Source organism: Aegilops tauschii, chromosome 4, assembly GCF_002575655.3.
Source record: "Aegilops tauschii subsp. strangulata cultivar AL8/78 chromosome 4, Aet v6.0, whole genome shotgun sequence".
Taxonomy (NCBI): Eukaryota; Viridiplantae; Streptophyta; class Magnoliopsida; order Poales; family Poaceae; genus Aegilops; species Aegilops tauschii.
Window position 1 is genome coordinate 449,986,782 of NC_053038.3, and position 70,129 is coordinate 450,056,910.

The 70,129-nt window shown below is 47.4% G+C and overlaps 3 protein-coding genes and 5 long non-coding RNA genes across 14 annotated transcripts; 4 read left to right on the forward strand and 4 right to left on the reverse strand.

Moving 5' to 3' along the window:
* Positions 1–22,392: 22,392 nt before the first annotated feature.
* Positions 22,393–23,148, reverse strand: LOC141021954 (uncharacterized). The gene has a single exon (XM_073497814.1). The coding sequence runs from the start codon at positions 23,146–23,148 to the stop codon at positions 22,393–22,395; it is 756 nt and encodes a 251-aa protein (XP_073353915.1).
* Positions 23,149–33,452: 10,304 nt separating this feature from the next.
* LOC109747270 (uncharacterized) lies at positions 33,453–36,631 on the forward strand. Of its 2 annotated transcripts, XR_005754843.3 has the most exons (4): positions 33,453–34,008; positions 34,092–34,148; positions 35,464–35,664; positions 35,798–36,631. XR_005754843.3 is itself a non-coding variant. In XM_020306357.4 (3 exons), the coding sequence occupies exons 1-3, from the start codon at positions 33,735–33,737 to the stop codon at positions 35,902–35,904; spliced, it is 438 nt and encodes a 145-aa protein (XP_020161946.1). In that variant the 5' UTR covers positions 33,473–33,734; the 3' UTR covers positions 35,905–36,631. The 2 variants fall into 2 exon arrangements, 1 of the variants encoding a protein (XP_020161946.1); XM_020306357.4 differs by lacking the exon at positions 35,464–35,664 and having other exon boundaries at positions 33,473–34,008.
* A 2,087-nt stretch (positions 36,632–38,718) lies between these two features.
* LOC109747285 (uncharacterized) lies at positions 38,719–43,041 on the reverse strand. 4 transcript variants are annotated; one of them, XR_012182395.1, is made up of 6 exons: positions 41,577–42,646; positions 41,338–41,471; positions 40,820–40,927; positions 40,510–40,720; positions 39,706–39,839; positions 38,719–39,098 (listed from the first exon to the last, which is right to left on the reverse strand). It is a non-coding gene; the product is annotated as an uncharacterized lncRNA (long non-coding RNA). The 4 variants fall into 4 exon arrangements; XR_012182394.1 differs by having other exon boundaries at positions 38,719–39,104; XR_002229040.4 differs by lacking the exon at positions 38,719–39,098 and adding an exon at positions 42,783–43,041 and having other exon boundaries at positions 39,463–39,839; positions 41,577–41,723.
* A 1,237-nt stretch (positions 43,042–44,278) lies between these two features.
* On the forward strand, positions 44,279–54,857 carry LOC120963083 (uncharacterized). The gene is made up of 2 exons (XR_006663000.1): positions 44,279–44,446; positions 54,597–54,857. It is a non-coding gene; the product is annotated as an uncharacterized lncRNA (long non-coding RNA).
* Positions 46,927–52,470, reverse strand: LOC109747438 (uncharacterized). 3 transcript variants are annotated; one of them, XR_012182397.1, is made up of 5 exons: positions 51,955–52,470; positions 51,358–51,585; positions 49,057–50,350; positions 48,477–48,590; positions 46,927–47,333 (listed from the first exon to the last, which is right to left on the reverse strand). It is a non-coding gene; the product is annotated as an uncharacterized lncRNA (long non-coding RNA). The 3 variants fall into 3 exon arrangements; XR_012182398.1 differs by lacking the exon at positions 46,927–47,333 and having other exon boundaries at positions 47,848–48,590; positions 49,057–49,184; positions 50,093–50,350; positions 51,955–52,447; XR_012182396.1 differs by lacking the exon at positions 46,927–47,333 and having other exon boundaries at positions 47,846–48,590; positions 51,955–52,469.
* LOC109747445 (uncharacterized) lies at positions 53,145–56,221 on the reverse strand. Its single transcript, XR_012182399.1, has 6 exons — positions 55,924–56,221; positions 55,534–55,629; positions 55,298–55,347; positions 55,055–55,129; positions 53,636–53,773; positions 53,145–53,498 (listed from the first exon to the last, which is right to left on the reverse strand). It is a non-coding gene; the product is annotated as an uncharacterized lncRNA (long non-coding RNA).
* A 348-nt stretch (positions 56,222–56,569) lies between these two features.
* LOC120963081 (uncharacterized) lies at positions 56,570–58,108 on the forward strand. The gene is made up of 2 exons (XR_005754848.3): positions 56,570–57,454; positions 57,540–58,108. It is a non-coding gene; the product is annotated as an uncharacterized lncRNA (long non-coding RNA).
* Positions 58,109–63,380: 5,272 nt separating this feature from the next.
* LOC109747299 (monooxygenase 2) lies at positions 63,381–65,159 on the forward strand. Its single transcript, XM_020306382.4, has 3 exons — positions 63,381–63,719; positions 63,841–63,909; positions 64,007–65,159. The coding sequence occupies exons 1-3, from the start codon at positions 63,478–63,480 to the stop codon at positions 64,944–64,946; spliced, it is 1,251 nt and encodes a 416-aa protein (XP_020161971.1). The 5' UTR covers positions 63,381–63,477; the 3' UTR covers positions 64,947–65,159.
* Positions 65,160–70,129: the final 4,970 nt, after the last annotated feature.

Consider the following 70,129-nt stretch of genomic DNA (forward strand, 5'->3'; position numbering starts at 1 on the left):
TGCAGAGGGACTGCCCAGTGGGCAGGAGTCAAAGGCACAGAAAGGGTGTCCACATGAAAAATGGCTAAGGACCCAAAGCACGTACATAGCTCAAGCCGGCTTCCCGCCTCACCGACCGGCTGCTCAGCAGTCGGCCGGCCGGCTTCTACTTAACTTGCTAGCGCTCTAGTCGGCTAAGTACTTGCCCTCCCAAAAGTAGCTAAGTACTTGACCCAGCCATAGTCCGCAGAGCGGCTGTCTGGCTGGTAAGATGACAGCTAAGAGAGGGCGGCAAAGGAAAAAAGCCAAGGAGCAGAAAGCAAGAAAAGTTAGAACTCGGCAGAAGCACAACTTGTGTGGAAGAGTATTTACATGTCAAAAGGCCCATTGGCCAGCATTCAACAGAGTTTGAAATACACCCCGCGGGTGGAATTGTGCAAATTTAACAAAGTTTGTCGAGACTGATAAAGCAGGAAAAAATAAAAGTCGACGGCCTGGGGAGCAGCAGAGGGGTCCGGCTGGGTGGTGGAGTCGGTGGTGCTGGTTGGTGGAGTGGACGGCTGGTCAGTCTCTGCTTGGTCGCCTCCAGCAGCAGTCAGCGTGCTCGAGCGCGGCTTGTTGTTCGAGGCACGGTCAAGCTGAGGCTAGCCGTCCGCTCTGACCTCTGGCGCATCTTCTCCGCTTTCCTCGTCCTCCTCGCCTTCTCCCTCGTCGCTGGAGTCGATCACCTCGGCCGAGTTCTCGTCGTCCTCCGGGTTCAGCCCGAACCACTCCGGCTGCGCCTCGGCACTATTCTCAGCCAGCTCAGGGATGAAGATGCTGGTGTTGGTGTACTCGGCGATCGCCGCCGCCCGTTTGACAAGATCACGCTCCACCGCCACCAGCTCCTCCTGGGCCTCCTGCCGAAACGTGGTCAACTGGGCTAGATTTAGCCCAGGGTACCACGCCTTGACGAACTCCAAGGCCCGGCACGCTCCAGCCTGGGCCGAGGAACCCTTCCAAGCCTCCAGAAGGTCGGCCGCCACCTCCAGCCAGTCGGCAGTCCGGCTGGGAGTGCGCGGAGCCGGCATGTCTGGCCATAGGGCGGAGATCGCTTGGGCCCCGACACGCTGAAGACAGTGCAGCATCCGATGAGCCGGACGAAGGCGGGCCTGGATGCTGAGGAGCTGTTCGCTAAGGGGCCGGGGGGCGTCGGCAGCAATCTGCGCACCTCCCGCCCTCCGTTCTTCACGATAAGCCTCAATAGCCTGGTTGGCGGCGCCAGAGTGGCCGGGGAAGAAGTCTGCTCAGGCAGAAAGCCAAGAAGTCAGAAGCTAGAAGCTGGCCCGATCAGAAGCCGGCAGCTCAAAGAAAAAAGAAGAAAGCTTACCGTCAACCATATCTTCAATCCTGTCGAAGCCGGCAGTCAGCAACGCCTCCTTGTCGGCCCAGGCAGAGCGTTCTGTCTCAAACTCGGCGAGGAGATTGGACTCTTTCACCTCCGCCTCTGTCTGGGCCTTCTGGAGAAGCTCCGCCTGCTCCGCCAGTTGCGTGGCCAGCCGGTCACGCTCCTGGGCCAGCTTGCTGTGCTCTGTCTCCTTGGCGCGCAACAAGGTGTTGGCTTCACCCAGCTGCTGCTGCAAGACGGCATTAGCCTCTGCAAGAGTAGAGGAAGGAAAAGACGTTGACAATCAACAAGGAAGAAGTGCAGTTGCCGGGGAGATCCGGCCCGACTGGTCAGCAGTCGGCCCGAATCTCGGGGACTACAGCCCGCGGGTGCGCCAGCGCGCCCCCGCAGAGAAACAAAACGAAGACTTACTCCGGCTTTCCGACAAGTCGGCGGTCCGTTGGTCCAGCTCCCGGACGTTGGAGTTGAAGGTGGCCGCACGAAGGTTATGATAATCCTACAATAAAGATATCAGACGAAGTTAGCACTCGGAGCTTGTCAATTGAAGTTCCGCGCCGCCTGCTTAGCAGCCGGCCCGAAACTCGAGGGCTACACCCAGTGGGTGCGCTGGCGTGCCCCCACCGGGAAGTACAAGAATCAAAGACGGAGAAGTAAGAAACATACCCGAATGGCCGCTCATGAATCCAAGAACGCTTTGTTGCAATGGTTGAGAGCGTTGGCCTCAGCTCGGAGCTTGGCCTGGACGTCTAGGACCGCCTTGTTTAAGGCTCCCATCCCGCCTCCCCGCACCCAGTAAGCGGGCGCGGCGCTGGTCGCTTCGGCATCTGGGACTGATGAGCTCGCGACGCCGGCTTCCAGCGGTCGTGGCGCTGAGGCCGCTTTCGCGCCTCGGCGGCGTGATGGTGTGTGGGCCTCGGGAGTCGGGCCCGTCGCCATCTCGCCTCCAGCTGGCTGTACCGGTGGGCCAGCCGGCTGGTGGTCCTGCGCTCCTCCAGACGGCGGTGGTGGAGGCGCGTCTGCCTCTGGCATGGCGACATCGCCGCCTTCCCTCTCCATGGCTGGATGGTCATCGCCGGCTCCCCCAATCGGCGCCGTGAACTCTGGTGGTGGCGGCGCGGAGTTCAGGGGAATGACGAATAACGGCGCCTGACGGTGCGCGACCTCTTCAGCCAACTTCTTCGCTGCGACATCAGCTTCAGCCTCCGCCAGCTTCTTCAGCGCGGCGGCCTCCGCTTTGTCTGCCTCCGCCTTCTCCCTGCGAGCGGCTTCCGGCTCCTCGCGCACCTCCCGCGCGTTTCGTTCCTGCGCCTCCCGGAGGTCGGATGCAAGGTTGATTCGCCAGGTGGTGGTGGAGGTCTCCATCGACCCAATAACGGAGGCGGCGGCCGACTTCTCAAGAGAGAGCGGGGCCCTAAGTCAAGAAAAATAAAGTGAGGAAGCTGAGATAGAATCAACAAAGAAGGAAAGAACAAGGAAAGGTTACTTATGCCAACACCATAGGAGGCGCCTTCGGAAGTTTCGGGAACTTGGCCGCCTTCGCAGCGGCCTCCTTCCGCCTGGTCGCGGCGGTCGGGTTCTTGGTCTTCTTCGGCGCACTGCCGAACAAGACGGCGCCTTGTTTGCACTTGCGCGTGCCGCCTCGAGTAGCCGGCTCGACGGAGGGACCAGCGTCCGCCTTGCCGGCGCCTCATGCAGGGAGCGGCTCGTCCTCTTCTTCATCATCGTCAGGCCAGGTCTCGAGGCCGCCTCCGTCCTCGGAGCCGCCCGCTCCATTGCCGCCACCTATGGCGTCGTCCTCCAGGGCGGCCGCCCCCAAGTCGGGGTCGTCCACGTCGCTCACCTCCCGGTCCGGCGGGTAGTTTCTACCCGGCCCCACAACAGCGGTCGTCGCCGGAGACATATAGATCTGCGTTCAAAGGACCGACTGTTCAAGACCAAGATCAAGAGCAAGACAAGTGCTAAAAAGAAAGAGTTGAAGAGCTTACAGCAGGCGGTGGGTTGGCACGGGAGTACGGCCGCTTGCCAGACCGCCAAGACCCCTCCGACAGTGTGAGGTCGGAGATCTCGTTCACCATTTGGGCCACCTCGACAGTCGGCATGTCCCTCGTGCACAGCCGGCTCAGGTCACGGTGCCCGCTCATCCGACAGATCAGATGAGGTCGGCCTTGGAGTGGGAGAATCCGGCGCTCGACGAAGGCGACCAGCAGGTCGGACGCCTTGAGGCCTTCCGCCTCAGTCAACACCCGGAGCCGGTTGACGGCAGCGGTGGAGTCGGCCGACATAGGCTTCGGCTTGTAGCCCCAGTTGGCCTGAGGTTCGGCCAGAGGGCCGGCTTTGTAGGGCGGCAGGTTGAGGAAGTCGATGGCCGGGTCGACGTTCTCCGCGTAAAAGTGTGATTTATGCCACAATTTGGCCGACTGTGACAGCTTGATGGCGGGGTAGGCATTCTTCGGAGACGGACGACGCACCACGACGAAGGCGCCACACTAGGCCGCCGTCTCCCTGGCGGAGGTGCCCAGTTTGGTGTAGAAGAACGCTCCCCACAACTCGATGGTGGGGAGGATGCCGAGGTAGCCCTCGCACATCATGACGAAGGCGTACAGCAGCGTCACGGTGTTGGGCGTCAGATGATGCGGCTGAAGATGGTAGAAGTCGAGGAAGCAGCGGAAGAACCCACTCGCCGGCAGGCCGAAGCCGCGGAGGAAGTGCGAGAGGAAGATAACCCGCTCGCCTCCCTCCGGCGCCGGAGAGATCTCCGTCTCCGGTGGCACGCGCACCTTGACGAAGCCCGGGCCGGGCAGCCGCTGTGTGGCGCGAAGGAAGGCAAGGTGGTCGTCATTCACGACCGAGCCGTCCCAGTCCCCTCCCCGCTCGCGCGTCATGGATGCCGAGACCGGTGGAGAAGTGGTGCGCCGGCGGAGGCAAGGGCTGCAGCGGGACTGAGAAGCTCCGGGACGGAGAGGGTCGACGACGACAAGCTGCGGCAGCGCCCCGACAGAGCGTGGAGGTGCGGCAGCAGCAAGAGGAAGAGGAGAGCAAAAATGGTGAAGGGAGAGGAGGGCGCGCGTGCTCCGCCGCTCCCCCTCCTCCCCCTATTTATAGCCCCTGGGCTGCGAAGCCGAGGGGGCGGGGTGTGGGATCGTGGGATTAACTGCACCCACGACCCCACGGCCCCGCGATTATTGTGCGAGTTACTGCGCGCAGTAACTCCGCACGGAATCGCAACCGTCAGCCTCAGCCGCAGCGGATTCGCTCGCGCGCCGAGGCCCGGTAATGGCGAGCCCAGCCTGCTGACGCGTCCCATCGCGTGTGTGGGCTGGCAGGCTGGCCCGGCTGGCTGACTTCGCATGGCGTGCTCGCAGCGGGCAGCGGGCCTAGAGGCTTAGCAAGCACGCCACCTGGTTCCCGCCTTGATGTTTCGAAATTATCAGACGAGCCCGCCTGGTCATGGCCGACTCCCAGCAGGCGGCACGCCAGGAGGCGGACCAAGCATTTAGCAAGAGCACTCGGAGAAGGAAACTGCTGAGGCTTCTCGACTTATCAGCCGCGACACCTCACCAGCTTCGAGGACTACTGTCGGAGTAATGGGTCACGGGTAGCCTAACCCGAGTCAATGATCATTTCAAGACATTTGGGCCAGCTGCGTCCATCAAGCATCCAGAATGGAGCGCCTCCTTCTGGAGGCCGGCTGGCTCAAGCGGCCGGCTGCCAGAAGACGGCCAAGCACCAGAAGACGGCACCAAGACGGGCCGACTCCTAGCAGGCGGCCTCCAGAGAGGCCGGCTCCTAGCAAGCGGCCCACGATGCCCTCAAAGTCTGCGCCCCCATTAAGAAGACAAGACAGGATGTGGCTATAGTGTAGCCCATCACCCCCATATCCAAGGCACGGCGTGGCCACAGTGCCCCATACAGGCAGAGATTTCCGCACAGCGCGGCACTGTTGCCACTCCACCCCTGACGTCACCCTTGTCAGGCGGAGCCCTGCTCCCACGACGGCCTGTCGGTGCGGCCTGCAGGCGGCGGGCCCTACCAGGCACCAAGAGCCCGGAAGGTGGCATAGCCTGACCAGTCAGACCCAAGGGAGGCCGGCCTCTAAGCAGGCGGCCAGCCCCTCCCTCGAGGTTCGTGCACCGTTAACCAGACGAGACACGGTGTGGCTACAGTGATCTCCCACCAGGCGGCGGGACTGTAGCCACGCCCCTCCCCGACCAAGCATGCGTCATTAGCATTGCGGTTACAGTAACCAGCCGCCGACCAGACCCGCAAGCGGCGGAGGCGGCCTATCGGCTCGGTACCAGACCAGGCGGCGGGCCCCAGCAGCCGGCGGAGAAGCCGGCGACCAGAGACACTGACAGCCGGGTCCTACACCCGGCCAGATTACCATTGTACCCCTGGGGGTAGGCCTATATAAACCCCCAGGGCACACATGCAAAGGGTTCCCAACCTGCTAGAATTAGACTCATACATAGAGAGAGGGGGAAGCTAGCCCTGCTTTCTCCTACCTCTAGCATACAGCTCGAGGAGCACCATTGTACTCACTAGTACCTTAGTGATCATGCGGAGACCCCGCAGAGCAGGACTAGGGGTGTTATCTCCTAGGAGAGCCCCGAACCTGGGTAAAGTACGCCGGCGTTCGTGTCTACGCCTCATCCCGCTTCCGGGCACCGGTGACGTTCTACTCGCTCCCACCATGATAAGCCATCCTTTGGCATATGTCGCACCCAACCCCCGACAATTGAATAATATCAAAACAAGGGTGAAGAGAAGAATTCTTATCGGCCAAATCATGCAAAGAAACCAAGATCACCCCCAAGGCGCAAATATGAGGATTAGTATTGGCAAAATGAGAATTTTAATGCAACATATTCATATCCTTATTTTGGGCCCAATGCCAATGCCGTGGATGCCTCCCTATGCTCATGTAGATCCATATTCATCATGGTACATGTATGATATAAGGGCACATTCTCCATCTTATCTTAGATCATCTCGCCAATATTATGCAGCTCCGAGAAGAACAACATTTGAACAATCACATGTTAAAGACCGTTTCAATCATAAAGAATTGGTCCGGAGCTCAAGGAAGAAGAAAGAGATGGTCAAACAAGTTTACCGCGTTAAAAGAGATGGCCGTAAGAGTGCTACTTTAGATTTGATCTCAAATGAAAAAGAGCCAATTAAAATGTTGACATTGGCTAGTAAAGGCAATAAGATGAAGCAATCAATTGTTGAGAGTCAAAGTGCCAAATCTGAAGAACAGAAGTTGAGAGCGCACAAGGCCAAAAAAGAATTGCCATTGGTCGAAACAAAATCACAGCCGAGATGCCCACTTGGCTTACCGTATTGACAAAAGAAGGAATTACAAAATCTTAGTGCACAAGAGCTAAGAAAGAAGAACATGGCATGAGTTCCCAAGATGATCAGTCCATATATAATGATGTGGAACCTTCTATTGCAACAAGTACAACAAAAGTAAAGAAGGAAAATAATGAAAGCAGTAAACAATTCAGCCGAAGATTTCCATCACCCCATCAAAATCTTCGGTTAGCACATCATCCATATTATTCAACCATGTCGTTGATGCCTTTGCCATGGAATTCATCCTCAGGTATGATCTATTACCCTCCATGGATTTATTTTGATCCATGGATGCAACATAATTTTCTATATCATGAGAGGGTATTACCAAATCACTATACATTTGGTTAATTACATTTTTGTTGCTAATACAAAGGGGCCGAAATATTTTATTGCTCTTTCATTTGTTTATTTTGGCTATACATACTTTGGTGGGTGAATTCCACATGGACCTCATGGTAATGACCGATATTTATCTATCGCCCTAAGAATATATCAAAGCATGACCAGTGTAGTATCCTAACATCGTCCTTAGTTCAATTGGGGACCGAAACAAGGTACATGTTCATTGATATTACCCTTGTCCTTCTAGTACTATGGAGATTATTTTCGATGGTTAAATTTGTAGTAATGGCAAGGTGTTGGTGTTGTTTATATATATATATATATATATATATATATATATATATATATATATATATATATATATATATATATATATATATATATGTATGTATGTATGTATATCCTCATGGTGTGTGGGGGGTGTCGTGCGACATATGCCAACGGGTGGCTTATCATGGAGGGGGCTAATAATACATCGCCGGTGCCTGGAAATGGGATAAGGTGCAAACATGCCCACCGGCGAATCTTACCCATGTTCGAGGCTCTCCTAGGAGATAACACCCCTACTCCTGCTCTGCGGGGTCTCCGCATGATCACTCAAGCAACAATGGTGGCTACAAGCTTGTTGTTTCTCTAGAGGGGGAAGAAGAGCAAGGCTAGCCCTAGCTTCCTCTCTCTATGTGTGTGTGTGGACTAAGGTCTGAACCCTTTGCATGGGTGCCCTGGGGGGTTTATATAGGCCTGCCCCCAGGGGTACAATGGTAATCTGGCCGGGTGTAGGACCCGTCTGCCCAGTGTCTGTAGCTGCCGGCTTCTCCGTCGGCCGCTGGGGCCCGCCGCCTGGTGGGTCCCATTGGTTGTCTCGTACTTTACCGACAGGCCGCGCCCGCCATTTGCGGGTCCTGCCGGCTGCTTAGTACTGTGGCAGTGCCACTGATGACGTGTGCTTTGTCGAGGAAGGCGTGGCTACAGTACCGCCGCCTGGCGGGCGTTCACTATGGCCACTCCCCGTCTCTTCTGATTAATGGCACACAGACTTTGAGGGAGGGGGAGGGCCACCTGCTGGGAGTCGGCCTCCCCCCGCGCCGTCTGGTCTGGGCTTGCCGCCTCCTGGCTTCTCACGGACAGGTAGGGCCCGCCGCCTACGGGCCGTACCGACAGCCCGTAGTGAAAGCATGACCTTCTCTGCCATGGGTGATGTCATGGGTCGCGTGGCAACAGTGCCGCGCCGGGCGAGGGATGTCCGCCCGGTACGCTGCACTGTGGCCATGCTCTACCCGGGATTCGAAGGTGGCAGGCTGCACTGCAGCCACGCCCCGTCTCATCGTCGTAATGGGGTGCGAACTTCAAGGGGCGGAAGGGGGCCGCCTCCTAGGAGCCGGCCTCTCTGGAGGTCGCCTGCTAGGAGTCGGCCCACCTCGTGGTTGTCTTCTAGGAACTGCCGCCCTCTAGCAGCCGGCCGCTTGGACCAGCTGGCCCTGAGAAGTCGGCTCTTTGTCTTCGAGGCTTGAGGGGCGCAGCCGGCCCCGATGTCTTGAATTGCCATGGGGAGCAGATGAGGCTACCCGTGGTCATTTACTCCGACAGTAGTCCCCAAAGCTGGTGGGGCGCCGTGGCTGAAGAGGCGAGGAGCTTCAGCAGCTTCCTACTCCGAGTGGTCTGATTGTTCTTGCTTCGTCCGTCTTCTGAAACACCGACTGCTAGGAGCCGGCCGTGGCCAGGCAGGCCGCCTGATGATTTTGTAACGTCGCGGCGGGAGCCTGGTGGCGCGCCAGCCAAGCGCCAAGCTCACCGCCTGCTACCTACGGGCCACGTGGCGCCAGTCGGCCGGGCTAGCCTGCCAGCCCACGCGCGCAACGGGACGTCGCTGCAGGCTGGGGCCCGCCACTACCGGGCCTCGACGCGCGCGCGGATCCGTTGCGGCCGAGGCGAACGGTTAGGATTCCATGGCGCAGTAACTACACGCCGTTACTGCGCGGTTAAAGCGGGGTTGTGGGGTCGTGGGCGCAGTTAATCCCACGACCCCCACGTTCTCACCCCCTCGGCTTCGCCGCCTGGGGCTATAAGTAGGGGGAGGGGGCGGCAGATGCACGCGCGCCCTCCACTCCCTTCTTCCTTCCTCTTCTCGCTGTTGCCGCCGCACTCCCACATCTTGCCGAAGTGCCGCCATAGTTCATTGTTGCTGAGCGTGTCCCCCCTGCAGCGTTGCCGCTCCGCCGCAGGTCTGCTCACTCGTCGTCGTTCTATGCCTGCGTCGAGCCCAAGCCCTCATGGCGCGGGCCGGTGCTTGGGACGGCTCCAACGTCCACGAGGACCACATCACCTTCCTCCGCCAGACGTAGTGGCTGCCCGGCGAGAACTACATACGGGCACATCCTCCGCCCGAAACGGAGATCTCGCTGGTGCCGCAGGACGGCGAGCGCGTCGTCTTCCGGTCGCACTTCATTCGCGGCCTTGGTCTGCTGGCAAGCGACTTCCTCCGCGCCTTTCTTCACTTCTACCGGCTCCAGCCGCACCACCTCACGCCAAACATGGTGGTGCTGTTGTCGGCCTTCATCACGCTCTGCTAGGGTTACCTCGGCATTCTCCCCACCCTCGAGCTCTGGGGGGAGATCTTCTACACCAAACTCGACACTGCCGTCAAGAAGGAGGTGGCCCAGTGCGGAGCCTTCGTCGCGGTGCGATGTCTGGGTGCCGGGAACTGCTTCCCGGCCATCAACTTGACGCAGTCGGTCAAGTTGTGGCAAAGATCTTACTTCTACGTGAAGAACATCCATCCGGAGCAGGACTTCGTCAACCTCCCGCTTATAAAGCCAGCCCGCCAGCTGAGCCCCGCACCAACTGGACCTTCAAGCCGAAGACTCTGTCGGCCGCCTCCACTGCCGCCATCGCCCGGCTCAAGGAGATGACGGAGTCGGAGGGCCTCAAGGCTTCGGACCTCCTGACCGCCTTCGTGGTGCGTCGGGTGCTCTCGCTCCAGTTCCGGCCTCACATGATCAGCCGGATGAGCGAGCATCAAGACCCATACCGGATGTGAAGCAAGGAGATGCCGGACGCGGAGGTGGCCTGTCTGGTGAACTTCATCTCGAACTGCAAACTCTCAGAGGAGGAGTGTCAGTTCGGCAAGCGACCGTACTCCCGCGCAAACCTGGCGCCCGCGGTAAGTCCTTAACTCTTTTTTCTCTTTATCTGCCGGTTTCTGCTTTTGCCACCTGATCAGTCGGTCACGGTGTAGATCCTCATGTCCCAGCCAGCACCTGATGCCCTGGAGGAGGGTCAAGAGTACCTGCCGGACCGGTCGGTGAGCTACGTGGACGACCCCGACTTGGGGGCGGCCGCCTTGGAGGAGGACGACGCCACATGTGGCAGTGGCGGAGTAGGCGGCTCCGGAGGAGGCGACGTCGAGGAGTGGCCGGATGATGACGAGGAGGAGGACGAGCTGCGCTGCCCGCATGGTGCCGACAGGGCGGGCGCGAGCTCGTCAGCCGTGCCAACTGCGCCAGGCGGTGCAGCGAAGCGCCGGGCCACCGAGCCGCTGTTCGGCAGCCAGCCGAAGAAGCCGAAGAACACGGCCGCCGCGACCAGGTGGCAGGATGCCGCCGTGAAGGCGGCCCAGTTCTAGAGGACCCCAAAGCAGCCCCCGATGGTGTCTGCGTTAGTGCTTGACTCTTCTTGCGTTTTTCCTTTCGTCTTTCTTGCTAAACTCGTTCTGAATATCTTCTTGTCTTGCTTGAACAGGGCCCGCTCTCTCTTGAGCGGTCAGCCTCTGCTTCCATCATCGGGGGGATGGAAGGCTCCGCCAACACCCGCTGCATAGACCCGCTCACCGACCTCCGGGAGGTGACAGAGAAGAACGCGCGGGAGGCGCGCGAGGAGCGGGAGGAGGCGGAACGGCAGAACGCGGCAGCAGCCAAGGCGGCGCAGGTGGACGCGGATGGGGCAGCCAAGGCCCAAGCCGACGCCGCTGCAAAGGCACAAGCGGACGCCACGACCAAGGCCCAGGCAGAAGCAGCCACCAAGGCAAAGACGGATGAGGCCGCGCGCAGCCGGTCTCCGCAACTTATCGTCCCCCTGCGCGCCATGCCACCGGCACCAGGGACTCAGGTGCCGACTGGAGGGGCCGGCAACGAGCAGCCGATCATGGAGAGGGGAGGGGACGACATCACCGTCTTGGAGGCAGAAGTGCCTCCGCGCTCGCCGACTGCTGACGCACAAAGCAATCGGCTTGAGGTGCCATCGGCGCCACCAGCTGGCAACGAGTTGGTGGTGGGCTCGACTCCGGTGGTCCGCACTCTGGGGCGTCATTGCCCGGAGAAGGCGGTGTCAGCGCCAAGGCCGCTAGATTTTGGGGCCGCAAGCTCTTCGGCCCCTAATGCCGAGGCCAGCAGCGCCGCCCCACCAAAGTGGACTCCTGGAGGCAGGACGAGCGTGCTGAACCGCGTTGCAAATGACGTCCAGGCCCATCTCCGGGCCCAAGCCGACGCCCTCCAACAGTACATGAAGGAGTTCGTGGTGACGCGTACGGGCATCCGGGTATGTCTCTTGATCGCTTGTTTCTGATTCTTGTGATTTTCTTGAAATCTTCCGTGGGGGTGCGCCAGCGCACCCACTGGGTGTAGCCCCCGAGTTCCGGGCCGGCTGCTGAGCAGGCGGCTTGGAACTTAAGGTAAGTTCTGAGTGCTGACCTTCTCTTTTTTCTTCTGTTGTCCTTGCTGCAGGACTATCACAACATCCGCGCAGCCGCCTTCAACTCCCATGTCCGGGATCTGGCAAAGCGGACTGCTAAACTGGCCGACAGCCGGAGTATGCACTCCGCTCTTCGTTCTCACGGGGGCGCGCCAGCACACCCGCGGGGTGTAGCCCCCGAGATTCGGGCCGACTGCTGAGCAGTCGGGTCGGATCTTCTCGCAACCACTTTTCTTTTTTCTTTTGTTGAATCGCTCAATCCTTAGTCTCGCGCCAGCGCACCTGCGGGGTGTAGCCTGCTACCTCTTGAGCACTGCGTTGGTTTTCCCTTGAAAAGGAAAGGGTGATGCAGTAAAGTAGCGTAAGTATTTCCCTCGGTTTTTGAGAACCAAGGTATCAATCCAGTAGGAGACCACGCTCGAGTCCCACGCACCAACACAAACAAATAAGAACCTCGCAACCAACGCGAGAAAGGGGTTGTCAATCCCTTCACGGTCACTTACAAGAGTGAGATCTGATAGATATGATAAGATAATATTTTTGGTATTTTTATGATAAAGACTAAAAGTAAAGAAAGCAAAATAAACGGCGCCAGAAATAGCTTGTTGTCAGGAGATTAATATGATGGAAGATAGACCCGGGGGCCATAGGTTTCACTAGTGGCTTCTCTCAAGATAGCATAAGTATTACGGTGGGTAAACAAACTACTGTCGAGCAATTGATAGTTATGACAATATCTAGGTATGATCATGTATATAGGCATCACGTCCGTGACAAGTAGACCAAAACGATTCTGCATCTACTACTATTACTCCACAAATCGACCGCTATCCAGCATGCATCTAGAGTATTAAGTTCATAAGAACAGAGTAATGCTTTAAGTAAGATGACATGATGTAGAGGGATAAACTCATGCAATATGATATAAACCCCATCCTTTTAGCCTCGATGGCAACAATACAATACGTGGCGTTTACCTTTCTGTCACTGGGATCGAGCACCGCAAGATTGAACCCAAAGCTAAGCACTTCTCCTATTGCAAGAAAGATCAATCTAGTAGGCCAAACCAAACTGATAATTCAAAGAGACTTGCAAAGATAACCAATCATACATAAAAGAATTCAGAGGAGACTCAAATATTGTTCATAGATAATCTTCTATCATAAACCCACAATTCATCGGATCTCGACAAACACACCGCAAAAGAAGATTACATCGAATAGATCTCCAAGAAGATCAAGGAGAAGTTTGTATTGAGATCCAAAGAGAGAGAAGAAGCCATCTAGCTAATAACTATGGACCCGAAGGTCTGAGGTAAACTACTCACACATCATCGGAGAGGCTATGGTGTTGATGTAGAAGCCCTCCGTGATCAATGCCCCCTCCGGCGGAGCACCGGAAAAGGCCCCAAGATGGGATCTCACGGGTACAGAAGGTTGCGGCGGTGGAAATAGGGTTTTTGCTCCGTATCTGATGGTTTGGGGGTACGTAGGTATATATAGGAGGAAGAAGTACGTCGGTGGAGCAACGAGGGCCCCACGAGGGTGGAGGACGCGCCCCCCTACCTCGTGCCTTCCTCTTTGATTGCTTTACGTAGACTCCAAGTCCTCTAGATCACGTTTGTTCCGAAAATCACGTTCCCGAAGGTTTCATTCCGTTTGGACTCCGTTTGATATCCTTTTCCTTCGAAACACTAAAATTGGCAAAAAAAAACAGCAATTTGGGCTGGGCCTCTGGTTAATAGGTTAGTCCCAAAAATAATATATAAGTGTATAATAAATCCAATTAAACATCCAAAACAGAATATAATATAGCATGGAACAAGCAAAAATTATAGATACGTTGGAGACGTATCAAGCATCCCCAAGCTTAATTCCTGCTCGTCCTCGAGTAGGTAAATGATAAAAACAGAATTTTTGATGTGGAATGCTACTTAGCATAATTTTCAATGTAATTCTTCTTATTTGTGGTATGGATATTCAGATCCGAAAGATTCAAGATAAAAGTTTAATATTGACATAAAAATAATAATACTTCAAGCATACTAACTAAGCAATTATGTCTTCTGAAAATAACATGGCCAACGAAAGTTATCCCTACAAAATCATATAGTCTGGCTATGCTCTATCTTCACCACACAAAATATTTAAATCATGCACAACCCCGATGACAAGCCAAGCAATTGTTTCATACTTTTGGTGTTCTCAAACTTTTTCAATCTTCACGCAATACATGAGCGTGAGCCATGGATATAGCACTATATGTGGAATAGAATGGTGGTTGTGGAGAAGACAAAAAGGAGAAGATAGTCTCACATCAACTAGGCGTATCAACGGGCTATGGAGATGCCCATTAATAGATATCAATGCGAGTGAGTAGGGATTGCCATACAATGGATGCACTAGAGCTATAAGTATATGAAAGCTCAACAAAAGAAACTAAGTGGGTGTGCATCCAACTCGCTTGCTCATGAAGACCTAGGGCATTTTGAGGAAGCCCATCATTGGAATATACAAGCCAAGTTCTTATAATGAAAATTTCCCACTATATGAAAGTGATATCATAGGAGACTCTCTATCATGAAGATCATGGTGCTACTTTGAAGCATAAGTGTTGAAAAAGGATAGTAGCATTGTCCCTTCTCTCTTTTTCTCTCATTTTTTTAGTTGGGCCTTTTTTCTATTTTTTATGGCCTCTTTTTTTTCGTCCGGAGTCTCATCCCGACTTGTGGGGGAATCATAGTCTCCATCATCCTTTCCTCACTTGGGACAATGCTCTAATGATGATCATCACACTTTTATTTACTTACAACTCAAGAGTTACAACTCAATACTTAGAACAAAATATGACTCTATGCGAATGCCTCCGGCGGTGTACCGGGATATGCAATGACTCACGAGTGACATGTATGAAAGTTATGAACGGTGGCTTTGCCACAAATACGATGTCAACTACATGATCACGCAAAGCAATTATGAGAATGATGAAGCGTGTCATAGTGAACGAAACGGTGGTAAGTTGCATGGCAATATATCTCGGAATGGCTATGGAAATGCCATGATAGGTAGGTATGGTGGCTGTTTTGAGGAAGGTATATGGTGAGTGTATGATACAGACGAAAAGTGTGCGTTATTAGAGAGGCTAGCGATGGTGGAAGGATGAGAGTGCGTATAATCCATGGACTCAACATTAGTCATAAAGAACTCATATACTTGTTGCAAAAATCTACAAGTTATCAAAGCAAAGTATTACGCGCATGCTCCTAGGGGGATAGATTGGTAGGAAAAGACCATCGCTCGTCCCCGACCGCCACTCATAAGGAAGACAATCAATAAATAAATCATGCTCCGACTTCATCACATAACGGTTCACCATACGTGCATGCTACAGGAATCACAAACTTTAACACAAGTATTTCTCAAATTCACAACTACTCAACTAGCATGACTCTAATATCACCATCTTCATATCTCAAAACAATTATCAAGCATCAAACTTCTCATAGTATTCAACACACTCATAAGATTTATTTTTTACTAATCTTGGATGCCTATCATACTAGGACCAATTTTTATGATTAAAGCAAATTTCCATGCTGTTTTGTAGGACTCTCAAAATAATATAAGTGAAGCACGAGAGAACAAAAGTTTCTATAAAACAAGTCCTCCACCGTGCTCTAAAAGATATAAGTGAAGCACTAGAGCAAAAACTATATAGCTCAAAAGATATAAGTGAAGCACATAAAGTATTCTAATAATTTCCGAATCATGTGTGTCTCTCTCAAAAGGTGTGTACAGCAAGGATGATTGTGGTAAACTAAAAAGCAAAGACTCAAATCATACAAGAAGCTCCAAGCAAAACACATATCATGTGGTGAATAAAAATATAGCTCCAAGTAAAGTTACCGATAGACGAAGACGAAAGAGGGGATGCCTTCCGGGGCATCCCCAAGCTTTGGCTTTTTGGTGTCCTTAGATTATCTTGGGGTGCCATGGGAATCCCCAAGCTTAGGCTCTTTCCACTCCTTGTTCCATAATCCATCAAATCTTTACCCAAAACTTGAAAACTTCACAACACAAAACTCAACAGAAAATCTCGTGAGCTCCGTTAGCGAAAGAAAACAAAACACCACTTCAAGGTACTGTATTGAACTCATTCTTTATTTATATTGGTGTTAAACCTACTGTATTACAACTTCTCTATAGTTTATAAACTCTTTTACTAGCCATAGATTCATCAAAATAAGCTAACAACACACGAAAAACAGAATCTGTCAAAAACAGAACAGTCTGTAGTAATCTGTAACTAACGCAAACTTATGGAAATAAACAAATTCTAAAAAAATAGGACGACCTAGAAAATTTGTTTATTGATCTACTGCAATTAGAATCAGTATTTTATCACATTCTGGTGATTTTAAACAATTGTTTTCGTGAACAGAAAGTTTCTGGAATTTTCAGCAAGATCAAATAACTATCATCCAAGAAGATCCTATAGGTTTAACTTGGCACAAACACTAATTAAAACATAAAAACAAATCTAACCAGAGGCTAGATCAAATATTTATTCCTAAAAAGAAGCAAAAAGCAAAAAAACTAAAATAAAATTGGGTTGCCTCCCAACAAGCGCTATCGTTTAACGCCCCTAGCTAGGCATAAAAATAAGGATAGATCTAGGTATTGCCATCTTTGGTAGGCAATCCATAAGTAGCTCTCATAATAGATTCATATGGTAATTTTATTTTCTTTCTAGAAAAGTGTTCCATACCTTTCCTTAATGGAAATTGGAATCTAATATTCCCTTCCTTCATATCAATAATTGCACCAATCGTTCTAAGGAAAGGTCTACCAAGAATAATAGGACATGAAGGATTGCAATCTATGTCAAGAACAATGAAATCTACGGGCACATACTTCCTATTTGCAACAATAAGAACATCATTAATTCTTCCCATAGGTTTCTTAATAGTGTAATCCGCAAGGTGCAAGTTTAAAGAACAATCATCAAATTCACGGAATCCTAGCAAATCACACAAGGTTTTTGGAATCGTGGAAACACTAGCACCCAAATCACACAAAGCATAGCATTCATGATCTTTAATTCTAATTTTAATAGTAGGTTCCCACTCATCATGAAGTTTTCTAGGGATAGAAACTTCCAACTCAAGTTTTTCTTCATAAGATTGCATTAAAGCATCAACGATATGTTTAGTAAAAGCTTTATTTTGACTATAAGCATGAGGAGAATTTAGCACGGATTGCAACAAGGAAATACAATCTATCAAAGAGCAATTATCATAAATAAATTCCTTGAAATTCAAAATAGTGGGTTCATTAATATCTAAAGTTTTGACCTCTTCAATCCCACTTTTACCAATTTTTGCATCAAGATCTAAAAACTCTGAAATTTTGGGACGCCATCTAGGTAAAGGTGACTCATCTCCAGTCCCATCATTATCAAGATTCATATTGCAAAACAAAGATTTAATGGGGGACACATCAATAAATTTTAGATCTTCATCTTTATTTTTGCAAAAAAAAATCCGGCTTAGCGGCCATCTTATTAACTAAGGTGGTCTGCTTATCCGAAACCTCAGCTATTAATTTTTCGAGGTGAGCAATCTGAGATTTCAAACCATAAAATTCTTTAGACATATCATCGAGCTCTTTATTCATATAACCCATAAAGCTTTTTTGTTCCTTAAGATTGTTCCTAAAGAAATTATTATGCTCAAATAGTAAAGTCATAAAACTCCTGACGTTGCTTTCGATCTCTTCTAACCTTTTAAGGTGAAGATCACCAAATCTAGGTAGAGCCATCATGGCAAGCAAGCAATCCAACACACGAGCAAACAAGAAGCAAGCAAAAAAGAGGCGAACGGAAAAAGAGAGGGCGAGTAAAACGGCAATGGTGAAGTGGGGGAGAGGAAAACGAGAGGCAAATGGAAAAAAAATGTAATGCGAGGGATAAGAGTTTGCGATGGGTACTTGGTATGTCTTGACTTGTGCGTAGACTCCCTGGCAACGGCGCCAGAAATCCTTCTTGCTACCTCTTGAGCACTGCGTTGGTTTTCCCTTGAAGAAGAAAGGGTGATGCAGTAAAGTAGCATAAGTATTTCCCTCAGTTTTTGAGAACCAAGGTATCAATCCAGTAGGAGACCATGCTCGAGTCCCACGCACCTACACAAACAAATAAGAACCTCGCAAGCAACGCGACAAAGGGGTTGCCAATCCCTTCACGGTCACTTACGAGAGTGAGATCTGATAGATATGATAAAATAATATTTTGGTATTTTTATGATAAAGACTAAAAGTAAAGAAAGCAAAATAAACGGCGCCAGAAATAGCTTGTTGTCGGGAGATTAATATGATGGAAGATAGACCCGGGGGCCATAGGTTTCACTAGTGGCTTCTCTCAAGATAGCATAAGTATTACAGTGGGTAAACAAACTACTGTCGAGCAATTGATAGAAATTGAGCATAGTTATGAGAATATCTAGGTATGATCATGTATATAGGCATCACGTCCGTGACAAGTAGACCGAAACGATTCTGCATCTACTACTATTACTCCACACATCGACCGCTATCCAGCATGCATCTAGAGTATTAAGTTCATAAGAACAGAGTAATGCTTTAAGTAAGATGACATGATGTAGAGGGATAAACTCATGCAATATGATATAAACCCCATCTTTTTATCCTCGATGGCAACAATACAATACGTGTCGTTTCCCTTTCTGTCACTGGGATCGAGCACCGCAAGATTGAACCCAAAGCTAAGCACTTCTCCTATTGCAAGAAAGATAAATCTAGTAGGCCAAACCAAACTGATAATTCGAGGAGACTTGCAAAGATAACCAATCATACATAAAAGAATTCAGAGGAGATTCAAATATCGTTCATAGATAATCTTGATCATAAACCCACAATTCATCGGATCTCGACAAACACACCGCAAAAGAAGATTACATCGAATAGATCTCCAAGAAGATCAAGGAGAACTTTGTATTGAGATCCAAAGAGAGAGAAGAAGCCATCTAGCTAATAACTATGGACCCGAAGGTCTGAGGTAAACTACTCACACATCATCGGAGAGGCTATGGTGTTGATGTAGAAGCCCTCCGTGATCAATGCCCCCTCCGGCGGAGCGCCGGAAAAGGCCCCAAGATGGGATCTCACGGGTACAGAAGGTTGCGGCGGTGGAAATAGGGTTTTTGCTCCGTATCTGATGGTTTGGGGGTACATAGGTATATATAGGAGGAAGAAGTACGTCGGTGGAGCAACGGGGGCCCCACGAGGGTGGAGGGCGCGCCTGGGGGAGGTGAGCGCGCCCCCCTACCTCGTGCCTTCCTCGTTGATTGCTTTACGTAGACTCCAAGTCCTCTGGATCACGTTTGTTCCGAAAATCACGTTCCCGAAGGTTTCATTCCGTTCGGACTCTGTTTGATATCCTTTTCCTTCGAAACACTGAAATAGGCAAAAAAAACAACAATTTGGGTTGGGCCTCCGGTTAATAGGTTAGTCCCAAAAATAATATAAAAGTGTATAATAAAGCCCATTAAACATCTAAAATAGAATATAATATAGCATGGAACAATAAAAAATTATAGATATGTTGGAGACGTATCATAGCCCCCGAGATTCAGGCCGACTGCTGAGCAGTCGGGTCGGACCTTCCGGCAACTATTTCTTTCTTTGTTGATTTTCTGACCGTCTTTTCTTTCTTGTCTTCTGCAGGAGCCAACACCACCTTACAGCAAGGGCTGGGCAAAGCTCAAACCGCGCTGCGCGCCAAGGAGGAGGAGCACAGCAAGATGGAGCAGGAGCGCGACCGCCTGGCCAAGAAGTTGGCTGACCAGGCGGAGCTACAGAAGCTCAAGGATGCGGAGGAGGCCCTCCAGGCTGAGTTCGAGACTTAGCGCTTGAACTGGGTCAAGAGGGAGAAGGCCCTGTCCGATGGCTATAACGAGATCGAGGACATGCTCGATGGTGAGTTGTCCTTCCCTTTCTTCTGCCTGCCGACTTGTCATATGAGCCGTCCTCCGACTTCATACTTCTTTTTCCTTATCGTGCAGAGTATTTCCCTGGTCACGCCATCGCCGCCAGCCAAGCCGTCGATGCTCACCGCGACGAGCGGAGGCTGGCTGGTGCAAACATCGCGCCCAACGCCCCTTGGACCCTCCCGAGCAGCTGCTCGCCGTCCAAGCTCGTCTCTGGCTGGCCCATCGGGCGTTCCGCCATCTGCAGCGCGCCGGAGCCCAGGTGGTCTTCGCCCTTTGGCCAGGTGCTCCAGTTCTGCGCACCCCCAGTCGGACCTCCGACTGGTTAGAGGTGGCTATCGGCCGCTTCGAGGCATGGAAGGGCTCCTCAGCCCGGGCAGGTGCACGGCGGGCATTGGAGTTCGTCAAGGGGTGGTACCCTGGGCTGAACCTAGCCCAGTTGGCCACTCTCCATGCTGAAGCCATCGAAGATTTGGTGGTGGTGGCGCCCGAGCTCTATCACCGCGCCGCGGCGATCGCCGAGTACACGGACACCAGTGTCTTCCTCCCTGAGCTAAATGAGGAGGGCGCCGAGGTGCCGCCCAACTGGTCCGGGCTGAACCCAGAAGACAGCGAGGACTAGGTGGAGGATATTGCCTCGAGCGATGAAGGTGAGGAGGAAGAGGAGGACGGCGAAGACGATGCCCGGGTGATGGAGACGATAGCCGGCCTCAGCCTGACCAAGTCTCAACCAACGAATAACGCGCCGGCGAGCCGACTGCTGCCGATGCTGACCAGGCCGAGACCAACCAGGCGGCCGTTCCACCACCCGGAGCCTCTACCTCCGTCGACCCCCCGATCCGGCTGCTGCTCCTCTAGCCTAGGTGGCCAAGTTATCTTTCTTTCCTGTTTTGTAATCTCTTTGAACAAACTTGTTAGATTTGCGCAGTTCCACCCGCTGGGGGTGTATTCAATCTCTGTTGAATGCTGGCCAGGGGCCTTTTGCTATGTAAATTATCTTTGCCGATTTCCGACTTGTCTTGCTTTTCTGCTCCTTTGGCTTTTTCCTTTGCCGCCTTCCCTTAGCTGCCGTCTTGCCAGCCGGACAGCCACTCTGTGGTCTGTGGCTGGGTTAAGTCCCTGGACATTTTGGGAAGGCAAGTACTTTAGCCGTTGGTAGAGCGTAGCAAGTTAAGTTAGAAACCGGTCGGCCGGCTGCTCAACAGCCGGTCGGCGAGGTGAGGAGCTAGCTTGGCCAATGCGAATGCTTTGGTCCTTAGCCATTCTTCATGTGGGCACCGTTTCCTGCCTTTAGCTCTTGCCAGCCGGACAGTCGCTCTGCAAGCTGCGGCTTGTGGCAAGAGAGGGCTTAGGTGCCGACACACTACTTGTCCGACTGCAGGTGGCATTGACATAGTACAAGGCGGCAAGCCCCCGGGCCGACTGGTCGAACCCGGTGCCAGGCAGAACAATGAAATAACACATTCATAGGCATAGAACTTATCATATAGATAAAAAGGGTAGCCCCCGAGTGCTCCTCGAGGGACCCGATGTCTTAGCGCTTAATGCAAAAGGTAGCGTGGTACATACTGCATCAACTGTAAAATCTTTGGAGGAGATTTGCATTCCATGGGCGCTCCGATTCCTTGCCGGAGTCGTCTCTCTTACGTGCTCTAGGCTTCTGTGCATCGATGAGGTAGTAGGAGTCGTTGCCCAAAGCTTTGCTGATGATGAAGGGGCCTTCCCAAGGGGCCGAGAGCTTGTGCTGGCCGGCTGTTCGCTGGATCAGCCGGAGCACAAGGTCTCCCTATTGGAACGATCTTGGCTTGACCTTCCGACTGTGGTAGCAGCGCAGACTCTGCTGGTAGATGGCGGACCGGCTGAGTGCTAACAGCCGGCCCTCTTCCAGCAGATCAACACCGTCTTCTCTTGCTTCTTTCGCCTCTGCCTCCGTGTACATGGTGACGCGAGGTGAGTCGAACTCAATGTCAGTTGGGATGACGGCCTCGGCCCCGTACACGAGGAAGAACGGAGTGAAGCCGGTTGATTTGTTCGGAGTGGTGCGGAGGCTCCAGAGGACGGTCGGCAGCTCGTTGATCCAGCAGCCGGCCGGCCGCTCCAGTGGCTTGACCAATCGGGGCTTGATGCCAGAGAGGATGAGGCTGTTTGCTCATTCGACTTGGCCGTTTGACTGCGGATGTGCAACGAACGCTAAGTCCAGTCGGATGCCCTACGTCGCGCAGAAACGGGCCAAGGCTCCCTTGGCAAAATTTGTGCCATTATCGGTGACGATGCTGTGTGGTACACCGTATCGGACGGTGATATCTGCGATGAAAGTCACAGCAGTCGGACCGTTCAGTTTCTTGATTGGCTTCGCTTCAATCCACTTAGTGAATTTGTCCACGGCGACAAGCAGATGGGTCATGCCGCCGCGTGCTGTCTTGAATGGTCCCACCATGTCCAGCCCCCACACGGCAAAGGGCCAATTGAGCGGGATGGTCTTGAGTGTGGAGGCCGGCAGATGTTGCTTGGAGCTGAATTTCTGGCACCCTTTGCAATGCTTGACCAACTCCTTGGCGTCTTCCAAAGCAGTCGGCCAGAAGAAACCATGGCAGAAAGCTTTGGCGACAAGGGATCTGGAGGCCGCGCGGTGGCCTCACTCGCCTTGGTGGATATCTTTGAGGATTGCTTGGCCCTTTTCTGGTTCTACGCAGCGCTGAAAGACTCCAATCATGCTGCATCTGACAAGCTCTCTGTTTACTATCGTGTAGGCTCCTGCTCGGCGCTGCACTTGCCGGGCTGAGATCTCATCGGCCAGCAGCTCTCTATTCACGAGAAACTTGAGGATGGGTTGTGCCCATGATGGTGCTTGGATTTCTTCTACTGCCACTATGGCCACTTGTACTAGGGCGGTTGGGTTGGGAGGTGGTGGGTTGAAGTTGGTTGCCGCTTGCTGCATCGTTGAAGTCCCCGAGCCGACTGCTGCAGCCCCCGGGCCGAGTTGTGAAGTCCCCTGGCCGGGTGCGACTGTCGCAGTCCCCGAGCTGACTGCTGCAGCCCCCGGGCCGTGTTGTGGGGTCCCCGGGCTGGGTGCGACTGCTGCTGTCCCCGTGCCGCCTGCCGAAGTCCCCGGGCCAGCTGCTGTAGCCCTCGAGCCGGCTGCTGCAGCCCCCGAGTTGGATCCGACTGCTTCAGGAGGAGCCGGCATGAAGATAGACTCAGATTCTGGAGAAGGCTTGATTGACGGCTTGCGGAGGCACTGAAGGGAGACGCCGACTGGTATTGCTTGATGGGTGGAGTCGATCCATGCCAGAGCGTCCGCTGGCTCGTTTTCATTCCGTGGCACGTGAAGGAACTCGCACCCCTCAAAATATCCGCTGAGCTGCTGAACGAGGAAGCGGTAACTTGCCATGTTTGCATCCTTGGCGTCCCAGTCACCAGACGACTGTTGGACCACCAAGTCGGAGTCGCCATAGCACAGGATCCGGCTGATGCCGATCTCTTTGGCCAGCCGGAGGCCGTGTATTAGCGCTTCATACTCAGCCACATTGTTGGAGGCGGCGAAGTGAATTTGCAATGTGTATCTGAGCTTGTCGCCTTTGGGAGAGGTGAGGACAATGTTGGCTCCCAAGTCGGTGCGCATCTTCGAGCCATCAAAGTGCATCCGCCAATGAGTGGAGTCCGGAGCTGGCGGCAGGTACTAGGTCTCGGCCCAGTCGACGAGGAAGTCGACCAGTGCTTGGGACTTGATGGCGGTGCGTGGCTGGTAGAATATGGTGTAGGGGGCCAACTCGATGGCCCATTTGGCCACCCGGCCAGATGCATCTTTGTTGCCAATGATCTCAGCAAGCGGGGCAGTGCAGACAACCGTGATTGGGTGCTCTTGAAAGTACGGCTTCAGCTTCTTGGCGTCAAAGTGCACGCCGTAGCACATCTTCTGGTAGTGAGGGTAGTTCTGCTTCGAGGTTGACAGCACCTCGCTCAAGTAATATACATGCCTCTGGACCGGCTGTGCCCTGCCGGCCTCTAGGCGCTCTACTACCATGACAGTGCTGACCACCCGGCCGGTGGCGGCGATGTAGAGGTACATGGGTTCTTTAGCAGTCGGAGCCGCCAGGACAAACGGTGTGGTCAACATCTTCTTCAACTGGAGAAAAGCTTCATCCACCTTGTCATTCCACTCGAAATGAGTGGTCTTCTTCATGAGCTGGTACAGGGGAAGAGCCTTCTCGCCCAGCCGACTGATGAAACGGCTGATGGATGCCAAACAGCCGGTGAATTTCTGGACGTCTCTCAGTCGGGTGGGTCTCTCCATCCTCTCGATGGCCTTGATCTTCACCGGGTTGCACTCAATGCCGCGTTCTGAGACCAGGAAGCCAAGGAGCTGGCCGGCTAGTACTCCAAAGACACATTTTTCTTGGTTGAGCTTGATCTCAAACCGGCGCAGATTTTCAAAAGTTTCCTTGAGATCTTCCAAGAGGGTATTGCGCTTCTCCGTCTTCACCACAATACCCTCTACATAGACGTGGGCATTCCTGCTGAGTTGCTTGAGGAGGCACTTCTGCATGCAACGCTGAAACGTGGCATCAGCATTTCTCAAGCCGAATGTCATGGTCAGAAAGAAGAAGGTTCTGAATGGTGTGATGAAGGCGGTCTGCCGGGTTCAACTTGATCTGGTGGTAACCTGAGTAGGCATCCAAGAAACTCAACAGCTCGCATCGGGCTGTGGAGTCTATCACTTGATCAATCCGGGGCAACGCAAACGGATCTTTGGGGCAAGCTTTGTTGAGGCTGGTATAATCAATACACATGCGCCATTTGTTGTTCTTCTTCAATACAAGGACTGGGTTGGCAAGCCACTCTGGAAAGAACACTTCCATAATGAAGCCGGCTGCCAGAAGCCGGGCTATCTCTTCACCAACAATTCTTCTCTTCTCTTTCGACAGTCGGCGGAGGGGTTGTTTGACTGGTTTGGCATCTGCTCTGACATGTAGCTTGTGCTCGGCGAAATCCATCGGAACACCCGGCATGTCTTTGGGAGACCATGCAAAGATGTCCCGATTCTCACGGAGGAAATCGACGAGCTCACTTTCCTATTTGCTATTGAGGTTGGTACCTACGATAGCGTGCCTCTCCGGGTGCTCTGGGTCCAAGGGAATCTTCTTTGTTTCTTTGGCCAGCTGGAAGGAGCCCTGGGTCTCTGACTCTTTGGGTTCTGGTGACAGGTCCGGCTACTTGCTGGCCATGGCCACCACCCGGTCCAGGAGCTTCTTCTCAGCAGCAATCACAAGGGACTCGGCCAGCCGGCTGCTGGCTGCAGCACAGGCGGGCGACTTCTCATAGTCTCCATTGATCGTGATAATGCCCTTGGTTCCTGGCATCTTCATCTTGAGGTAGGCATAATGTGGCACTGCCATGAACTTGGCCAGAGCAGGTCGGCCAAGCAGTGCATGATAAGGGCTCTCCAAGTCAACTACCTCAAACCAAATTGCTTCGCGGCGGAAGTGATCTTTGTCTCCGAAGAGAACATCTATGTTGATCTTGCCGATTGGTGAGCAGGAAAGGCCAGGCACAATACCGTGGAAGACAGTCCGACTGGGCTGGAGCTGCTTCTGTTTGAGGCACAACTTCTCCATGGTATCGCGGTAAAGAATGTTGACGCTGCTGCCGCCATCTATCAGAATTCGAGAGAAACGGGCAGCTCGCCCCTCCGTTGCAAGGGTGGCTTCCAACACCAGGGCATAAGAACCCAAAGAAGGCATCACCTCCGGGTGGTCAGCTCGGCTCCAACTGATGGGCTTCTCGGACCAGTGCATGAACTCTGGAGCAGTTGAGGCAACTGCATTCACTTCACGGTGCTGCTGACATCGGCTGTGTCTGTCAATGGCCACACTGGTGAAGACAACGTAGGCTCCGTGCTCTTCAGGGAATTCGTCTTGGATGGCGCCGACTGCCGGACGGGCCACCGGCTGCTGAGGACGCTGCGGCGACGGGTCGGCAGGCGGAGGAGGCAGTAGTCCTTCGCCCTTGGAGATTCGGGTGAGCCAGTGGCACTTTCGGGTGGTGTGGTTGGACGGCTTCGCGCCGCTACGGAACTTGCAGGGAGTATCGAGGGTTTGCTCATAGGAGAAGGCAGGCAACCAAGCCGGCTTGCCACCCTTCTGACGCTTGGGTAAGGGGAGTCACTCTGGTTGCTGATCATCAACTGTTGCCACCTGCCGGCTGGTGGAAGCCGATTGTGGGGCCTTGCGCTTGTTGTCGTTCTTTTGATGGCGTCGGCGTTCTAGGAGCCGGAGGGAGCACTTTTCCGGAAGCGTCCACTCGGAGCTCCGACTTCATGGAGGAGTCGGCAGTGGCGTACTTCTCTGCTATGATCAGCAGCTCGTCGAGTGTAGTTGGCTCGTCGCAGAGGAGTCGGTGCTTGAGTAAGATGCCTTCTCGGCACCCGGTAGTGAAGTACTCTATGGCTTGCACCTCGTGCACCGCTTCGCAAGAGTTGCGCAGTTCAGCCCACCGCGTCAGGTAGTCGTGGGTGGACTCGTCAGGGCCTTGAACGCACAGCAAGAGCTGGCGGGGCTTGGGCGGCCGCTTGTAGGTGTTGGTGAAGTTGCGGACGAAGACTTCAGTGAAATCTACCCAGCTGTTGATGTTGCGGGGCTTCAGGCTGTTCAGCCATGTCTGGGCCATGCCCTGGAGCATGAGCGGAACGTACTTCACGGCAACACGCTTGTTGCCGTTTGCTATGTTGATGGCCGTGGAGTAGTCGACTAGCCAATCTTCCGGCTTCACGGAGCCGTTGTACTTGGGTGTGTCCCGTAGGAGCGAGAACCCTTTGGGGAAGGGCTCGTCACGGATGCGGGGGCCGAAACAAGGCAGGCCCATCGCGTCTTCTTCTTCTAGCGCCAGGGATCGATCAAGGCGGTCGATCCGGTGGCGTGCATCATTCTCTCCGACTCCTTCTTGACAGCCCAGCCGGTCGCCGAGCGTCGGGTGCTCAACAGGCGGCGGGGAGGCGCGCCTCTTCCTTCGAGGAGGAGGAGGAGGCGGATAGTCGTCCCGTCGTTCCACTGCTCGTGGGCGGCCATCTTGGTCGCGCTCGATGGTGAGGCGTGTGCGGCTGCGGCTAGCAGCCGGCTCTTTGTCTCGTCTGTCGCGGATGCTGCCTGTCGGCGACCGGGAAGTCGCGCCTTGATCTCGGCGGGGGGGGGGGGGGGGATTCTCGTCATGCGCGCCGGGCTCTGGCACGCGGCGGCCGACTTCTTGCTGCGCAGCAGCCGCGTCGATGAGCTGCTGAACGCGCTCTGTCATGCAGCGACGCTCGTCGCCCTCGAGGTGGTCCAGCTCGTCTGCTGCCGCCTGGGCAGCTCGTATGTTCTCCATGGGCGTGGCATAGACAGGGCAGTCTACCCCGAACATACTGGCGATGGTAGTGCCGCGCTGCCGGACCGTGCCAATGCGGCTGGGCCCGCCAGCAGCCGACGTGCCGCCAACAGCACGGTCGATCTCGCGCTGGTAGGCCTTTGAGAGGCATCTCATGGTGGCCAACTTCTTGGCTCTTTCAACGAGCGAGACGCGGCAGGCTTCTAGCGTCTCGGTGTTGGCGTCTTCTGCGATGGCCGCAGACAGATCTCGCAGCGCCCCACCAGAGGCTCCGTCATGGTTGATGACGAGCACCTCCGTGACGGTGCTGCCGCCGCTGTCGGCGCGAGGGAGCGGGTCGTCGATGATCACCATGTTGGTGGGGAAGGCGTCAAGGGATGCCGTGTCGGAGTCGACAAGCATCGGGACGGTGGAGCCGATCGACTCCGGGTCGGAGGCCGGCTCGTTGGCGATGGCAACAGTGCCGCGCGGGGCGAGGGATGTCTGCCCGGTACGCTGCACTGTGGCCACGCTCTGCCCGGGATTTGGGGGTGGCAGGCTGCACTGTAGCCATGCCCCATATCGTCGTCGTAATGGGGTGCAAACTTCAAGGGGCGGAAGGGGGCCGCCTCCTAGGAGCCGGCCTCTCTGGAGGTCGTCTGCTAGGAGTCAGCCCACCTCGTGGCTGTCTTCTAGGAACTGCCGCCCTCTAGCAGCCGGCAGCTTGGACCAGCCGGCCCTGAGAAGGCGTCTCTTTGTCTTCGAGGCTTGAGGGGCGCAGCCGGCCCCGATGTCTTGAATCGCCATGGGGAGCAGATGAGGCTACCCGTGGTCATTTACTCCGACATGGTGCTATTTCGTGAAGCCTCATGCCGCTTAAAATATTTTGCACAAATAATCAAAGCCGAATATGCATTTTTATTCGGCTTGGAGCTTTTGGTTGCCATGGGTGCTACACATATTGCGGCTTTTGGTGATTCGTTATTAGTAGTACAACAAATATCAAAAGTTACAAATGTGTTGACGAATCACTTATAATTTATCTTGAGGCATGTCTATATGTACTATTCTCCTTGGGTTGCTTTTAAAATGTTCATATATTACCAATGAAGAGAGTTGGCACAATAAGCATCCGACTACTATGTTAATCATGGTGTATTCCATATCTATCAATAGCCGATGCTTAGTTTCGTTGACATAGGTAAGGCCGAACTAAAACCCACTGCTTTGGCCACTAATGAAATTTTTATGTAGGCGAAAGCAAGGATCCGAGAAAGTTCATTGTTTATTATCTGCAAGAGCCTAGCAGAAGGGTGGACAATATGGTTTGATGGATGGCTTTGACATGCATATCTATGAAACTTTATGTCGGATTAATGAAGTTGAGAAAGTTTCACCCAAGTTTGCATCAGAATATTCACACAAGAAATGGCCGATACAAAATTATCGCCCTAAGAGTATAAATGGCCAATGGAGTGTTGACATCGTCCTTAGAACAAACGCGGTGCGAATTATTTCTCGGCATTCAAGCTTTGCCGAAAAACAGGGGGGCATGTTGACACCAGATTTTGGCATGGTACGAAATACAATTAAGATGGTCTCAAATGAAGAAGTTATCTACATAAAAAATTTCCATATTGTCGACATGAACATCTTTGAAGTTTGCGCCATCCTCATCCGATCTCATCTCGAAGGTCAAAGTTGTGTTCGAAATATTGAGATTTTGTATCTAGAGCACTGTTCGACCAATTACGCCTCAAGGACAGCCTCAAATGAGAAAACTTTTTACATGAATTGTCTTCGTCTCGTCAAAACAGTCGATTTTGATATAAGAATTGTATCAATCAGAGATCATATGTAGAAGTTATGGCCACCTGAGTGTGGCCCTGTCACGAGCCAAAAGTGGCGCGCCCCATCAGACATTCGGCCCGGAAGATGGTATCGAATCGAAAAACATTCAACATGAAAGTTGTTCGCCTCGTAGAAACTGTTAAATTTTCTTTTGGGAACATCCTCATCCGATGTGGTTTGTGGCATGTGAGATTCAAAAACCGAACTGATGTCTCAGGCTTGCTTAAATCCGAGTTTGGTTAATTTTGGAAAGATTGGGACGAGGTTTGGAGTCTTTTCTTGTACGGAAGTCCAGCCGCCTCATAAATAGACGAGAGGTGACAGCCGATTGAATAACACACAATCGAACGAATTCATCTACCACTTTTACCTTTACTTTTATCTTCTCCCTTTGTTCTTCTTCTTCTCGTTCTTCGTTCATTCTTCTTGTTGCAGGGCGGTGAACCTTGAGGCCCTAGCGGCGGTCAGGCCGACCTAGGGCAACCCATAGCAGTCGTGCGTCCTGATGGGGTCCCTCCCGGGCATGTGGGGTTTCGGGTCCTCAAAAGCACCCGTCGTATTGCTTCCGTACCGCGCTTCCGGTCGAGTCTCCTTCAACGTGAGCTGCGGTGCATCATCCCCGGCGTTAAGGGTACACAGTGACGTGTTCGTGTGCGAACAAGATGTCTTTTGTAAAATAAGAAGTGGTGCCACGTAATTACTTTACAATATTTGGTGCTGCCATAAAAAGTTTGGTGAGCATTTTAATTCATTTGAATTTTTGCATAAATGCAAATGGATTAAAAAGGTTATTTTGGGCACGTTTTTTAAATAGGTTAGGAGAAATTTAATACTTGAAATAATATTGGTTTTTATATGACAATTACTTAGTGATTATTTGCAACCTAACCAACATTTTGTTTTATTATTTGAAGAAATAGAAAATTGACTTGAGATTTTAATTTAAACTTGACTTGAGTTTTGATAAAGTGATAACTAGCTTAGTAAAGCATGGCGACATGGCATCATTAGAGGGGAGATCAATGTAGAATGACAACCGGGGTGTTACAGTGTTGCATTCCTGCTTATGTCAAGTACATGTAATGTTTCTTAGGATTAGTGCAGCTTGCCATTTTGTTGAGATTTGTTACTTTAGTTTGGGTCTGCACCACCATTTCTAGAAGGTAAGGAAATCATTTGCTTGACTAGTTTAGTGCAGCTTGCCATTTTTTTAGAATTGTTAGTTCAGTTAGAAAACTTCAGTTTGGGTCTGCACCACAATTTCTAATAATTCAATGAAGGTTTGACTTTGTTTTATCCTTTTATGCTGCTTCATCTGCAGTGAGATCCAAGATACATTTGATGTGAAATGCTCCATAGCATCACTGAGAGGAGATTTGAAAGCGGAAAGAACTGACTCCATTCTGCCGGCCAGTTGGTACTACCATAATCAGCTTTGCTTGCATTTATGAAGTATATGCACACCCAGATAAGTATTCTCGGTGTTTATTTTGGAAAAAATAGATTCAGTATTTGTCTTATAATTAGATAAATACTACTTTTGGGTTTCTTATTCACTATCTATAAACCACTCGGAATTGTGGAGTACCTTTAAGTGAACAAATGGCTGTTTTAAAAATTGTTGCATACTGTGATGTCAAGATCATACTTGTCCCTCGTGTACATAATTTAAAAATCGGAAAGTCAAAAAAGAGGAAATTAATGCTATTGACCTCAGTTTGAGCATTTTACCGATGACTCGGAGAATCTAAGCTAGCGTTCACTGATGAAAGCTCTTCCTCTTTGGTTGCCGACATGAGGAGTATGGGTGCACAAGATGACAACAACGACGTGCCAAAGGAGACATCGTGCATTTGTTTCCCGCTTCTGTTGCTGCTCGACTTGACTCTCTCTCTCTCTCTATATATATATATATATATATATATATATATATATATATATATATATATATGGAAATGTTTGTAGCCGGCGGACCGGCCGAAGTTTCGGCCGGTCACGCGCGGATCGTTGGATGTTTTCAACGATCTAAGCGCCTGTTTAGCCACACACGGGGAACAAATGCGAGGCTGTTGGAGCCCGCGCACCGCCCGCGACACGCGTGGCTTCTTTTTCTTATCCCTTCGTTGCTCATCTCCTTCCTTATCCAGTCGCGTCTTCCTCCCCATCCACTCACATCCCGGGCGCGCTCGTCGCCATAGCTGCCGGCAACTTGATGCTCCTCGTTTTGAATCATGCGCGGATCACCGGCGCCGGATTCACCCCTCTCCATGGCCGTCGACAGCCAGGGGCGCGCTCGTCGCCTTGTCCACCGGCAACTGGACGAACGCCCTCTCCATGGTAACCATAGCCAGGGCTTCGTTAGTTCACCATGACCAAGCTGCAATCGGCCACGGCAGCGACGAGTCTGTGCTGGAGCCGGAGGGTTGGTGGAACCAGATTTTTTATTTGCTGGATCCACTCATTATTTTTGCTACAACCCTTTTCTTTTTTGCTACCATCCTCATTTGATTTGATGAACTTTTTTCATTTTTGCTGGAAGCGGTGTCCCGATTTGCTGGAACCAGCTGGTGGATGTGCTGCAAGGTTGACACCTCGCCGGAGGAAGCTGCATCCAGTGGGGAGGAGGGCTGCATCCAACGTCGTTCAAACACCGGGAGTTGCAACCATGTACGCCGGAGCTACAACCGGTGACCAGGGGAGCTGCAAGAAGGGGGTGGCCGTTTTTGCTGATGCTTTTTCTTTTTTACAGAACCAAAAATTTTGTTTTTGCTGGAACCGATGTATTGTTTTGCTGGAACAGATGTAATTTTTTGCTTCATCGGCTGCAGAGCTCTCAAATGTTTCATGTCGTTTTTGCTGGAACCTAAGTTTGGTTTTGCTGGAAGCGTTGTTTGATTTTGCTTCAATCAACCACTGGAATTCTGTAGGTACGATGCATGTCGATGGAGGCCAGCAGAGACGGCGACGCCTGCGGCGAGCTCGACGGCGAGGACGGAGGGGGGTGGTGCACCAAATGCTGCAACCATGGGGGCGGGGAGCTTCAACCGCTGCCGATGGAGGCTCCGTGTCAGCCATGGCCAAGTTTAGCGGGGGATCCGACCACGGCGGAAGCTGCGAACGAGTGAGATGGTTGGGAGGAGCAGTGACGCGCGTGCGAAGGAGGCAACCTACGGCGAGGGCAGCAACCGGTGGCGAGGGCGGTGACCGGCGTTGGGGGCGGCCAAGCCGGGTGGTGCTTCGAGTCGGGGGCCTCGCTCATCCATGGCGGCTAGATGCGTACGCGGAGGAAGGAAAAAGAAGCTGGGGCGATTTGTTTGCTTTTTTTTTTGCCCGGATCCAACGGTCGCACGGCTTAAATCCAACGGCCTGGGCTAGACCGGCCGAAAGTTTCGGCCGGCGCTTAGGTAGGTATATATATATATGGGACACCTAGGTGCTCGGGCACCTTGCTTGTTTTAGGTAGGTATCGCTGCACAATGATTGTTTGATTTCTTTCCTAACTATTCTTCATGCAAGGCTTTTCATTCTTACATTTTGTTTCCATTTTTAAATATTAGGCATGCAAGACTTGCCATACAATAAATCGTATTATTGTTTATTTTTTCTGACCTACTATGGGTGTCTAATACACGTATTTTTGTCTCCTAACTATCTAATACGGGTATCAAATACTTACTAACGAAACTATGCACATAAGCGGGTATTATATACCCAATAAATTATTTTCTGAACTACTATGTTCTTTTTTTGTTTCCTAACAATTCAATATGAGTATCTAATACGCGGGTATGTATATAATAAATTATTCTATGTTCTAGCTAGTAACGAAATTATATACATAGGCGGGTATGCATATATCTACTAACAAAATTATATACATACGTGGGTATGCATATACCTACTAAAAAATTTATTTACATACGTGGGTATGCATATATCAAGTAACGAAATTATGTATGTATGTGGTTACCATGCAAAAAGTATATGTACGAGTATGTATATACCCAATTATGTGGTGTGTATGTCTATGCCTACTACTGAAATTACGTAAAATACACGAGTATTTACATACCTAGTGACTTATTCTACGAAACAATAAGTGCTAATTTTTATTCAGTATGGTATTTTAATCTCCTTCCTTTTCTATGAGGTGACATGCATGCATGGGATGGTTAAAGAATTAAAGCATGCCAAATTAACTAGTAATTAAGGCATTTACATTTGTTGCCAAATCAGTTGCTGAACACGATCCAACGACGGATAGGCAATATATATATATATATATATATATATATATATATATATATATATATATATATATATATATATATATATATACATCTGGGCTATTCTGTTTCGCGTAACAGAATATTATTCTGTTACCCTACTTGAACTGATGATTTCAGGCGGTTGTACTGATGATTTTTATCTCGTCGAACTGATCGTCTTTTCGTCGGAACGGGACGTGTAATATACTGTTGGAAGCTCTTGACATCTACTCCCTTCGTCCGGGAAAAGTTGTCCCTGATGATATTTTGCGAAAATCACCTCCCCTTTCTTCCGACAAACTACGCAGCCCTCCCTCCGTCTGCTTCTCTGCTCCGTCGCCTCGCCACGCGCCGGCCACCTGCTCCGTCGCCTCGCCGCCTGCTCCGTCGCCTCGCCGCATGTCGGCCGCCTTCTCCCCCTCGTCTCGCCGCTTCTCTCCGTCCGCACTAGGAGATCAAGAGGGAAGGGATCCCCTTTTCTGTAAAGCTCGTGCCTTGTCGGCTCCGTCGACGGCGCTCGATGACCCGCTCCTCGTCCTCGAGCACCTCCTCCAGACCTCGAGCTCCGGCGGCGGCGCTCGATGGCCCGCTCCTTGTCCTTGAGCACCTCCTCCAGACCTCGAGTTCCGGCGGAGGTGGCGTGGGAAAGACGACCAGGGCATGGGGAGGACGAAGAGTTGCTCCAGCAGCTCGTCTTGCTCCTCGAGCTGGTGGGCTGATGATGGAGGACCTGCACTCTTGGCTCCACCAGCGCCGCCGCTGCCGCTTCTGCTCCCCGTTCGCCCACATCGCAGGTCTGTCCTCTGAATTTACAGGTGATGTCTGTCTGTTGAAGCAAGCAGGTGAGCTGATTTTTTGCAGCGATTGGTTTGTGCAGAGATTGGAGGAGGAATGGAGTATTGCAGAGGAATGGATGATGCTTCTTTTGGTGCAGGTGAGCCATGTATTGGGAGTACGAGTACAGCACTGACAAAATTCAGTTAGCCATGGAGTACAATAGATGAACATACAGTATAGATTCAGTTAGCCTTGCACTTTGCATGCTTCCAGTATTGGTGAACATACAGTATAAATTCAGTATAAACAGTATTGGTGATAATTGAGTTCAATTGGTGACAAAATCACTACTTTGTGTACACATTGACTGAATTTAACTTGGAGTACAGTCACTACATTGCTTCTCTGCTTACAAAATTCAGATTGAATTTCACTATCAAAAGAAAAGAAGTGAAGATTAAATGCACAACACTTCAATTGTGTGCTCAGTAAAATTACCAAGTTCAGTAAAATTCAGTCTATGAATTCAGATTACTGTGTGCTCAATTGTGTGCATCGCTGGGACAATTTACTGTTCATGAATTGGAGTAGACCTCTGCTTTCATGTTTTAGGTAGCATCATCCATGGATGCATTCACTATTTCAATCAACTCCTGAAGATTGGATTCAGTACAAAATTCAGTTAACTACTATAGAAAAGAGAGATTCCAAATTAATCAATTTAATTCAGTAGAATTTTTTTCCACCTAGTCCCCCTGTTTCCAGGTCAAGACCTTCACCCTGCGCTCATCATGTAAGCCACTTTGTAATCTTATTGTGCTGTCTTTTCTCTGTCTTTCTGTCAGGAAGGATTTGGGAATGTTTTCAGAGATGTTTTCCTTCTCTCATTTTAGACCATGATCATTTTAATGCTACAGTTCAGAAACAAGGAAATTTAGTTGATGAAAGCACATTCCATGAACATCAAGGAAATTTTAGTAAACTGCAGTAGGATTTTTCCATGTTAGTGCTTGCAAAATTTGTCGCTGTCAACTGAAACATGAGTGTATGTTTTCATTTTCCAAGCTAGTGCTTGCAAAATTTGCAAGCATTGTTCTTTTATTTTATTTCTTTGTACAATATGGCAGTAGAGACCATGCCAGTAGAGACCACAACAGTAGTGACCATGACAGTACTGAACATATGCTCCCCTGAATTTTTTATGCTCCTACTCCACTTTATGATTTTTTTTAACTGCCAAATGACAATTTACTGAAGATGCAGAGAAGATGCTAGTAGTATCTCTCACAAGTTAACTTAATCTTGGAAAGTTCACTTTATGTGCTCACATTCGATCGTGTGTAATAGTTCTACGAAGGTAATCTTGTAGAGAATAGGCTTAAGAACCCTGCTTTTATACATAGTTTAATTTTATGCTCAATAGACCAGCAACATGACTCTACTTCTGTATGTTGTGTAATTAATTAATCCAGAGTAAGAATCTTGGAAAGTTGGAAGGCCTATCTGCATGAAGAAAAACTACAAGTGAATGCCCACCATTTTGAAAGCTTTTCCTCCTGTGGGTGCTCTGACAGCTCAAAAAAAAAGTGATGACATATTAAATTCCTTAATAATGTTCTTTTATCTTGAGGAAATTGACAGCAACAGTAGATCAGAAATTGCTTCTACTCTAGGTGAGGTTCAGAAATTATCCAAAGATTCAGTTAACTTTTGTTAACATTCAGTTAACCGATGAACTTTGGACATCGAGGGACACATTCAGTTAACTTCTGTGTTAACTGAATCTTTTTTGCAACATTTCTGCAGAGTACTCTCACCGGCAGCATGATCAATTGTGTTTGAAATTAATGAACAAGTGCAAGGATCAGAAAATGGAGCTTCTTCTCACCGGCAGCATGATCAATTGTGTTTGAAATTAATGAACAAGTGCAAGGATCAGAAATTGGAGCTTCTTCTCACCGGCAGCAGCACAAGCAGGGTAGCTCCGGTCAGCAGCACGAGCAAGCCCGCCTGGGAGGAGCAGCAACTTATAGACGAGCAGCAGGTCTAGGAGAGGAGTGGGGGAGACGACAGGGGCCTCGAGGTTGAGGATGAGCTTCAATTCCAGGCCCGCCGGGAGCTCCAGGTCCAGGCGCTCGAGACCCAGGCGCGCGCAGGTCCTGGCGGCGGCGCAGGCCCTGGCTGGCGGGAGGGGATAGCGGCGCAGCCCTAGGAGGCAGAAGGGGTGACGGCGGGAGAGGATGGCGGCGGTGCAGCGCCATTCAGCCGTGGAGCCGCCGCCCGTCGAGGTGGTCGCCGCGGAGGAGCAGGTGGACGGCGCAGGTGGGCGCGGGCGGCGTTGGTTCACAGCGGTGGTGCAGCTCGCCTCGGGTGGCGTAGGTGGGCACGGGCGGCGGTGGTTCACAGCGGCGGCGCAGGTCGTGGCCGTCGTCACGCGCTCGGCCCTACGACGGGTGCCGACGGTGGCTTGGGCGGCGGACGGAGAAAGCAGGAAGAAGCAACCGGGGGCTGATTAGCAACAGATTTGAAGATGAAAGGTTTTTTTTGCAAATTTGAAAATGGACTAAGGGCTGGACAACTTTTCCCGGACGGAGGGAGTACATTACAAATATATAGGATTTTTTTTGCAAAATCATCATGGTTTAAGAGCAGTTTTGAAAAAACCGTTTTTTTCAAAACCGAAAACGCGAATCATATTTTGGACTCAATTTTCAAATGGTTTGTCGGAATTGAGCAAATAAGATGGCGTTGGAAAGCCGGTAAAAATCTGCATCTTCCATATATCTATTGTTTTTCAAATTCTATACAATTTAAAAGTAATTTGAAAATTTGTAAAATTCTGGGCGAAATGTATTTTCGCTTTTTTTGCAAAACGGTTTGTCGGATTGACGCAAATGATACGGCGCTGGAAAGCTATGGAAAATGCATAACTTTTTTGTATTGAAATGTTTTTTTAATTCCTTACGGTTTAAAAACGAATTCGAATACGGTCAAATTTGATTTCGAACGCGATTTTTTTAAAAGTTTGTCGAAATGGGGCAAATAATATACCGTTGAAACGCTACCGAAAATGGGAAACTTAGTCGTGTTGAACGTTTTCTCAAATTCGCAACCGTTGAAGAGTAATTTGGAATACGGTGAGACACGTCGTGTTGTTTTTCCGTCAGAAAAAACAGAATACTTGTACGGATTTACATGTGCGTTTGTACTGATATATTTTTCATATAGTAATTTAGAAAAATTTCAGAAAAAGAGTACTTGAACGGATCTCCGTATGGATTGGTACTGAGCGTATTTTCACGTACTAGACTTTACTCTGTTTTTTCTGTATGGTTTTTTCTCGTAACTTTTCAACCGTTCACGGTATCCTCGTCCCGAACTTGTATGGTTTATATCGTTGAACTGAATGACAATTTTTAAAAAAAAATGTTTTGTGTGTGTTTTTTTAACTAATTTTTTTTAATGATGTTCTGGACTTCTCTCATTTTACGACTTGAACTTTTACCATTTGAATTTTCGTGGGGTTTCATTTTTTTAGCTTTTTTCTCAAACTTATCTAGGACGTCGTGTTGAACTTACAACTTTTTAAATTGTAAACTTGTTGTGTTTTTACAATTCCAAAGCTAGCAAAAAAAATTCTAAGTTACTGACTCATTTCAGGATATCAGAGATAAAAATTGCCATCACCAAAATCAAGCATTAATCCGATCAAAGAGATGAAATACATTGACTTAACTTCCAAAAGAAATACATGTCCTATGGCCAACGTAAAGACATGTAGAAGAATTTATTAGCAAAATGAACTGTAGACAGTTGGGATTAGTAGCAAAATGAACTACCAAAATTCTCTAACCAGTACTATAGATATTAGCAAATTGAACTTCTAGTAATTCATTCCATCGGCGACGCGAGTTTTTGAAGTCTTTCTCTGCACAAACTTTGAACATCAACAACATTCGCACCACGACACATCAAAGCAGTAACTGTACCATTTTTTTTTGTACATACAAGCACACAAAAAATCGCAGGAGCAACACAGTATACCCCGATACGTCGTTGGACTGATGCTCTGGGAATTTTAGAACCAATGAAAAAAATACCCTGATACGGAATTTTAGAGCTCGTACTGATATATGCGTGTATTTGTACTGATTTATTTTTCACAATCCAAAATGTTCAGGGGTTGATCACTTGAACTTGTAGAAATGTAACTTTTAGGTTTGATTTAAAATGTGTGTCGACGTGTCATCATCACCGAACTTGCATGGTTTATATACTTGAATTGGCTAAATTTTCTTCTCCAAGAAATGTTTTTGTGTTTTGTGATAGTAACCATAGATGCAACAATCCATACCGAATTTGATATGCCCTTTGAAATGATTATAAAATACATACTGAACTGTTGGACACATGGTAACGCATGAAAACAATTACATAATCATCCAAAGATCGTACATGTTGCAAACAATTATCAAATGCTAAGCTACAGTCTGTACACTTCTTTTCTAAAATATATTTAAAAAATCACACAATCTTCTATGGAACAGAGGAAAGATTTTTGTTTGTAATACAACATAAATGCTTGCTTAAAGATATGTTGCACATCCTCGCAACCGGCAGCAAAGCGTTGTACTGTCAAGGCAAGTACTAGTCATCAGTACTAAAAAAACTTTGTACAAGTATATATTGCGACATTCTACTATTCCATATCAGCAAGATATTGAAGATAAGATTCCAAACGATCGTTAGGAGCATTAGAACTCAGAGATACTAGTCATCTTCAGTATGTAACTTTTCAACTAGCACTAAGGGCCAGCAGCATGAATAAGTAACCTGAACCCGTGGGTGAGTTCATAACTGCACCTTTTAGACAGTAATACTTGAACGTCTCAGAGAAACATCCAGATGAAAACTTCAATTAGAATCAGAAAAACACACACACACACATCATGCACACCCCACACCAGTACAACACATGAGCACATGCAGGCACGCACACGAAGTCATCGTCGTCATCTGCGGACGCATGCCATGGCTGGGCTTGACTGCTCCAACTTCTACTGACAGACCCACCACAGGAACAATAGCATCAAAAACCAATTTTAACCTGAAACTGAATAAACACTCATCAAACTTTTATATGTGCTATAGGAAGAACGTGGAAACACAGAGGAAACTAGACTTACAATCGGCAACTAGATGAACTGAAACAGAAATACACACCAAACGGATGATAGAATAAACATTAAAGAAAAAGAATACTGAAAACACATTGAACTACTAAAGCAATGAAAAGTGAACTTGTGTTCAGTTGTTTTACATAGCTAACAGTGAGAAAATTATGAGTTTCTTTAGACCTTTAGACATAACCAAAACAAGATTTAGACAGTAAGGAAACAACATATTACTCCTTGAACATATTTTAGATGAATTATCATTGCACCTGTTACCACTACACTATGTACCACCACTTAAAGAGAGCTTGGACTTGCTACTGATATTTCTCGTAATTGCCACAGTAGATTGATAAGCATTACAACAAGCCACCATCCACAAAGTGCTAAGCAATCAGAATCATCACACATAGGGAAGCACCCGCAGCAATTAAAGCAGAGTAAAAATACATTTCACAATGGTTTTTGAACTGATAGAGGGAGGAGAGCAGGGCAAGGGCAACGATAGAGGGAGGTTGCGTGTGGTGGTCGTGGAAGCACCGCAGGGTTGAGCCACAATGGTGAATGGTGGTTGATGGCGAGGCGGCACGACACGACGAGCAGCGTGGGGACGAGTGGGTGGTTCACGACATGTCGCTTTAGATACGCCTGTTGGACTGATTTCCTTCTCCCATCTGGATGGATCAATTGCAGAACTTGCTATTAGAAACAGGAAAGATACAAAATAGTCATGTGCTCAAACTTGGAAGTAATATATGATTTCATGTCCTTATCCATTATTAAATCATTATGTACATTTGTAGAATACTTGCTCTCAGTACTAGCCATTCTACTTAGTTATCCAAAACTGTTGTGAATGCTGCATCCATTTTTCTCAAGAAAATGTAACATACAAGTTTTATACAGACAGAAATATGCACCAAAAGATATACCCAAAATTCAAGTTTTACAGCATCAAAAGAAACAAATAATTTGACGCCAACCTAAGTGAGCACTGAAAGATGCAAAGAAGAGGCTTTTTCGAGACTTTGACTTTGGTACATGTTTTGCTCTACAAATTGATAAACCAAGAGCAGTACAGATGCTCATTTCCCATGCTTAACCACAAGCACATGTTTGTTCTATAGGAAGATGGAAACATAAAGGAAACCGGACTTATGATGAGGAAGTAGATGTACTAAAAAGCATATGAAAGATGAACAATACCAACGCTAAATCTATTAGTCTGCAGCAACCAGACTACAGCAATGCTAAATCTATTACTTGCTCCTGCTTCGTATGACGACATGACATGGTTTCAGTTCGGCATTTTCAGAGGAACTAGATTAAATTAAATTCCAGTACCTCTTAATCCACCCCGGTGCCCATGAATCCGGCTTCATCTCAAATTCCCAGGACTCCGCAGGCGCGCTGTCCCTGCTGTCTGCGTCATGCGCAGCGGCCATGCCACCATTGCCATGCGCCTGCAAGGCAGCTGCTCCTCCGCTACCCACTTCGCTTCTCTCGTTAGATCCAAGCCGGCCAGGGCCAACCCCTTTTCGTGAAGATGGGCAATCTGCAAGTGTGAACAGAAGGCAAACACGGCTATCAGCATAACGCCCTCTCTATACACAGACAAAAAAGGGAAAAGTAAAGCAAAGAGGGAAGGCCTCACCGGAACACCGGATCTGAACAAACTTACTGAACTGATGAGGCTGAACTGAACTGATAAAGCCTCATGAGGCTGAACTGATGCAAAAAAGAACGCCACTGCTACCAAAATCTGTTGCATCCAAGACTTTGTCATGCTACATTTTTTGAACTTATTAGGTTTCTATGTATGAACGTACAAACATTTCCAAACATGAACTTTTTGCTAGGTTTGTTTTAAGTATCAAAAATTGTTTTCTGCATTACAACAAACTCCCTACAGAGCATCATGTTTGCGACTAGAAAACATGTCTTCTGTTTTCCTTTTCACACAAATTAATTAGCAGACAGAGAGAATACTCACGCATTATTTGCGAAGTGAACTTGTTTTTTTTAAACAGAGTAAACTGCCCACTCGCCCGAATCGATGTAACACAAAAATTCTACTCATAAGTGAACATTTGAACTTATCATATGACAATATTTTTGAACTTTTCATGACATAAGAAAAAAGGTTTGCATTAGTACAGAACGAAAAATCACCTTTGCTGGACGCGCATAGACTGATGATGGATTCTAAAATACCACAGTTGTGCACCAACAGTAATAAGCAAGAAAACCTTTCTCACACTCCTAAAGTATTTTCTTTTTGGAGTACAATGATGTATTTTTTTGCCCTGCTCTCAGGAAACAAAGTCATTAAATTGTGAGGTATAAGTGCTAATGGCAGTATACAAACTAGTAATTCTTTGTCTCGAACGTTGGCTAATAGCAGTACTCACATTTTTGTATGGCAGTGCACAAACTGAAAAGCTAAGATGGATTAGCGAAGAATCCAATGCCAGCGAGCTGCGAGCGGGAGGGGAAGGGAAGGGCCAAGCACCCAGACAGTTCATGGGTACTTTTACTTGGCCTGAACTGAACTGAAACTATAACAAGCATTGAGCTAACCAAAATTTAGTAATGGAACTGAACAAGGTAGCACGAAAGTAGACATTTATAAAAGGCAAGTAGAGGAAATCAATCTCTCCCTCTCCCTCTCTCTAAAACACCAAACTATATATTTTTGCTTCTTAACTGGTGGTAGAATAATAGTGAGTTGCTAAAGATGTTTTCGATTTTCTCCTATAGGAAACATGTTCCTTTTCTTTTGTATGATATATAAAACTCAACTATTTCTCCAACACAGATCGAACTATTCCCCATGTTTCTCTATGAGAACTAATGAAATAATACATAGTGAACCGCTAGTAATCTACTGATGTTTCACATCATAAACATGTTCTTTTCTTAAAAAGGCTTTAAGACAAACATGTGTAGAGCACAAGTGCACCACGAGGCCAATTGCTCATTGAGGAGGAGCTCTCCGGCAGGTGCTCGCGTCCCTGTTCATCCGAACCTCCTAAATCATGACAGACAGCACCAAGTGATACCAGAACATAAAGGTTTCAGATTCATTTTGCTTGCCAGATTAACAGATAGCTGCTGTTCTAGGCAATGAGTGTACTGAACTAAAATAAGAATCGAACCGAACTAAAATTAGATTTTGAACTGAACTAAGATAAGAACTCTCTATTTCAGTATTGATCCCACTGGAGCTCTTAATGTCCTCTGTTTTGGCTTGCACATGCTTTTCTGAACTAATGTGTTTTTTGTCATCGAACTGTTGTAACATAAGGACACCCGAATTGATCTACAGGATAACAATTGAAGACTGGTCCATGGATTATGGTCTTACCAATCTCATAGCCTAAATTCAACATTTAACCAATGAAATGAACACCCGAATGGGTAGCCTCACAACTTGACAAATGCCAAATTTGAGAAAAAATGGTCAGGCACACATCTCCAAGTGATGGAACGAACAATAGAGTGACCAAAATTAACACAGGGTATCTTTCTTCACTGCTGTTTTGTTCCAGTGTGCTATCTCTTTTGTTTACAAAGTTACTACAAAATACATTAGCAGGGGCAGAGAATGATCATACCTGCAAGATGAAGTGAAAATGCACACTACGATGAACTGAAGAAGCACCGGATGTTGAACTGAATATACTGAAGAGAAGGAGCTTGAACGTCCAGGGGAGGTTGGGAAAAGCTGAGACGGGCACCTCTCGAGCTGCGACGTCGAACGGCTTGCCGCTGGGTCATTGAACGATCCAGGGTGGCGGATGTGAACGGACGGGGTGTTGCGGCCACGGAAACGACGGCGGTGTGTCAGCGGAAGCCAGCGTAGGTTGGGGCGGGCCAGCGGCCGAAGCTGGGTTAGAAAAGGTGAGGCCGCCTTCCATGCCGGCGGTGATGGCGTGTGGTCGTGCCGGCGTGTGAGAGGTGGGAGGTGGGTCGGCCGGCGCAGGTAGGCGGCCAGCGAGAGATGGGGCAGGGAAAGCCGGCGCGAGCTGGGGCGGGTGCGGACCAAGGCCATGGAAGGTGTGGTGGCTGCGGGCATGCCAACGCCGGAGGCCGGGGCGGCCAGCGGTGGCCAGGGGTGCCGGATCCGCGTTGGCGGCGCAGAGCGAAGGCGGCGGTCGCATCGAAGCGCTGGGGGAGTGGGTGGGTGCGGCGGCGCGCTGGGGGTAGGGGAGGCCGGGGCGGCGCGTTGTGGGAAGGGGGAGGCAACGGCGGCGCGCTGGAGGAGGGGAAGGCCGCAGCGGCGCGCGGGGAGAGGGGAAGGCCGCGGCGGCGCGCTGGGGGTGGGGGAGGACGCGGCGGCGAGGCGGTGTCCCGGATCAGGTCGGGAGACGGGGTCGGGGCTTTATTAGTTTGTAGATTCCTCGGATCGCTCGGCTGAGGTAACAGAACAGTCCAGCCATATATAAAGATTCTTTACTAGGCAATGCTTTATCGATGGTTTGATTCCTGAACATAGTAAAACCTTACCAACATGTAGTAACGAATTGCTAGCAGCAGTAAAAAGATGGAGTGGAAGGTAATGGAATCAAAAATATGAATGGTAAAAATTTAGAGATTATTTGATCCTGCGCATGATGAACCTAGTAAATCCCGGCTCACATGTGGTAAAACATTACTACTGTTATATAATAGTGACCTAGTAAATCTAGGCTCACATGTTGTAATGCATTACTACTGCTTTATAATAGTGACCTAGTAAATTTAGACTCACATGTAGTAAAGCATTACTACTGCTATATAAGAGTGACGGCCACATCATTACTACTTCATGCAGAACCAATTTAATTAGCGGTTGGTGATCGTAACTCATTACTGCTGGATTTTTTGCGAAGGAATCCATGCGAGGCAAAGCGCGTCGTGTCTGTTCGTAAGCGGTTAGGAAAACGCTTCCTTCCAACCGACTGATTTCTCGTTCGCGTAAATCTCCTCGCGCACCGTCCGATCGCGAGAGATCCGACGGACCCAGTGTAGGGCACGACGCGAGCTGACAAGGACGCGTCTATCGGGTCGGGTTGTCTCACCCGCACCCCCTTCCCCCACCCCTACCCGCATTGCAACATTTTCCCCCTTTTCGGTTCGTTCCTCTCGCCCAAGCTCGCTCCAAATCTCCGATGCGACGGTCGTCGCGGCGTCCAGCTCCCGGGGCGGCGAAGCTGACGCGAGGTCGACGAGGGGAGGCGCGCGAGGAGGTCCGCGAGGAGGCGGCTGGAGACATGGACGGCGACAATCTGCAGGACAGGTACCTCCGATCCTTCTCCAAAATAATCCGGAAATGGCCGCAGTAGAAATTCGTAGTAGAAATCGTGTAGGTTCGACGTCCCAGACGATCTATTTTAGGGAAGGCGGATCGCTGGCTCGCCGGAGTTTTAGGGGCGGGCTCGCCGGTAGACATCTATTTTTGGGAGAGGCGCGGTGGTCTTTGTTCTGGATCTGGAGCAGGAGTTTTGCGAGAGCCCATACACTCTCTCCGGGATCTCGCGCTCGCAACTGCCTCTGCTTCAAGCTTGTTGCAATCTTCCACGTTTTTTGCACTGCACCTTGCTGAAGGTCATCAGTGATGGCATGTGTGTGTGTGCTGCTGCTTTTTTGACAGGTTTCGGTGGTGCTCACGACTACTGCTGCAATGTCGTCGACTGCATGTGGATTTATGCAGATTTTTTTCAATGCAATGACCAAGTATATTGTCATCAGTTGACAAGTTCACATCATGCATTGTTATCAGTAGTTGGTAATCTTCTTCTGGAATTTTGCGGTGTGAGCGGTAGAACCTCACAATCTCCTCATGCTGCATCAAAAGGTGTGTATGCTGTGCAACAAAGTAGGTAACAACCCACTTATTGCCCCTGAGGCCAACAATCATATGAGCTTTGCAATCATAACGCATAATCCGATTCCTCTGACGCTTGACTGTCACATCCATTTCAACCCCGGCCTACTTGCTTGATGAGCTTCCCCCTGCTGCAATTCCTTCCGAGTGGCTGCTTGTCTCACATGTAGTCTCCGGTTTGCCAGCATGCACACATTGGAAGACCCTCTTGATAAGTTGTTGTGGACCTTTCTTCTGGCTGTTTTTTGAGGAAGCTATGCGTGAGCCAAAACCCGTTCCAAATGCGTAGTCATTATAGAACTTTTGGGCATCTTCAATTGAGTCAAATTCCATGCCAACATAGGGCAGAAGTGGCTGAGATGAAATATCATCATCCTCATCTGCATCATGCATTCCACCGTGAGTGTTTAGGACACCATCTGAATCCCCACCACCATGACTTGTGAAAGGTTGCTGAACAAAACTCTCCTCATTTGCCGCCCCATCTTTGGTATGCTACATCATTGCAACAACAGTAGAACAACACCATCAGTAGCAGTTGAACAGTATTTGAGGTCAACATTTCTTTGCAAGAGAAACATTTTTTATAGATGAAACATCAACATGTATATCAGTAGTTTTTTTCATTGCAGCATGTTTATAAGATCTATAGGTAGTACTGTAGTAGTACATTTTACGACATGTTTTGGTGCTGCATAACTTTTTTACCAACTTCAAATAACATTTTTTTCATCATAGAGTTTTTGTGCTTGCTGAAATCCATAGACTAACACCACTATAACATGCATAAGGTCTCTAATCTACTACTGTTTTTTGCTATTTTCAGCAGCAAAAATATTTTTCTGAAGCTGAATTTTCAACTTTTTTTGCAATATCTGAAATCTAAAGCAAAGCAAACATTCAGTAGTCTTACATCCTCTGAATTTAAAGCAAGCAAACATGCAGTGCTGTTGCATTCTCTGAATCAAAGCAACATTCAGGGTCACTGAAAAGTAACCTTTTCCAATTTTACACAACCTTTTTTTCTTGTTACTGAACTGAACCAAAGCAACATAATGTGTAGTTTCAAACATTTTTGTTTTTTCTACTTTTTGTGAATTAAAACCAATTAGCATAGCAACATCCAATGAGCATAACTGGCAAATGTCAATGCAGCACATAAACAAGTGGAAGATTTCAGAGGATTTGGCAGCAGGGGAAGCTCACCCAATTTGCAGCGGATCCAGCCGGAGGAGCATCAGAGAAAACAATTGGAGGATCTGGTACATGCGCGTAGCAGAACTTTGTCGCCTGAGATCGAAGGCGCTCGCCGGAGCTGAAGTCGTCCGCCGGGGAACAACCGAACCCTCGCCGGAGCTACCACCTATGGCGGAGTAGGCCATGTCCCCACCCATGGCGGAGTAGGCCATGTCTCTGGCGATGTGGTGCGCCATCGCGGGCAGGGGGTGGGGGGTGGGGTTAGGGTGGGGAAGAGGTGGAGGGAAGGGGAGGTGGCCGCCGGTCGTCGTAGTAGATCACGACCTATCCCTGGTGGGGGGAAGCGCCCGCGATCTGCGGTCACAGGTGGGGATCGGTCAAAGTTTCATTGCAACAGGGCGTCAGCTGCAACGGCTAGCGGGGCGGAGGTGGGAGCGTGCGCGTGGTTCAGCTCAGAGATCGGACGGACCAGGGTTGTTCGATCCAACGGCCTGCGACCCGACTGATTTCCTGGAGAAATCAGTCGGTTGACGCCTAGCAGCGGCCATATATATACTAGTAGACTGCCCGTGCGTTGCCACGGGCATGTCAACTTTAACATGGATTGAAAAAATAGCCAATTAAAATAATAATTAAAATCCACTTCACTTGCAATATATTTTGATAAAAAAATTGAAACATTGAACTTTTTATTGTGCACTTCATTACAAATGATAATAACACTTGAATGCCTTTATTATTTATGCTTAAGATTCGATCATCTCACGAAAGCATGTGTATTGTTATTATCCATTAATTAAAGACAAACACATGGAGTACTGTGTTCCCTTTAAACAAATCTGCAAACCCCCAAACCTAGAACATAAGTGGGGACGTGTCCTGACAGCACATCATGCCAGACCAGAACTTTCAACTCTCATTGTGTGGCAATATAAAATGTCCGAAAAAAATACAGCTCTCTGAAATAATGCAAGGCAGCCCCAAGATATCGAGGTTCTAAATTGCTAGGAGCTTAAATGCTTAATAATACAATCATGTTTCTCCACTTTGAGCCAGTCCAACGTGAACTACTTCATTAATACCTACCATCATTCCAAATAACCTGAAAAACCAGAGGTAAAAGACTATACAAATAAAAATTTCAGTTGAGTTGAAAGGCTCAAACTAAAAGCCAACAAATATATGCAAGGTTATTTCATACTGCTATTTTATTCAGCACCAATAACCTCCTTGTCAGCATCATAATATATCATCCAAAATCATATTACCAGTTTTGGGGCAACTTTATACTACTTACAAATATAAAGAATAATATTAACTAAAAAAACCTTGGATTGTAATAGATGTGAAAAATACTACTATGTTTCAAGGAATCATATGGTGTGAGTATCGTATGAAAGCTTTTAGGAGAAATAAGGATAGAGAGCTGGTTTGTTCAACGAAACAGATTGGCTCTGCTTACACTAAGTCTAAGTTCATCATCATTCATCATTGTTACATGTATAAATCGGGATAACACACAATGAATAAGAGGAATAAGGATAGAAAGTTGTTAACTTCATCACAATGTTCATTTGCTTATACTTGAAGAAATAAGACACCATCTCCTGTGAAAAAATTATTTTTATTGACAAACGAATTCCCTCCATTTGTTAAAAAGATGCCTATTTGGTTCACCTGGAAGGCAAAGGAGAATTTCATAACATGTCTATGGTACCTTGCTAGAAGGAAAAAGATAATGGGTATACTTGGCTCAAAATCAGAATGGATGATAGGATTACATAGAGTTGTTTGTCCTTTTCGAAGATACAACTTTTGTAAGGAACCGTGTCAACGAATTCGCACAGAAAATATATCATCTGATTCCGGTAATGTATTAGAGCACACTAAATCGTATTTATGAATGCGTAGGAATCTGGACTCTTTAGAAGAAATGGACAGAGCAAATGAGCATGCTCCAATGCAGGTTGTACAGGTTCTATTGTACACATGTTTTTATACAAAATTTATTAGAAACGCAGGAATAAAATATGTTTGAGTAGGTAACAAAATTTGTTTTAGAAGATGATGACTTCCTAATATTGAAACACGTAACTGAACTCTACTGGTTTGGGGGAGTTGAAACGAAGGTACAAGACAAGAATGAAGAAATAGGTTTTATTTCTGTTACTCACAAACTACATGTACAACGTTGAGAAGCTCCTTGTGAATCAAGCTTACAACAGTGAGCACTGAAAAATCATACTCTCTTCTTGCTAGCCGGTGGTGAGAACACCTTTGCAACAATTAGTATTGAAATGTTCTCCTTGACAGGTTCATGAAGAATGCCAGCAATGAAAATCTCATCCAGTATTTAGACCTGAATATTTCACCATTGGTACCCATGGGATTAGTCAGTACTAAAAAGAATGGTAGCTCTTGCAAGAAATTTCATATAACTCGATTGCTGGTTCTTCGGTGTCAAAATTTCAGCATATATGTGAATATTAAATCGACCTCACATACCATGGTTATTAGGAAAAACACTCATCATGCATTTTATAATCAATAGAGGCTATCTTTACCAAAGCTGTATTGTCATCGTTGTAATATCCCAGATTTTCATTTGAATGTTCAAACTATTACTACAATAAAGATAACACAGAAAACCAACAGCCAAATACTTTTTAAAATATGTTTATAACACAAAATAAACAATAAAAAAACACAATTTTAAGAGTAGCATAAACATATTGCGCCATGAAGCAAATGTAATCAGTGCATGCACATCAATTTGTTTTCTCTAGCAAAAAACTATGGGTTTTTTCTAGCAAAAACAACCATACCTCCATTTATTTTGTGGCGCTTTTCCTTCTTCTTTTTATGCCTTCTTTACAGTTTCCCCTCAACTTTAATGAATTGGCAGAGCTCTTGCCTTACCCGTAAAAAAATGGGCACCATATGGAGAGCTAAACTGCACAACACTCATATATGTGAGTCTCTCGAAGATATCAAGTACAAGCAAAAGTATCAAAAGCTTTCAAGTTTGCTAGAAAATTGATAGCATTATCTGGAAGTTCACCTAGATGGCTAGATCCATGTTAACTTTTGAATTGTTAATATTGAATGTAAAAGGTCCAAGAATATACACAACTGGGCACTGTCACACATTGTCATTAGCTAAAAGACCGAAAAGATAAACATCGTAGGAAGAAACATTGATGCAATCCTCGAAAAATTGGTTAACACCCAATTTCAACGGATGCATGCTTGACAAGGAGACACCTCCATTCGAATATGTTGGCAATTAAAAAACAAAACTGCATAGTGGGAAGAATTGATCAGGCTAAGGCAGAAGGATGCAGATGCTGCTCAGGGATAAGTGATTCAGAAAAAACAATCCTCATCGAGGATCTTGCATAGTCTTGAATACATAACTGGATCACCTCTACTATTAAAGGCGATATTTTTTTCTATGACAACAAATTCAAATCTAGCCTGAGAGGACAGAGCACACACCAGTGAAAACAAAGATTAAGAACACAAATACTCAAATAAAATAAACCAAAGCACGAATAGGTTGGTGATGGCCTGCTCGGCTTGGCCCATCTATTCACGCAAGAAATTATTAAAATAGTTAGACCCAGAAAGTAAATTTGTTATAGTTCCGCAGATCTTAAGCACCTAATTTTACGACAACCACCTCCTATAAAATTCTGTGCTGCAAGTTCACAATGACATGGCCCAACTAAAGCTCCTTCTCGTTCTTGTTCTATTTCTTATCTAGAAAACTACCTCATATCTCCCAAATACTGACTAACATCTACAAACATATGCATAACAAATTATCACCACATCACACGGGCAGAAGAAAACACATACCTTAGTCCTAGTCGGTGAAGATGTTAGATCTTTGCACGAGTGCCCACGTACCTTGGTGTAGAGCGGACATTGTCATACTTGGAAGTGCTGCTTGGATGGTGTGCTCCCATCAGCCCACATAGCAGGGGCCACTGCTTGCGCCGCGCTCTCGGACACTGCTCTGCCACTGCCGCAACCACCAGCCACAAGCCCCGCCGCAAGCAGCCGACCAAGATGCTGAATCTTTCCATTAGTGATGCGTTCAGGTGTGCAGTTCATCTAGTAAATTAAAGACATGGTATAAATTATCATTGAGCAATGTGTGGGAAAAAACATCAGTTCGTGTACTTGCAATGAAGATTCTCAATTTACAAACTATCTTGCCACTTCACACTCACGACTGGCTTATCTTATTCTTATCACTCATTACTCCTGAATAATATATTGGCAGAAAACAATGAAATAGAAAGTCATTTGATCAGTAGATAGAAGCAGGAGCACATCTGTAAAAACACCTCTAAAGCATGTTCGTTTGAAATAAGGAACAACCTTAATACAAATGATGCAAACCTTAAGGCGCGTTTTCTTACAGTATTGTCTCGATCTGAGGACCCCAAATTATACAAAGTGCACCAATGCAATTTCCCTAGCTATTTCACGACATAAAGAGTTCCAGAACAACAACAACAAAGCTACTAAACTCTTGCCCCAGTTTTGGTCCATAGGTTCCAGTCTGCCCAAGATCTCTTATACATAAAAATTTGTCCTAATGGCCCCTCCTCGCGTTTCTGTCAAACAAATTCTCATTAAAATTTCTCAAACTCTGAAGGAATCCATAAACCTGCAAATAAGTGTTCATAAGAACCACACCCCAAGGGATACACATGGAAGAAAACAATGAACATTCTAGTAATTCAGTTAATGGGCAGTGTGCATAGGGCATCATATTGACTATATGATGTTGTGTCAGATGATGTACAAAAAAGCTTGGCAATACGATCAATGGCAGCATACTGATGCCGATGCCGCATTTTCATAAAGTTGTCTAGTCTAAACGAGCAAGCATACCATGTTGAAATTTATAGTGACATGATGATGTGAAACTGAATTGAAAACAGAATTCTAGTACTAAACATAAATTTTAAAATACGTCTACTGAAAGATGAGCAACATCAGATCAATTATCTAAATTGTGATCAAACACTGAAGAGATATATGATATATGATATGATAACAACACTAAGAATGTGAATGTTGTGATGAACTTCAATGTGATTATGCAGTACCTACTGAAGAGCACCTTTGTGACATGGAAGTAACTACCATATATATGTGGCCATCCTTTTTCTTTGAGCAGCTCCAAATCAAGCAAAGATATCTGAAAACCACTTGTGTATCTGTAGGCATATTTGTAATCGACATATTTATTGTAACTTGATTCTTCACTTTTGATTCTCTTGAATCCATCAGAATGGTCTTCTTGGTGCGGACTTCGTCCTTCATCAACTAAAAACCTGACCAAAAAGATGAATCAGCTTGTACACAAAACGTTACATCACTGACAAATTTCCAAGATGAATATATACTCTCGTTGTGAAGAGTTAGAACATATCCAGTTAATCCTAACTGAGAAGAGTTAGAACATATCCAAACTTCCTAGAGAGACATGTATTTCTAGGAAGCTTAGGTCGGGTTACAATTATGTACATATGTAATGTCTCAGGAAAATCGAATGAAAATTAACCGCAAGGGAGCTAGCAACCCCACCCTTTGGCTCAACTGTTGCACATTGTTGATGCCTGGGGAGGAACATGCTGCCCAGAAATGAAACCTATGTTTTGGTAGAAAAAAAACTTGTTCATAAGCGTGACTGAAAGTATTACCTTGGGTGCGGAGTCTGCCAACGCGCTCGGCTCTAGCAACAGCTGGCGAGGTGGTTGCGTGGCTTCGGGGCCATAGCGAGGACGTTGGCCAGGATGGCAGGCAAGCGTGTCGAGATCGAGGATGTGGGGCTTCAGCAGTGGCAAAAGGATGGACGTGTGGATTCTCTCTTAGCAGGCATCACTGTCGACCTGCTAATCAACTTTTTTCTCTTGCTCTGGTTCTGCTATTATTTCGACATGTCGTGCTTAGTTTAATTTCCATATCATTCTTTGACTATGACTGATCAATTGACACCAGTCCTTTCTATGATCTACTACTTCGTAGTTATTTGTCTTGTTTCTCTGCATCGCTTGCTGCAAAAATTAAAACTTTCAGGTGCAGGTTCACGAGAATGTTAGTAAAATATTCAAAAAATATTTCTCTTGAGCAGTGGTCATACAAATGTGACATTGTAGGCTGGATTGCTACCTCAAGGTGCTCCAGAGATCTAAAAAAATAAAAATGTCCAAGGATCTTTTACCCATGTGCACACAAATGGGCACACAATCAAAACTTATGACCTTTTATAGTCTGCTGGATAATGGACACGCTCAGATGCTGCAATTCTAACCTTTAGCTACTTCTCCCAATCATGAATCTGTTGGTAAAGTAATTATGGGCTGCATAAGCTACTGGATACACAGAAATATAATGCACTTGTTCTTGGAGTAACCTGCAACCAAAACAGCCATTCATGCCCATCTTCTTTGAAGTTTGAGGCAGCGGTTGCTCTACTTCAAGTACTGCGACAGTAGAAGGATTGAGATTCTCTATTGTTTTTGTCTAAAACTAGAAAGGAATAAGAAAAATAATATTTGGTCAAGGTTGTTGCAATTCCTCTAACAAATTTCTATGAAGTCCTGCTAGCTGGTATAAAATGCAAACTTACTATAGTATCACTGCCAACCTCTAATACAAATTCTTAACCATGATTCCCTTGAAAAGAATACTTTTCCACATGAAGTTATTGATAAAAAAGGGACAACTTCAATGTTTCTAAAGTTAAAAGTACATAATAATAAATAGCTAATTCTCATGCACACCTTCAGCTAAATAATTACAGAGACGCAAAGTGGAACCATGTAGCACTGGTCTTACACACAACTCAATTATGAACTTACCTGGGTCAGGAACTCTCGCTCTATTAATCTACCAACTTCAGCTTCCTCTGCTACCATATTCAATATTTTAATCTCTCTCCAGCAGTTGTGTTAAGTCCATTATCAGACCCTCAACCTGAAGAATGCATCAAACACAGTTATGTGCTTCCTCGTTGACCCTAACCTTCTTAAGAGAAGTAGTATACTGAATTAATCAAGCACATGTTATGTTTAGTGTTTTCACAGCAAGCCATACACAAAGAGGAAGCACGGGATCATAGTAGGCATGCTTGAACACTTAATAATTTAGCAAGAACATGATTTATTAATCGTAAATAATTTTCTTTAGCCATGTAATCTACAGTATGTCTTGAACTGCAGTGCAAAAAGCCTCTCCACATATCCTGAAACAAAGCATCATCAATAAACATTAGTAAAATCCTACCCATCCAAATTTATCTGTTGACAATATCTAGCGCTTAGTTGTTAAATAGGTAAAAAAACAACTTGGCTAAGCCCCCAGTGGTGCTGGTTTGCATACCAAGAAGATGGTGTAGCACTTGAGGCCGCCGTCCATGTCGGCGTTCAAAGTCGAACACTGGTTCGCGCATTGTAGCCACATCAAGGATAAGCAGGCCGGCCACAAAGTCCATGGCAGTGGTCGTGGGCATAATAAGTTCTGGAAACAAATTAAACGGATAGATAAAAAAATGTACATGCCAACAAAGCTCTTTGCATGTTCCATGAGAACAACAATACTGAATTTGTTTCTTTTAGCAAGCCCAGCAGTAGTAGCAAGAAGTTCCACATATATATAATCCACATCTAATTCCTAGTGAAGTCACTTCGACCTAATCACTTAAAAGGTAAGATAGTAAGAAAAGGTGAAGCAAAAGAAAAGCACAGAAAAATTGAACATGCAGATTGATTACCTAAAGCATGCAACGTATCTAAAAGTTTGTTGCCTATGCAACTTCTCCATTCTAATTTAGAGGCTTGCTTGAGTTTGGGGAGAAATAGCTTAAAACGTGGACTTTTTGGGTTGGATAAAGACCTAAAGTATTGACTTCTCATGATTTAGCTGTGTCAGTAAGTTATTCTTGCTCAACCCCTAGGTAGGTGTTTCTCTTTCTAATTTGCTTATGATTTGATAAATCGTGTCTCTTCTGAAGGTTGTAGGAACTCCCAGTTACATGTGCCCTGAACTTATTGCTGATAGTCCGTATGGCTCCAAGTCTGACATATGTTTGCTAGGCAAGCATTCCTATCTAACATTCAGTTGCATGTCTTGCTCGCTTGTTCTCTTGGCTAAAAATCTGCAATTTTCAGGCTGCTTCATCTATGAGATGACTTCGCTGAAGCATGCATTCAAAGTATTTGGAAGTAGCTATGTTGACATGCTCTTTAAGTTAGAGCTCCTTCTTTCCAGCAAAAATATAAAAGAAAAAAATACAGCTCCTTCCATCAAAACTTGCATCTTAGATGATGTTTTTTCCTAACAGAATATGTTGACACTGGTAAACAAGATAAATGAGTCTGTTGCCGCTCCTCACGCCACCCACCGGCCACCACCTCATCATGATGCCAGGTGAGGACATCGACCAAGTGCATCGGCGGAGCCAGACGAGACAGCTCAGTGTGTTGGGGTTTAGCAAGGTGCGGACATTAACTAATTAAAAAAAGATTGTAATAAACTCTGATCCTACTGTCGAAACTACTTTCATTGAAAGAGATATATCGTGGGGCGAAACATTAAACTGGAATTAATTACCTTCGGATGGTTGCATAATTTCTTAAGGGCAGTAATATATGCCAAAACTTTAGTACTCTTTGCTTCTTCAGATATCAAGCGCTTAACTTGACAGGGTCAACCACAGACTCCTGTAAATATAACTCCGACTACCTTACATGTGCCTACTGAATATTGCTTGAAACCCAGAACGGTACAGAATTTCCTTACATTTTTGGAGTGTGTGAAGTGGTTGTACAGTGTCATCTGTAAGGGAGTCAGCTTGCGGCACACTACTTCAACAATCTATACATAAGCAGGGTTAAGTAATGTAGATGAGGCACAATTATATAATGTAAAAAGAAGGAAGAATCACTATAAAAGACAAAATGGATAGCAGGTACACAATTCTTTTTGTGTTTTCTGAATGTGCGATGAACATATCTGGCCAAATATACACCGGACAGGACATACCTTTGGTGGCAAGTGATTGGACAGCAGGGCATTCGTTCGTCTCAATATAACTGAATATCATTGAGAAGCCATCAGAAGAATTCAGAAGGTAATTAAGCTAGAGCCCATAAAATTGGAAGAAAATGCATCCAAACAATTCTAGAGGAGATTATTATAACATAAATGTGGAGAATACAGTTGTAAAAAATTATGTAGTGCAGAGTGCAGACAACCTTCTTCAGAGGAAAAGGGCTTGCCTGATTTACTTTTGCACTAAGCTCTCCAGATCTCTCAGATCCCAACTTCTTTTCTTCTGCAGTTGCTGTGGGTTCTCTTCCATGAATTATGGGTGCCTTCAGTTAGGGGCAAATAATGTGTTAAATACAGAGGAAAGGAAGATATAATGCAATTAACAGGAATAGCACATGGTTTTAGGTGCACAACACACGAAGAAACTTGAATAACAAATATCTGAGAACACCACCATCTGTTAATAAATACTTCCAGATCTCATTCCCCGCTGCCACTGGTCCCCATTCCCTTCCGCCATCGGCCCCCGTTCCCCGGATCCCCTGCTGCCATGAATGGCAGCAGGAGAAAGGAGAGGGCAGGGCATCCTAGGGAGAGAGATGAGAGGAGGCGTTTACCTACATAGGTCGCCATCACCTGCGTGTCGCCGCTCCAGAACGATGAGGAAATGATATGGCGTTGGTGGTGGAGACCGGCAGTCGCTGTATAGACGAGAAGGAGCGGTGGCGGCCATGAAGCGGATCAGCGTTTGCAAAGAGATCGCCGGCGGAGAAGGGAGGTAGCGCAAGGATCGAGGACGATCTGGAGGCGGCGGCTTGATGCGAGTGCGAGGGCAGGGGCGAAGGGATCTGTGACCTGGTTGGGGATCGAGGGGGAGGCCTCGCTCGCTCGCCCGTGCGTGCGAGTCGTCGACTTTTTTTGGTTGGTTTTTTTCGTAAGTTTTTTTGACGTTCGATTCTCTCGCGTGCGAGGAGACACCTGGAGGCATCGGATCCCTCTAACGTGGTTTTTGTTGGGGATCGTTACTTGGAGGTGAAGATGGAGGTGGGAGGGAGGACGAAAAAAAACCGGACGAAAATGGTGGGACGAAAATAAACCCGGAACGGAGACTACCAACTGAGACATTAGGAGTAGAGATATAGGGTGAGTCTATTATGATAACACCCTTAAGAGTCTTATTATGATAACACCGGAGCTTATTTTGATAACACCCCGACCCACCTGTAGCTACAAACTAACCACGACCAAACTGCGGACGCAACGAAAAAAAACAAAACAGAACCCACCCCGTCTTATCCTCTCCTCCACCCCTCGCTCTCCCATGCTCCACACCCGCATCCCACCGCGTCGCCACCGGACTACCTCCCTGCCCGCGCCGCCGCACCACCTTCCTCCCCTGCGCCGCCTAGCCGCCATCTTCGCCCGCGCCGTCGCCCCACCTCCTTCGCCCGCGCCGCCGCGGCGCCATCCCGACGACCTCTACCTCCCACCCCGCGTCGGCCCCTCCCTGCGATGCGGCTGACCTCCTCCTTCCAACCCGCACCGCCGGAGAACCGCCCCCGCCGCGCGCCGCCGGAGCCCTACCCCGCCACCTACCACCACGCTCCGCCTCCTCCCCTGCAGCACCTTCCCGTGGTGCCGCCCCCTACTTCCTGTGGCCACGCCGGCGCCCTAGCCCCGCCTGAGCCCTCCGGCTACCTCCCCTCTGCCAACCTCCCCCGCCACCACCCCACCATCGCCGCCCCCTCCCTCCCACCTTCTCCCATGCCGCCCTGACCACCATCCGCCCTGCCACGCGCGCCGGAACAAGACCGCTGGGGGTGTGTGGTGGTAAAACAACGACGACCACGACCTCCTGCCCCAGATCCGTCGGCAACAGTGCCAGATCCGCAAGCCAGTGGCTGGATCCGACGAGCCACGCCCATGGAGCCCCACCTACTCTGGCCCCCGACGACTCCATCGATTCATGTGGCGGCGTTTGCAGTTTTTTTCGCTCGAGGATGCCATGGCTGTTCTCCGGTGTATTGCTTTGGTCGCCATCGATCATGCTGCGGTTCATTGTGCGCGCGTGCGTTGGTGAGGGCAGTCTGGCATGCGCGCGCGTGCATAACGATTGTGTCGGCGAGGCAGCTCGTGTGGTTCCTTCAGGTTGTGGAGCGTTGGCCTTTAGTTCAGATAAATAATTGTTCAGATATTTCCGATGCGATGCGGTGAGCAATTCAAGTGTGCGCAGTGCTCCCCAGATCTTGCCTTCAGCTTGGTTTGTGTGTGAAGTGGAGTTTGCTGCCACGGGTGGCTGGCGTCGACGTGCCTCCAGAAGAAACTCTCTCCTCAACTCGTCGTAGTTCCCCGGCGGCAGGAGAGAAGTGCACTGCTCTAGGGTGCTCTCCTTCACGGGGGCTGGTGGTCAGCCGCTACGGTGCAGCTCAAAAACAAAAACATATGCCAGACGGTTCGGTGCTTTGGCCAGGATGGCGACGAGTGCTGCTCCGGGTCAACGCCATTGTGCCTCCTACTGCGGAGTGCAGTACTCACCTCACCGCGCTGCAGTCCGTATTTCCAATGCATGCAGCTCGCAACCCGCCGATGTGCCGTCTAGCAAAAATTCTGCAGTGCACTTGCCCATGAGAAGTTCACTTCTTTTTCTAATGCACTTTGTTTCGTTTGTGGCTCTCGAAAACATGCATAGAAGAAAAGAAAAAAAATTAAGTGCAGCTCACTTATTTCATTACTGTAGTGATCTTCTATCTCCGAGCGGCTCACTATGTTGCCAAGTGCAAAAACAAATTGGAAGAAAACAAACTGGAAAATTTTGATTTTTTTAATGCAGCTCACTTTGTTGTTTGTGTGCAGTAGAAAGAAAATTGGAAAAGAACAATTGATGCAGTACACTCACCTCGTCCCCATAGTGCATACTCGTTGATAAAAAATGTTACGGAGACGATAAAAGAAAAATAATGGGGTTCACTTTTCATAGTATTGCGGTTCACCAACGCTCGACATGAAGTGCACTCTACCTCGTTTGCGAAAATTTACATCCCACAAAAAAAGAAAATTTACGTCTCACAAAAAAGAAATAATGCAATGCACTTGTCTATCCAATGAAGTGCGTTTTTTAGTCTAAATAAGTGCGGTTTTCTGTTTGATGCAGTACGACCCGTTTACGGTAGTCTCGAGGTTCACTTTTCATAGTCTTGCGGTTCACTAACACTCGACATGAAGTGCACTCCACCTCGTTTAGGAAAAGAAATTACGTACCACAAAAAAGTAATGCGGTTCACTTCTTGATAGTGTTGTGGTTCATTTACACCGATGTGAAGTGCAATCTACTTTTTCGTTCTTGAAAAATTTACGTTTGAATAAAATAAACCATGCAGTTCTCTAACACGTCTGATGCAGTGCGGTTTTTCGTCCGATGCAGTGCGGTTTTCAGTCGGATGAAGTACCCACGTCGATTTGGGTGTCGCGAAAAACAGAGTGTCTGCATTTCGGTAAATTTAAAACTGCTCTTAAACCGTAAGGAATTAGAGAGAGTGTTCTACATGAAAGAGTTGCGTCTGGTCGATATCTTTCCAACGGCATATCATTTGAATCATTTTGACAACCGGTTTGTAAAAATTTCGCGAAAAACGGCCGCTGCCACTCGTTGTCCGCCGCACGATTTTCAAAATTAACTTAAAAACTGCAAGGAATCTTAAAACCATTTCTACATATGAAAGTTGCGCCTTCTCCATAGCTTTCTAACGATGTATTACACGCCTCGTTTCGACAAATGGTTCAAAAACTAGAGCGAAAACAGTACCGAAAATTGCAAAAAATTCAAAAAACGTAATTCCGCGATTTAGTAAATTTGAAACTGCTCTTAAACCGTAACGAATTAGAGAAAATAATAGATATGAAAAAGATGCGCCTCGACGATATCTTTCCAAAGACGTATCATTTGCTTTATTCTGATGAGCGGTTTAGAAAAAAATCACGAAAATACGCTCGCTGCCACTCGTCATCCACCGCACCATTTTTGAAACTGCTCTTAAACCGAGAGAAATCTCGAAAAGTGTTCAACATGGAGAAGTTGCACCTAATCAATAGCTTTCCAACGGTATATTATACGCCTCGTTCCGATAAATGGTTAAAAAATTATAGCGAAAACAATACCAGAAAAACACTGCATCAGTTTTTTTCGACACGAAGTTCACTCGTGTGAGTACTGCAGCACACATGGTTCAAACAATGACGCGCACTTGCGTTGAGCGTGCAGTGCGGAAGTGTTATCAGAATAGTTATTCTGCTAATATAGTGTTACTATTCATCATCCAGGGTGCAGAATAAGTTATTGTTCACCCGAGGTAATTTTAGGATCGCTTCCTAAATAAATTATATTTAGAATATAAATAGTTACATGCATATTGATTCAATATGTAAAATTTGGTATAAAAAATGTAGGTTATAAGACAAAAAAAATCACATTTTATGTATGTTTTACACTATTCTTTTACATTCGTAATTTTACATAACATAAAATATTATTTACGGCGAGTACATATTTTCTTACGTTCTCTTTTTATATATGAAATAAGGCAAAATTTACGAAACGTAAAAACACGGTCGCGCTATTCGTCACCCTAGGTGAGATATATATATGGATTGTGCTCCCTGCATTTTCTAATATGTTTCAATGGAATATGATGAACACCCACGACTCAGCTTGGGTTCACAAGGTGTGTGTTCCTCTTCAATACTTTAAGAGAAGATTTGAGCAAAGCATGAAGAATATCGCTTATCTGTATTGTCAGCACGTTAACAGCTATGCCAACTTGATTAGTGCGCACAATTACGCCTCAAGAGGTGCGTCCGGGGCGCACCCCAACCACTAGTATATATCGAGGGCCATGGACAACTGAACCACCATTGTCGCCGTTAGAATGAGATGCGGTCATCGCCATTGAATCCTTGAATCGATCGAAAGAACCTAACACCAAATCTCATTGTTCCGTATACACGACGAAAAACCCTAACCTCGCCGCTCCGAGGAGCTGGCAGGAATCTACACCGGAGCTCCGTCTAATCCATCCCGACGAATGAATTTGTGAAGGATCGGAGCCCGGAAGACAGATCGAAGAAGAAGCTCCGCCATACGTCTGAGCGTCGCCCTTGCGAGAACCAAAACCCTACCTATCTAAGTCGAGACACGAGGAATACCCTCCCTGCCACCGGCCGTCGGAGCGGAAGACGGAGGTGAGGCGAATCCACGGGCTCACCGGCAAAGATCAAAGGGAAGAAGGGCTTTCCCTAGCCGCCTTGTGAGAGGAGAAAGAAACCTTGTGGTAACTTCTTAAATCAGGAGCTGACTGTTGTCTCCTCTATGCATTATATCTAAAGAAAATGATCTAAATCAAAAGCTACTATTTAATATGAAAATGTTTCACACTTGTATTGTGTGTGAACAACGGAAATCCAATTCGGCACTTGGGAGCATATGCTCCTGCCCCAAAAAAAGTTTTTAAAATGTCATTTTTTTTGGAAAAATATAGACGTGTTCATTTTTATCTTTTAAATGTTACATTTTTTTTCACTGTCGACACACTGTCATCTCGTTTCGCATGAAAATTGTCATGCATGCTTTCTACACTAACAAGAACATCTGCAAAAAGTTCAGAATTTTTAAATGTATTTACTATTTATTTTGAATTTACTCTTCATTAGGGAGTATATGCATCCCAGAGTCAAAACGGCCCTCCTTTCGCCCTTATGCTTACAAGTGGCTGACAGTGTGGCAACCAAACTAAACTATTTGGGTGCCGGTGGGGGGGGGGGGGGGTGGAGCAACTTTTTGGTGGACAGGGGCATTGGCTCCCTTTTTTGAAATGACTCAAAAATCATATTTTCAAGCTTAATTTCCTTTAAAAAATACTGTGTAAACTTATACATATTCATGAATTTTCATTCAAAAATATTATGATTTGCAAGCAGCACAAAAAAAAATTCCAGCCCAACAATAAAAAAAAGATGGGCCCATTTTCATTTTATCTACAGCACATATGAAAGCATTTTTAGGGTCGTATTGTTATGAAAAATTTCTTGAACTTGTTATGCGTATTTGTGTGTTTACAAATATTATCAATTTTGTTGCAATGTGGAAATACGTTTTTATTTAAAGTCCACCGATGCACCCGCCCACCAAAGGGCATTTCTGGGTGCGTGGGTGCATATGTCATGGATGGGCTCACCCCGCGGTTCAGTGGTTCCAATCAATCAATCTTTTTCGGCTCCACCTTGCTCCCAAAATCCTGGTTAAAATACTCAGAGGAGACAAAGCCTCATTTGAGATTGATGTTTGTCCCTCGCTGGTCTATTCTGGGGACGGTCGCGGGATCGCAGCCGGCGGCTGCATCATCAGCAATAATCTTTAAACGACAAGTACTTTGTATGTGTTTGTAATAACTTCCTACATACAATTAGCTTCCAAGGTGATCGTTTCGCTGTGATGATTCAATCCGAGTCAAAATCATCTTTGGCAGATCGGTAGGGTGCATTCAAGTCAAAACTACCGCTTAGATTATAGCCTGCCTTTAAAATCTGCATATGACGTTGTTGTATTACATAAAGACATGGTTGTTGAGGTTTTAGATGTTGATTGTGTGACCCTGCTAGCCAAGGCAAGAGCAATGCACAAACAGTTAAATTGCGGCCATCTGCATGCTTTAAACTGTATCATTGATAGAGGTGAGGCGCTTGGTTTCTTCTTTGTCTTGGGCTATGGTGGTACAGTAGACATTCCTTTGGAATGCTCTGGATGCTTATCTTAGGGATAGTAAGAGGGTTGTTCTTGTTGTTCCATCCTCTAGGTTGTTGTGCTTCTATTGCCCTTGGGAAGGACGACTGATTCTAGGTGTAAGTCACCTATAGAACTTACCAAAAGTTTGACATGTTATATTATGAGATGTTCCATGGTTTCCTCTTTAATCGAGTCAGCTTCGCTCATCATCTAGGACAAGGCCTTGATGGAAAATCGAAGGTGCTTTGACACGCTCGAACGTACCTTCCGTGATATCTTCTCAATCAAGACTCCATCGTTGGTAGAGGTTCCTTTTGGTGGTAAGGAGTTGTGCTTGACGGTGATCTTAGGAAGATTTTACCACCTATTGAGGGTAGTAGTCGAACTTAGGTGGTTTATGCGGTGGTTACGAGCTTGCTCTCTGGAATTTTATAGTAGTCTTACACCTTTGTATTAACATGCAGTGTTTTGATCAAGGGCTGGATCCTATTTTGCAAAATGAGGTGGCTAGCTTTGCAGATTGGATTGTCATGTGGGTGATGGCAGAGCGGAAAGCATGGCGCGTGAAGGAGAAACACCCCATCGTGGATAACCATCCCTGATGATTTTGTGGTGCATACCGATGGTGATAAAATCGAGGTTATTTTCGATTTTGTGTATGTGAACTTTGCTAAAAATATAAGAATCATTATTACCTCTGAGAAAGGTAGATCCTAACACAAAGCAACGGTATGGCGGAGAAAATTAATGGGCATATTCTCTCTTTGCTGCCTACTAAATAAAAGAAGTGTTTAAGCTATGACACCAAAGGAGGCCCTCTGGATGAACTGCATGATATGGATTGTTTTTTACCTTGTGGAGTATTTGAATGGAATCAAGGTTAATAACTTTCCATGCCATAGGTTGGTAGTGAAGGTAGGTGCTCCCATAATGCTTCTTAGAAATCTGAGTCAACCAATTGGCTTGTGCGATGGTACTGTCTTGTGATCACTAGCCTTGCGGAAAATATTATTCAGGCGGTTGTTATGAATGGTTCAAATGTTCGGCACTCATCCCTTGGTTTAGTGGTTCCAATCAACCAATCTTTTCCGGCTCCACCTTGCTCCCAAAATCCATGATTAAAGTACTCAGAGGAGAGGAAGCCACTTTCAAGATTGATGTTTGTCCCTCGTTGGTGTGTTCTGGGGACGGTCACGGTATCGCAGCCGGCGGCCGCATCATCAGCAATGACGTCAATCAAGCCCTCTCTGCTGCTTCGCTCCTGCAACTCCAAGCATATATATATTGATCACTCACTCTTGGTTTCCTCACAACGGCTTCCCACTACCACATACTGACGATCGATCGCACACTGACCACCATAGTGGTCACTCTTCGACCAGCTGGTACGTAAGCAATGGCGGCCGGAATCCAACAGCAGGACGCAGCCGAGGACATTGTGATTGCCGGCGCCGGTCTGGCCGGCCTCGCCGTCGCTCTGGGACTCCACAGGAAGGGCGTTCGGAGCGTGGTGCTAGAGTCGTCGCCGGAGCGCCGCACGTCCGGCTTCGCCTTCTTCACATGGACCAACGCCTTCCGCGCCCTTGACGCCCTCGGGGTCGGGGACAAGATGAGGGGCAGACATCTGCAGCTGCAGGGGTATGTCATGTTATGTATGCTGTAGTCGTTTTTCATCTCCTTTCTCGCCAGTTTCTGTCCATTTACAACTGTCCGGTGATGAGATGATGATATGTCTCTCTGTCTGTCTTTGGTTCGTCAGGTTGCGGGTCATGACTTCGTCTACGGGTGAAATTGCGCGAGAAATGGATCTCCGGGTGAACGGAAAACTGTGAGGAGATTTCCATGCATCCACCATCTCGATCGATCTCAACTCCGTTCTTTGGTGCAACGGTGAAGGCAGAGTTTTCACTATGATGTTGGTGCAGGGGACCCCATGAAGTCCGGTGCGTGCAGCGTAACGTGCTGCTCCAGGCTCTGGAGGAAGAGCTGCCGCCAGGCACCGTCCGCTACTCCTCCAAGATCGTCTCCATCGACGACCAGGACGGCGCCAAGATCCTCCATATCGCCGACGGCTCGACTCTCCGAGCAAAGGTGCTGATCGGTTGCGACGGGATCAACTCGGTGGTTGCGAAATGGCTTGGGCTCGCAAAGCCGTCCGAGTCCGGGCGCACGGCCACGCGGGGATACGCCAAGTACCCCGAAGGCCACGGCTTCGAGCCCAAGATCCTGCAGTTCGTCGGCGAAGGCTTCCGCGCCGGCTTGGTGCCCTGGAGCGACACCGACGTCTACTGGTTCTTCACCTGGTCTCCTGCTCCTTCCCCAGACGCCAACGGAAAGGACGACGACGCCGTCGACCGGAGCGCCGCCGCGATGAAGCAGTTCGTGCTGACCAAAATGACGGGCGCCAAGGTGAGCCCCGAGGTGCTGGAGGCCGTGGAGAGGAGCGAGATGAGCGACGTGCTCGCCGCACCGCTGCGGTTCCGCTCCCCGCTCTCGCTCCTGTTCGCCAGCATCAGCAAGGGGAACGTGTGCGTCGCCGGCGACGCGCTCCACCCGACGACGCCGGACCTGGCGCAGGGCGCGTGCACGGCGCTCGAGGACGGCGTCGTCCTCGCCCGGTGCCTCGGCGACGCCATCGTAGGTGCCGGCTCCGGGGAGCAGAAGGAGAGGGTCGTGGCTGCCCTGCGCAGGTACGCTGGCATCCGGCGGTGGAGGAGCGCACAGGTGATCGCGGTGTCGTACGCGGTGGGGTTCGTGCAGGAGAGCGACCACTCCGTGGTGAGCTTCGTGCGGGACATGCTGCTGTCCGGGGTGCTCGCCAAGACGCTGCTCATGATGCCGGACTACGATTGCGGCAAGCTCTGAAGTATATGTACTGTCTTTCTTTGTCACATTACGCTAGTCTGATCATGCCTTGTGACTAAAATCGACGTACACTAAAATCAACCAGACACGTACGAAGTACACCACATTACGATGAAGTAGCATCCTCACGCCCTCTTTCTATGTAAAGTGTTTACATGTATTTCAAGTTTTTTTTAAGTTTGATCAATACGTCAATAGTGAATCACATCAAAAGTTTTCGAAATCACTAACAATCTGACAGATTCTTAGCCTTTGGGATCGAACTTACCGTGGACCGTTGGATCCAACATGAATCTTAGAGTAACTGAGACCATCCATGTCATTGACTTTTTTCGTTCGGAAAAGCAGGGGGCCGTTGCGAACGATTCCACCTCCCCCATGCTACACATATCTTATCCATTTTCTCCTCACACCCCGCGCCGACTCCCAAGCCAAACCACCACCGTGACGAGGTGACCAACGCGACGAGGCGGCTTTGCGTCGACGGCGAGGCGGCCATGCAACAACGATGGGGCGGGATGTGCTGTACCCGAGGCGGGTGGCGGTGGAGAGGAGCTCCACCGGACGAAACATTGGGGGTGTCGCACGGTAGAGTTGGGGCGAGCTGCGATGTCCTTGCCGGCGTCGTGAATTAGGCGGAGGGAGATCCCTGTGTTATGCTCCGGTGAAGCCTGCAACCTATGGCGGGAGCTCGAGCATGAGTGCGGGGAGCCAGCGCTGGCCGCGGCAGAGAGGTGCACGGTGTTGGGGTCACCCATTACGGGTAGGGTCACGAGACATGCATCTTGGATCATACCTATGACCCCACATCATTAAGCATTAAGGCCCCTGGGTCGCAAGCACATTCAAAAGTTGATCAAGACTCATCCACTCCGATGTCATTCCATCCACTCGGCTACCTCCACAACACTCAGCCAAAGGAAGACGAGCGGTCATCATGGAATCTAGAACATCCAAGGGCGCACGACATCAGGCATTACTAGCCATTTATATGTCAGTTACCAGTAGTAGCGCTTGTAATAAACTCAAATCATCAAGTCCCTCTGTGACGTAGCTAGATAAAGGGGTGGCGCATTCTATATAATCTGCCCCGTAGCACTTGGAGAGGGGTTCACATCCATTGTAATCATCCATACGCAAGGAAAACAAATAGCTCCAGAGCGACATAGGGTCATTACCTCCACCGTGAGGGGTCTGAACCCGTAAACCCTTGTATCACATCTTCATCGTAGCTAGAATTAACCCTTGTTCGTACCCTAGTACTCATTGTCAGAATTATTCCCACGACACATGGCGGAGGAGCCTCCTTAGAGGCTCGGCCTAGGCTCTCACGAGATCAAGCTGGGGACACATGGGTAGGGCTCGGCCTAGGCTGCGACGAGCTCGACCCGGGGACCATGCACTCCCGCGTTGTGGTACCTGCGGGCGACAACCGACGCTTGCGTTCCCCGGGCCATCACTCAATCAGTCTATTGCAGAAGCCTTTTGTTCTTTTAATACTCTGCTACTTTGCTAGCTATTGTAGTTCGTTGTGTTTCATTGCATGATCTGCTCTGTTACTTGGTTAGCTACTGCTTCTGCTGAATGGAAACTTAACCTTTTTCCCAATGGCAATTTTGCCATGTATGTTTACGGGAAAACACTGCTAAAATCCAAAAAATGATACCATGAGAAACCAAGTGTTAAATGTGTTAAATTTGCCGCGCCTCAACATTTTTTGTCATGTCCCAATTTCTTTGCCCTGGCAAACTTGCAATGATTTTTAGGGAAAAACTAATTATTATATGTTTGGACTGTTGTTTCTGTCATGTGTCACCATTACATGGCATTTTTACCGTGTTCTTACAACTACAATCTTGCCATGGCAAAATTTCATCTACATAGGTACCATGTTTTTTGCCATGCACCTTAAGTAGTTGATTTTACATCTATATAGTTACCATGGGAAATATTAAGAGCTTTTTGCCATGCCATCTTAATTTGTTTTTACCTCTATGTCCTTTACACGACAAATTTACATGGCAAATTATATTTGCATTGATCATGGCACTTATTTTCTTTTAACCATGGGATTTTTTTATCATGGCTTATTGACCATGGCCAAAAAAATATTGTATTGATCATGGCATTTTTTTTACTTGTCGCTACCATGGCAAACTCTTATTTCTGAACTTAGCATGTCAAATTTATTGTACAAAATCTACGTTTTTTGCCATGCCACTTTTTACAATGTGTACATAATTGCCATGATTTTCTAGAAAACATAGTGCAGTGAATCTGCCATTACATAAAAATACCTAAGTTTGCCATCTCCTCCAGAATAATGAAATTCATAATTTTTCCATGTCACCATTAAAAAGCAAAAAAGATTGCCATGTGTTTTTTGTAGAGAACAAACTTGTAAATTTTGTAGTTCTTTATTCAACCACGACAATCCATGTGCACATTGCATATCCTTTTTGCGATGTTATCCTATGAAACATGGCAATTTTCATTTTACTTTTCTTACTTGTTCATGGAAAAATAAAGAGAAAATGTAAACATGATTTTTTTTTGTAAAGTGACATGGCAAATTTTGGCAAAACCACATGGAAATTTTTATGATTTTTTTACAAATACAATAAAAAGTCGCAAAAATATTTTTTGTAGCACGAAAAATACTTTTCCATTTTCCTTTGCATATGTGATGGCAAATTTTCTATTATACCATGGCAATTTTACTTTTTGTACCATGGCAAGTTTTTTGACCATGGAAAATTCCTTTTTCCTTCAAATTTCTTGATTGAAAATTTATTTGTTCTACCATCGCGATTTTATTCTTTGTACCATGGCAAATTATATTTTTTGGGATCATGGAAAATTGCTTTTTCCCATAATTTTAATGGTGGAAAATTACTTTTAGTACCATTTTAACTTAATATTTTTTAATATGGCAACTTATACTATTACACCATGGCAAGTTCTTCCTACTCCTTTATTGTCTTTGATGGAAAATATATTTTTTATTACCATGGAAATTTTCATTTTCTGTAACTTGTCAATTTTTAATCCCTTTTTCTGTGAAAGGCGCGATATGTTATGCTGATGTCAGGACTTACAATGGTGTTGTGTTCGCGACTTTTAGGGAAGCTTGCTCGGTAAGGGGTTTCCTCCATGATGACACGAGTGGTATAGTGCATTTGACGAGGCTTTGAAATGGGAGTGGGAGGGTTGTTGTGTCAGCTATTTGTTATGACGATTGTTCATTGCCATGTTCACGACGAGAACCTTTTCTTTGGAAAAACGTTGGAAATATCTCAGTGGTGATATTTTTGGTTGAATTCATCCCTGCATGCATGATTGCTCCTATCACGTTTCTGACGGAGAGGTGAGCGGTAAGCTTCTTGCTGACCCGGCGGTCATTTTTCACAAAAGGCCATAGTGTCTTAGATTATAGACTACCTTTAAAATCTGCATATGACGTTGTTGTACTACACAAAGACATGGTTGCTGAGGTTTTAGATGTTGACTGTGTGACCCTGCTATCCAAGGCAAGAGCAATGCACAAAAAGTTAAACTGCATCCATCTGCATGCTTTAAACTGTATCATTGATCATGTTAGAGGTGGGGCACCTGGTTTCTTCTTTGTCTTGGGCTATGGCGGTACAGTAGACATTCTTTTGGAATGCTCTGGATGCTTATCTTAGGGGTAGTAAGAGGTTTGTTCTTGTTGTTCCATCCTCTAGGTTGTTGTGCTTCTATTGCCCTTGGGAAGGACGACTCATTTTAGGTTTAAGTCACCTATAGAACTTACCAAAAGTTTGACATGTTATATTATGAGATGTTATGGTTTCCTCTTTAATCGAGTCAGCTTCGCTCGCCATCTGGGACAAGGCCTTGATGGAAAATTGAAGGTGCTTTGAAATGCTCGAACGTACCTTCCATGATATCTTGTCAATCAAGACTCCATCGTTGGCAGAGGTTCCTTTTGGTGGTAAGGTAGTTGTGCTTGGCGGTGATCTTAGGAAGATTTTACCACCTATTGAGGGTAGTAGTTGAACTCAGGTGGTTTATGCAGTGGTTACGAGCTCGCTCTCTGGAATTTTATAGTAGTCTTACACCTTTGTATTAACATGCAGAGTATTGATCAAGGGCTGGATCCTAGTTTGCGAAATGAGGTGGTTGGCTTTGCAGATTGGATTCTCATGTGTGTGATGGTAGAGCGGAAAGCATGGCGCGTGAAGGAGAAACACCCCATCGTGGATAACCATTGCTGATGATTTTGTGGTGCATACTGATGGTGATAAAATCAAGGCTATTTTTGAACTTGTGTATGTGAACTCTGCTAAAAATATAAGAATCATTATTACCTATGAGGAAGGTAGATCCTAATGCAAAGCAACGATGTTGCAGAGAAAAATAATGAGCATATTCTCTCTTTGCTGCCTACTAAATAAAAGGAGTATTTAAGCTATGACACCAAAGGAGGCCCCGTGGATGAACTGCGTGATATGGATTGTTTTTTACCCTGTGGAGTTTTTGAACGGAATCAAGGTTAATAACTTTCCATGTCATAGGTTGGTACTGAAGGTAGGTGCTCCCATAATGCTTCTTAGAAATCTGAGTCAACCAATTGGCTTGTGCGATGGTACTTGTCTTGTGATCACTAGCCTTGCGGAAAATATTATTCAGACGGTTGTTATGAATGGTTCAAATGTTGGGGACTTTGTTATATATCAGCTATGTTTGGTGAAAGAAGATGCTAAATGGCCCTTTATCTTGCATCGACGATAGTTTCCTCTTAGGGTCTGCTATGCAAGGACCATAAATAAAAGGTCAGGGTCAAACTCTTGCAGCCGTTGGTTTGTACTTGAGAACTCATGTCTTTATGCATGGCCAGGTGTACGTAGCGGTACGGTGTCGCATGTGACATTGAGGAAGTTCTTGAAAATATAGTAATCGAAAATGAGGATGACACAACGGTGTCTGACACCAAGAATATTGTGTTCCATGAGATATTTCATTCCGTTTCCTAGAACCAGCATGTTTGTGCATGGTGTAAATTTTATATGCTAGATCCATGCTTTATATTTGGTGCGCATAATATGCCTACGAGTCAGTACTTTCTCAGAATATATATCCCTGTTGCAACTTCCATTGTGGGGGTTTGTATCTTTGTTTTCAAGGTTTATTATGGTGCTTGT

What these genes read in the sequence shown, in the direction of transcription:
- LOC141021954 (XM_073497814.1), bottom strand. Translation starts at nt 23,148, where the DNA reads ATGGCAAGTTACCGCTTCCTCGTTCAGCAGCTCAGCGGATATTTTGAG.
- LOC109747270 (XM_020306357.4), top strand. Translation starts at nt 33,735, where the DNA reads ATGACCCGCTCCTCGTCCTCGAGCACCTCCTCCAGACCTCGAGCTCCG. An exon ending in CCCGTTCGCCCACATCGCAG is followed by an intron (nt 34,009 to 34,091) that starts GTCTGTCCTCTG and finishes TGGTTTGTGCAG; the next exon opens with AGATTGGAGGAGGAATGGAG. An exon ending in TGATGCTTCTTTTGGTGCAG is followed by an intron (nt 34,149 to 35,797) that starts GTGAGCCATGTA and finishes ACATTTCTGCAG; the next exon opens with AGTACTCTCACCGGCAGCAT.
- LOC109747299 (XM_020306382.4), top strand. Translation starts at nt 63,478, where the DNA reads ATGGCGGCCGGAATCCAACAGCAGGACGCAGCCGAGGACATTGTGATT. An exon ending in AGACATCTGCAGCTGCAGGG is followed by an intron (nt 63,720 to 63,840) that starts GTATGTCATGTT and finishes TTGGTTCGTCAG; the next exon opens with GTTGCGGGTCATGACTTCGT. An exon ending in CTCCGGGTGAACGGAAAACT is followed by an intron (nt 63,910 to 64,006) that starts GTGAGGAGATTT and finishes ATGTTGGTGCAG; the next exon opens with GGGACCCCATGAAGTCCGGT.